At 38.1% G+C, this 72089-nt stretch overlaps 1 protein-coding gene and 1 long non-coding RNA gene across 2 annotated transcripts; one reads left to right on the top strand and one right to left on the bottom strand.

Annotated features, from left to right (window-relative positions):
* The first annotated feature begins 20241 nt into the window (after positions 1 to 20241).
* DUSP10 (dual specificity phosphatase 10) lies at positions 20242 to 66600 on the top strand. The gene is made up of 4 exons (XM_001367435.4): positions 20242 to 20438; positions 22715 to 23565; positions 59040 to 59414; positions 65303 to 66600. Exons 2-4 carry the CDS (start codon positions 22758 to 22760, stop codon positions 65566 to 65568), a joined length of 1449 nt encoding a protein of 482 aa, XP_001367472.1. The 5' UTR covers positions 20242 to 20438; positions 22715 to 22757; the 3' UTR covers positions 65569 to 66600.
* Positions 52464 to 56722, bottom strand: LOC130457149 (uncharacterized). Its single transcript, XR_008916222.1, has 3 exons — positions 55967 to 56722; positions 55006 to 55103; positions 52464 to 52729 (listed from the first exon to the last, which is right to left on the bottom strand). It is a non-coding gene; the product is annotated as an uncharacterized LOC130457149 (long non-coding RNA).
* Positions 66601 to 72089: the final 5489 nt, after the last annotated feature.

Raw genomic sequence — 72089 nt, 5'->3', positions numbered from 1 at the left:
CCTCTTCAAAAATTTTCAGTGGGTCCCTGTTATCTCTAGATTAAACCAAACCTCTCTATCTGTCTCTATCTTTTTCCCTCTCTGCCTCTGTCTCTCTCTGACTCTGTCTCTTTCTCTCTCTTATATCTAACATCTGGAGAATGGACAAGGTGGGGTAATAAGTAAGAGGAGCATTTTATAAAACAAAGATAAGCTAATGAAACAAAGGTTAGACTCATACAGAGTTTTTCTGGACAGGCACATTACTAAACCATGTTTTAGTGATAATTATCTAAGTTATTTCTTATATTCTTTATCCATTCCATCCTTCTGGCTAGATGGGCCTCTAACTTCCTCTATCAAAATGTCTTTTGTGTTTCCCATGACAACCACTTAACCAAATGCTTCCTTACTTTTTTTTTTGTTTCTAATGAATATGGATTCTTAATGAAAATGATATATATTCTCTACCTCCTTTATTTAATCTATATCAGATAAAATATAGTTTTTCATTTCCATGCACCAGTCACTAAGACTCAGAGACATGTACTTAAGAGGTTAATACTACTTATTTATTCTATTTAGTCTATTTTCCCATACCATGCGAAGGGGAGTTGTATATAGTAACCTGAGGTAATAACTATTATTAATTCACTTAGTATGGTATTGTTTGCTTTCAATTTTTGATTAGCCAATTAATATTAGTGTCGTTAATGTTTTTTAATGTATCTAGAAAAAGCTTATTATATGTCTGTTAACCCTGCTAGCAGAATGCAAACTCTTAATATTAAACTAGAATGAATCCCATGGGTCACATTTGTGAAAGATGAGCAGGTAAATCAAGTCAGTGAATTAGATGCACTACTGAAATAAGCAGAGTAGGAGAAAGCAAGAAGAAGCCTCCTTTCTCACAGTATCCAGTTTGGGAAGCATTCAATGTACCTTCCTTTAAAGTCATTTGGAGCTACAGAATGTTCAAGGTCTCTGTCTCATCTCAGTGATCCTTCTCTGCACATGCTAGACCCATGTAGTCTTTATTTTAGTTAGTGTCCCCATGTTTTGACTATTAAGTTGACCATCCCCACTTGATGTGATAATATAGAAAGTCCTGACATCCTATTAACTCTGTGACACATGAAAACAATTCCACCCTGAATTAATATTAGCAAACATGGTGATAACTGGTAACAGAGGAAAAAAAAGAATTGGAACATCAAGATATATTTCTAGCAATCATTTGTAGGGCAATGCTGGGAAAGAAGCATTCTAAATAAGTTAAATTCTGGGGATAATTGGAGTTTACTTCAGGTAGCAAAGTTGGGGGGTCCACTTCAATGTTGAATGTATTTCCCAAAATTGTGGCATGTATTTCTCTCTTTTTTTAAATAGTGCAAGGACATCAATATGATTATTGATTAATGTAATAAGGTGATGTCTTTAGGGCAGTAATGGTGAACTTATGGACAGGTGCCAAAGAAAGCACACAGAGTGCTCTCTGTGGGCACTCAGCCACTCTCCCTCTCCACCCCCCACACCACAGAGTTCATTACTAGAAAGGCAGAGGGACTCCAATAGAGCTACTCCTCACCCCCTCTCCACGTCGAATGACATTTTGTCACATCACCAGCCCCTCTGCCCAGCAGCCCAATGTGAGACCATAGGGGCTAAGGTGGCAGAGCTGTAGGGGAGTAGAGTGCTTAGACCATTCTCCTCCCCCTCTCTACACTCACTGAGGAAATTTTTCACTTCACCCACCCATCCCACCTAGCAGCCCAATGGGAATGCTTCCTCCCTCCTCTATGTGGGTTAAGGGAGGATAGGGCAGGCACAGCATGCAGTCTTTGGGGCAGACCAGCACTCTGTCTCTAAAAAGTCTGCCATCACTGCTCTAGGGACTACTGATGTTTATAGAGCTGCTGTGGTTTTATAATTGTCACTGCCTATTTTTAATAGTTCTTTTGTCTCACCCACTGTTATCAGCTATCCCTTTCTCATTGCCCTAGCTATTAACAGTCATTTACCTTATTTTATAAATGAGTATCCTCCTGAAAATGACTGTCAAAGTACTTTTCCCAAAGCACATCTTACTATAACATTCCCTTATTCAATAATCCACTATTACTTACATTTAAACTTCTTTATTATTAAATAAAAATACAAACTCCTCTATTTGAAATTTAAAGCACTGCATTGATATAACATATCAGACTTTTTGTCCTTTTGGGGGAGGGAGAAAAAATTTGAATTCTAAAATGTCAGGAAACAATTGTCAAAAATTAATTTTTATGACTGGGGAAAATTTTTTTAAAGAAATTTAAAGCACTTCACAACTTGATTTCTTTTTATCTTTCTGTGTTGTTTAGAAATTTCTCCCCTCCATACACTGTAATTCAGCCATACTGACAACTTGCCACTCCTTACATAATAAACTCCATCTCTTCTGTCTTTCCATTAATTATCCCCCATGCAAAGACTACACTCATTTCTCACTTCTACTCCTTTAATTCTTGGATTTTTTTCAAGACTTACCTCGAGCAACACCTTCTATTGAAAGCTTTTCCCTGTCTCCTCCAAGCTGATTTAAAGTTACCTTATATTTACTTTGTATTTATCTTTAATATGCCTATATAGAAGGGCATTTCTTTTTTACCTTCATTAGAATGTCAGCTCTTTGGGGTATAAATCATTCGTAGACATGGGTACGTGTGTGTGTGTGTGTATGTGTGTGAACCCCTGTGGAATATAGTAAAACCTATAGAATCCTTCCCAGAATGTTGTTGAATGCATAAAACGAAAGACATAAGATTACCAAGGAAACTAATTGTATTGAAATATATCTATCAAAATATTTTTTAAAAAGCAAGCTCATAGAAGTTAGGCTATGAACCCTTATCTTGGACCCACATTTTATGCCATATTCAACATAAAATTCTAAATACTATCATGACCTGAATATTAAAGATCACAATATTTAAAAAACAGAAGAGAAGCAGATCAGATCCCTTTCATATCTATGGATAAGAGAGAAATTCTTAACTAAACATAGAGGCAATTTTCAAAAGAAGTTGATAATTTTCATTTCATGGAATTGAAAAGCTTTTGCAAGCAAAAAATCAATGCATCTAAGATAAGATGGTAAGTGATTGACTGGGAAGATTATTTTTTAATTAAATATGGCTGATAATTCATTGGTAGCCATCATATATATATATATATATATATATATATATATAGAGAGAGAGAGAGAGAGAGAGAGAGAGAGTGAAAGAAGTAACAGAAATATATGACCCCAAGCCATACCACAGGAGATTAGTAATCAAAGGCTATGAACAAAAAGGTCTCCAAAATATTACAAACTATAACAACCATATGAAATCATTTTTATAGCACATGTTTTGGAATTACTACCCTAGCTCCCACATTCACTAATGAGATAAGTCCTAGAATGTGACTATTATATCCCCTTAGGATTTTAGAGGTCACCCTGATGAGTTGAGGGAGTGTCTTTTCTATCTAGTACTTTATAACTCATGAGTCCTCACCAATGCATTTCCTCCCATGATTATCACTTGACCGTCATTTAGCCAGCCAGGCTTGATTAGTTTCTAGAATGAGGACTGCATATACTGTTCAGGGAGGAATAGCTCCTCTGGTGTGAGAGCTTACTGAGCCCTTATCAGGGCTGTTCAGGACTACTCATGCACCTTTGGTGTCTACCTTTCACCTTTTACCTATCTGTCATTTGTGGCTCCAAGAAGCAGCCATCTCTCAGTAAAATCTCCAGGGCAGTCAGGCTAACCCAGGTTGAAGGTAATCTACAGACCTCAAATCTGTCACTAAGTTAGGGGGATGTGTACCCCAAGCATGTGAAGACTTCCCACAGAGGACTGGATGGATGAAAAGAATCTGTTCCAATGGCAATGAAGGTGGCTGAGAGAGGCACAGTGGAGTTCTTAGAGCTTGGTCAGACATGGACTACATCCAGATACATCCCAGGCCATTGCCAGTCATCCTGACTTTTATCTTGCCACTGGACTTCTATGACTCTGGAAGAATGAATGAGACCGACAACTTTGTACAGCTCTTCCTCATTGAGATCCAAATCATGCCCAGACCAAGATATTGTCAATAATGGAATTGGATCCTTTTCGAAAATGAGGGCTGGACAACAATAGTTGAAACAAAATATCTCCTCAAAAGTCTGTGACTCTGTCTCTCCAGCACTTACAAAATTTCAAAGAAAGTAGGTTTAAGTTCAGTGGCTACCTGTAGCAAAGAAGTAATTCTCATTTCCCAGTTCTTGTAGTATCTTTTCTTTCCATTGTAGGGCATTCAAGAAGTTATCCTTAGACATGGTGTAGTTTTTTTCTTGGGCTCATTTGTGGAGTTATGATTTAGTATTCAGCCTATCTTTGGCTCTGAATGCAGACACTACCACCAACTGCTGCTGGCTCTGAGGGAAAGTGGGAAATCCCAAATCCTCCAGTCCCTTGAACCTCTAGTCACCATTGTAGAGAAGAAGGAAGGAAAAGTGAGGAGACCAAGGGTGAGACTGAAGTGTTCTCTTTCCAAAGCAACTCTTTCTCAGTGGGGTTAGCTAGGACACTCCTCTAATTCATTACTTGCTGAATATGAGTCTCTTAGATTCTATATAGGTCTTACAGTCACTAAATTTCCTTAGCTAATCTAAACACTCATCCCTGTGCAACCCTCACTTTCAGTTCATCCAGTGTCTTACTAGAGGGATCTAAATTAATCTAAGTATTTTCATTCATAGTTAGAATATTGCTAATTGATTTGATTCATTTGGGACAATTTCCACCTGGTTATAATACCAAGGAATAAATTATTATTTACTTCGGGAGGGTGTAATTTATTTTATTTACACAATTGACCCTCATTCTTGCATTCTAAATAACTAAGCATAAGAGAAATACAACTCTGAGGTTTCACTTAATGCTCAGAAAATAAGCAAAGATGGCCAAAGGTAGGTAGTAATAACTGCTGAAGGGAAAGACAAATTACACTAGAGTTGATAGTTGATTAATACAATTATTCTTGAAAGATGGTATTATGAAAATAAAGTGACTAAAATGTCCATACCCTTTGACTCAGAGATCACTGTTAAGGAGTCCAATGACTAAAAGAAAATCCCCACATATCTAAAATAGTTATAGCAGTGTTTTATTATTTTTATATTTAATATTTTGTATATATGTCATATATATTTTTGTGACAGCAAAGAAATAGAAGCATAATAGAGGACCATCAATTGAGGGATACATAAACAAATTGTGGTACTTTAATGTAATAGAATATTAGTGTTACAAGAAACAATGGATATGAAGACTATAAAGGATCAGGGAAAATTTACATGAACTGATGAAGAGTAAAGTAAAAAGTGAAGAAAATAATACTGTATACACAATAATTACAACAAAGTAGATTGAAAGAGCAAATATGAGTGGTCTTTATAAATTAATATCTGAACTTACAAACTTAGCTGTTAGAGATAAAACAGACCTTGTGTGGTTATAAAGTCCAGCCTGCTATTATTTTAAAAAGAAATTGAGTCTTAGAAAGGCTGAGTGATTTGTGCAAGATCACAAAACAAGCTAGTAGCAGAACCCAACTAATATTCAGACCTTCAGATACCAAACCTAATGTTCTTCCCATTACACCAACCATATGACATATTAAGTGGACAATTATTTATCGAGTAAGAAGAGTCTTCTCTTAATAGAAAGAGTCAACCTAGATTCCTTTTATGTAATTGAAATCCTGCTAGATACTGCACTGGGCCAGGCACAGCATCTTACAGCTCTTTATGCCCCCAGGGTGCTTGCCATTCTTTGCTTCTTGACCATATGAGGCACTGAATAAATAACAATTGAATGAATGAATTAATGTAAAATACAATTTGCTTAGCCAAATCTTGATTGGCATACAACATTCTTAATTATATGAATTCTTCTATTGGATAAAATGAGGCACTGATATTTCCCTTATCACTCAAGAGTCCTCAGAAGCATTTCCATCTTCTTCTGTCCTATGAACATATGACATATCCCTCTTCTAAACTCAGTCCAAGTTACTGTTTTCTCTTAATACTCGAGTCCTCTTTCCTTCCTGACTTACAGATTCATTAACCCTGACTTTGGGAAAGTTTTATTATTAGAACTTTAATCACCCATGTCCTCCTTTTAAGTTCTTTTTAAAAAATTACCTTATGGTAGTAATAATATCAAATGGGCCAGCCAAGTTTAGCTCTGGCCTCTGAGACCACACAGGAAAGGAATTTTCAATCATTCTCTTATTTGAAGTGAAATAATAATGATTTCCGTCTATCCCCTTGCTGTTTTAATTGTCTATATGGCATGGGGCAAAACAGAAATGAAAAAGACTGCCCCTATTCTGGCCTTGGATTTATAGGAGCCAAAGGCAGAATATCAATCAGTCATTAAGTCCTGATCAAATGTATTTTAAGTGGTAGAGATAATATTAAAGTTTAGGGATGCTTTAAAAAAAAGCGAGAGGCAATCCATCTTCTTAAGAAGCTCAAAGTCTAAAGGGGATAATGAATAGCTGCAAGGAAGAAAGTCAGAGAAACAATGTCTATCTACACAGATTAGAAAGGTGCTTAGTGGTGATAGCTGGGTGACTCAGATTGAGAGTCAGCAATAACGATGAGAGGTCCTGGGTTCAAATCTGACCTCTGACACTTACTTCCCTAGCTGTGTGACCCTGGGCAAGTCACTTAACCCTATTTGCCTCATTTTCCTCATCTGTCAAATATGAAAAAGAAAATGGCAAACCATACTACTATCTTTGCCAAGAAAACCCCCCAAAGAAGTCATGAAATGATTCAAATGATTCAGTAACAATTACAAAAGATTCTTTATAACTTTATTGATGAAGAACCAAGGCAATGCTGAAATGTTAGACATCAGAATAAATAAAATACATTTTTGTCTTGTTCACCCTATGCTGTACTGTAACTTATTTGTTTTAAAAGAAAAAATAGACTTCTTAGGTCTGTGTGCTGAGATATTGTAATGATTCAGCTATATATCAATCAGTTTGAGGAGCCAAGAGTACTAAGAAAAGAATAACAAGAAGTCATCGCCATTAATTCTAGAATTTAAAAATGACTGGTTTAATACTCACTATAAATAGGAAGCATAATCTTCACTTATTGTTGGGAATCTCTGACAGGAAGTAATATGCAAGATGTTTAGATAAAGATTAAAAATGCACCTTTGGGAAAGTAAAAATATTCACTTTTTTCTTTCCTACCTAATGCTTACTGGACCATATATGGAAGTAGCATGTTGTAGTCCACTCTCAGAAGCTGGAGTCAGGGAAATGGGATTCAAGTCTCATCTTTGAGGCTTAATAGCTATGCAATTTTGGGCAAAACTCTTTGCTTATTTGGGTATTAGTTTCCTCAGCTGTAGAATTGAGATATACTTATAGTACTAGTGTACACACACACACACACACACACACACACACACACACACACATACATACAGAGATAGATACTTATATACTACCTATAGCTATATCTATACTATTTGCTTGGTGATTTCATTAGCTTCCACAAATTCAATTTTCTTCTCTATTATAGATGATTCTCAGATCTATTTATTCAGTCCTAACTTCTTTCCTGATCTTTGGTCTCAAATTTCCAATTGCTGATTATACAGTTTAGACTGGATTTACCAGAGAGATCTTAAACTTGATATGTCCAAAACTGATCTCACTAACTTTCACCCTCAAGTCCTCCCTCTTTCAAATTTTCATACTCTCGTCAAGTACACCACTGTCTTCTCAATCTCCTGGACTCATAACCTAGGTATCATCCTTGATCCTTCACTCTCCTTTCCTTTCCTCCCCATATCTCATAGGTTTCCAAGTCCTGCCAATTCTGCCTTTGCAATATCCCTATCATATGCCTCTTTTTCTCTTCTGACACTTTCACCATCCTGGTGCAGATGATCATCACCTCATACTGGATCATCGTAGTCTGCTAATTGTTATCTTGGAATGATGTCTCTCTTCCTGCTCCACTTCATCCTCACTTAGCTGTGAAGGGCATACGATGAGGGGTAGTACATTGCCACTGGAAATTGCTATGTGTTGCCTCCTGTCCTGAGACATAGGATATTTTGAAGATTTTTCAGGATGTTTTTACTTTTTCATAACTAAAATTAATGAGACATTATATTCTCCCTCTCTTTCTGTCTCTATCTCTTTCTCTCTGTCTCTCTCTGTGTCTCTCTCTCTCTCTTCTCTCTCTCTTTCTCTCTCTCCCTCTCTCCCTCTCCCTCTCCCTCTACCCCTCCCCATGGATTTGCTCTTAGAAAGCCTAGAATTTAGTTCCTGAACTGACATTAGATAATTCATTTTTTCTCTATAGACCTTAGTTTCCTCAACTGTAAAATAGACTAGAGTAGATTTCTAGGTTCCAGTCAAGCTCAAAATTTTGTGATCCTACAGACAAACAATCCTTGAGGACCCTTTCAGTTTTAAAGTTGATTCTAAGTCTTAGTTATCCTGTCTCAGGTTTGTTTAAATCTGAGCCCAATTGAATGATCAATTCTGTCTCCTATACATTATTTTCTAAGGGTTATTAATTCTTCAATATGTGCTTTTTATGTCATTCTAATCAGACTATGGATACTGGTGTCCCTTGCCTTTTTATGGGAGCCCCTTAAAACATATAGTAATTTTCCTATGGATTTGAGCCTTTGATTAACTATAGGCAGCCTTAGAATCTCACCTCAAAATGAGAGCTACATTTCCTTTAGGGATACCATTCACCTAATTCCCAAGAACACTAACTAGTTGGCTTCCAAAGCACAGGTCTTTGATGAATTGCCTGTTTCTGGCAAAAGCCATTTATTGGCATCAGTCACATGCTGGATAATAAATAGTGGACTTGCCATCTGGGAGATTACCACATCAGCCTTTTTGGAAGTTTAAAAAATAGGTAGGGGAAGGAGCTGTGAGGAGAAAAAAAGGAAGAAAGTTTAATCCCACCAAAAAAAAAAGCAAACAAAAAAGACAGACACTATTTGATACTTCAACATGAGAGGTTTAAATGCTTTGCAAACACTAAAATCCTATATAAATGTCAATTATTGCAAATAACACATAGCCTTCAGAATGACACGCCTTGATGGGATCTCATGAAGAAACTGATAATTGTTCTTCTCAGAAGTGGTAAAAAGGAGAAATTTGGACTAAATTACATCAAGGGACGATAAAAAGAAGCATTAACAATGGAACTTCCCAGGAGTTGGTGCTTACTGAATATTTTTATAACCATCTGTAAGAAAGAGTACACAGTGGAATCTTCAGGTCTATATGAAATGCTAAGCTTCTCTTAATGCCAACCTCATAGAAATAAATGACAAGCAAGATCTCACAAGGCTGAATGGGTAGGTTGGAATGTGGTAATGTTTTAAATGGAAAAGCGTTAAGTAATACATTTAGAGAATATTAATTCAAGTGATACATATAAGATGAGCTCTCCTTAATGATTCAGAAGATGAGGCATTTTGACATAGTGGAAAGAATACTGGATAACTCTACAAACATTAAGCCCCTACTACATATCTGCATTCAGGATACAAAGAGAGACAGTCTCCTGCCCTGAAAGCTAATGGGGATTCCATATACAAACAATTGGATACATTTGAGATATATAGAGAACACATAGAACACATCTATGGGGACTGGGAAAGGCATTAGCATCTAGATGGATGGGTGGGACCTAGAAAGGTTTCCTGTAGGAGGTGAGATTTGAGATGAGGTTTGAAGGAAGTCAGGAAAAATGAGAGGTTGAAGTGAAAGGGCAGAACATTCCAGATATGGAAGACAGCCAAGTCAGTCAGTCCAAAGTCTTTGAGCCAAGAGATGTCTTATTAGAAGAACTACAAATAGGCCAGTGTGGCAGAGCTTTAGGAGTTTAAATTTCCTTCCAGAAGCAAAAAATAATGCTGCAAAAGAGTTCATATTGAGGGTGGAAAGTGAAGAGAGTTGAAATATAATTAGAACTTTATCAGCTGAGTGGAAGATAAATTGGAAGGGGACGAACCTGTGTCTTGGATACCATTTAGAAGACTATTGCAGTAGTCCAGGAGTGAGATGATGAGTGTATGTAGTAGGATTCCTGCTGTAAGTGGAGAGAAGGGAACACATACAAGAAATATTGTGAAAGTAGAAGCATTAAGATTTAACTATAGATGAGATATGCAGGAAGACGGAGTGAGAAGTTGAAGATGTGACAGCTAAGTTGTGAACTTGGACAAATGACTGGATGGTGATATCCTCAAAAGTAATGTGGAAAATCAGGAGAGAGGTTTTTTTGTGGGTTTTGAACTTGTTGAATTTGAGGTACCTATGGTATACCCAATTCAAAATGTCCCAAAGTTAACCTGGTGAAGCAGGACTAGAATTCAGGAGAGTGACTAGAGTTGCATATTTAGACCTGAGAATCATCTTCATAGAGATGCTAATTACACAAGGGAGCTAATGAGATTTCCTCATGAGATAAGAGGGGAAAGAGGGTCCAGAACAGAGCCTTGGGGGGACATCCCTTGTTAGTATGCATGATGTGGATGAAGGCACTATTTAAAAAAAAAAGAGAAATTAAATAGAAAATAGGAAAATTAGGAGAGAGTGGAATCATAAAAACCTAGTGAGAGGGTAGTATCCAGGAGAAAGGGGTGAACAACAGTGTCCACTTCTATAGAGAGGTCAAGTAGGATCAGAACTGAAAAAAGATAATTCGGTTTGGCATTAAAGAGATCATTTATAATTAGGAGAAAGCCATTTTATTTGAAAATATTTAGGAATCTAGGAGAGAATAAAAGGATATGAAGTGAAGATACCAAAGAGAGAAGACTTTAGCAATATAAGATATAGGATATACATATTTTTATATATTCATATATAATATAAGATGATAGCTAGCAAGAGGCAATGTTCTGGGGAAATTAGAAGGCGTACGATCAAGGGATTAGGACAGGTTGACTTTAGTAAGAAGAAATGTGGCCTACTCATCAGAGAGTATAATGAAAGATGAATTAATGGGAAATGATGACTGAATGATGTGAAATGAGAAGGAAATAAGGGTTAGGGGGTCGAGGGAAATAGCCTCAGTTTTCTCAGTGGATACAAGGTGAAGTCCTCAGTACTAGTATTGGGGAGGGATACAGTGAGAAGTATGAGAAGATAGGAAGGTTTAGAGTAACTATTGTAGGAAGTATAATATAGTAAAAGGTCAAAGAAGAATACATTTGCTTTACTAAGGTAAGAGCCCATTGAAATTAGAAAACACGTTTGTAGTAGACTCAGTTATCATAGTTTTGTGATTTTCTCTGAGCTCTTTGTAGTATCTTGTCAGATAGCCAATCAATAAACAAGTCTTAAGTATCTACCATGTGCCAGACAGTGTGCTAAATACTGGGAGATACAAAGAAAAGCAAAAGATACTCCCTTCTCTCAAGGATTCAACAGTTTAATGGGGGAAAACAAAAGGAAAACAACTTATGTAGAAATAGGAGCAAAGCTGGTGGATCATAGTTGGAGACTGTCATCTGATCAGGTATAAAACAAAGGGGGAAGAGATTCAAGAGTGGAGGATAGTATAGAATTGAGTTGGTTTACCAATAGGTCTAGAGAGGAAAGGGAGGAGAGTATATTCATGCAAGGCGGAATAGACAGTTCAAAACAGAGGGGTGGAAGGAATGGAGGTCACAGGATAGAAAATAGGGTTAGCAGTCATAAGGCTTAGGGAAAGATGGAATGATAAACGGTTATGATCAGATAACAGAATTTTGATCCAGAGAATAGAATACTTGTGAGGGGACAAGATCAAAGATATGACCATCTCTGTGTTAAGGTGTAGTGAAGGAGTAGGTCATGACAGTTGATTAGATTAAAGAATGAGGAAATTAATGTATTTAAGAAAACATCATTAAATTTGTTGAATTCCTTCCCCACTTTAATGTAGTCTTTTTCCATTGGAATGTAAAATCTTTAAAGTGCAGGGCTGAATTAGTTTGTATTTATATACTGAATACTTAATTCTGTACCTGGTACCTTGTAAGCATTTTAATATTTCTTTGATTTTTATTAATTCATTCACTTTCCTATCCATTATTTCCCTACCAAATGCCCTGATCTTCTTTCAAGCACCTGTGTGTGTGTGCATGTATGTGTTTTGTGATTTTATCATTCAATAGAACTACCTATATGGAAAATGTTCTAATGATGATGAGTATCAACTCTTCTATAGTTTATAGTCTGACTTGCTTAGGGACAATGAAAGATTAAAAGACTTGTCAAGAGTCACACAGCTGACCTTTCAAGAGACCCAGATCTTCCTGAGACCCAGAGATAGACTTTTATATAATTTATATAATTTTTTAAGGTAACTTTCTGCATATGTACAAAGGAAGTTTATCTATCTATCTCAGAGGTGAAATATTAAGATAAAGACACAACTGTAGAGTAATTGTAGAGTTTTCTGAGAACCAGATCAAGTGCCTTCCCCAAAGCCTATTTATTAATCAAGTAAGCTTTTATTAAACACATATAGTGCACTAGATACAAAAAAAAGAGAAATTGGTCCTTGTCAAAAAGCTTACATTCTAACAGAGCAAAATCAATGTATCAGAGTCTGTTCAAGATCAACTAAAGTACATACAAGGTAAACCTAGAAGGGAAAACATGAGTAGCTCAGGGGATCAAGAGAAACTTCTACAGAACATGTCCTTGAACTGTATTTTTGAAGGAAGGCAAGGATAGAGTTGATGGATGGGAGTAAGGGGGCATTCTTGACTCTGGGCACAGCCAGTGCAAAGGCACAGAGATGGGAAACAGAGGGCCTTAGGACAATATGGAAGACAAATTAGTCTGACTGCATTGTAGAAAGTGTGTGGAGAAGAATAATATGTTAGAAGACTAGAAAGAAAACAACAGACCAGATTGTGAAGACCTTTAAATGTCAGAGAATAATTTACATTTGATTTTGGGGGTAAATAAGGAGTCAATTGAATTTATTAAACTGGAGGGGGAGAAACATGGTCAGATGTGCTTTAGGAAAGTCACTCTTTGGCAGCTGTATAAAGGATGGATTGGAGTAAGGAGAGACTTGAGGCAGGGAGATTTCAATAGAAGTCTATTTATTATAAAATACTTTAGCCACAAAATTAGAAGGCTATTTCAAAAGCCTAGGACAGCTTTGGTGAAGGTTTTCCAATTGGAGGGCAAATTCAAGCTGTCTGTGAGCATTCCCCTCCCCACCCCACCCCCATTATCCAAGAAAGCTGAGGCAGGAAGTATTTGCTTTGGTGGCTGAATCTAGGTGCAGGGCATGCAAAAACTGTCCTTGGGCCCTGGGAAGGTGGAAACTGAGCAGCTCACTCCAGTTGGAGACAGCATGCATGCCAATATTTTACCAATGCTGGTCTAGTTGAAAAATGTTAAGGGCCTAAAGTAGAAATGGGACTGTAGAGAAGGGTGAGAAAAAGATAGGATCAGCTTCCTTAAGACTCAGAATTAAAGTGCTGCCTTTTCAGAGGTGCCTTTCCCAATCCACCTGGCTTCCAGTGCCTTCCTTTCCACATCTACCTTCCACCTATTTAAGTTATCTTGTACGTATTCATCTATGAACATGTAAATGCAATTGCAATATGTAAGCCTTCCTATACTTCCTCAAGGAAGTAAGTTCCTTGAGGGCAGGGAATACTTTTTCTTTGTATCCCCAATGCTTGGTACCCACCATTAAACTAACTCTTCATGGAAGCCAGGGACTCAAAAAGGTGCAGAAAGAAGGGAGAACAGTCCAGACTTGGAGGAAAGTGCATGGTAGGGAGCTCAAAGAGATGGCAACAGGAAGAGTTTAGCAGAGAGAAAACAGAGAAGGCCAGTGTGGCTGGATCATGGAGTTCATGGAGAGAATCAACAAGACTGGCTAGGTAGGAAAGGATCATGTAAAGAGCTTCAAATACCAGAGATGCATTTACATTTGATCCTAGAAATGACAGTGGGCCAATGGAGTTGATTAAGTCTGAGGCACACGTGTATAATATTTAGTCAGTTTTGGAAGAACTTCTTTGATCAGTTATTTATTCGTTGTCAAAGTAGGAGCAGAATCAGCTCTTTCTGATTCCAGGCGCAGAAATCTACGCATTATGCCATACTTCCTTGTATGTTTCACTTCGTGAGAAAAGGACTTTATTTGATATATTTGTTCAATATATGTACTTTCTGTGTTAGTCTGTACTGTTGTTATTAGTCATCAGCCATAAACTCCTAGCAGGAAGGAATCCTACCAGCCTCACTTGCATTGTATGGTACTTAGCACAACACAAAATACCTAGAAGCTTTGCTGATTTTTCAAATGATGCTTCCGATGAACAAATGTCAAGAGTCATGCCACAAGAACTGTAAAGCCAAATAGGGTCCAGGCTCTTCAGTTTACTTTTTCTTTACAAGTAAAATTGAACATTAAGGCTTGCCAAGGCAGTGAAAACTTTAATCTTTATTTATACCCAGGTCAGGTACATAGCCATTGGCTGGCTGCTACTAAAAATATAAACAGCCAGGACAATATTTCAGATAGGATTTCCACATTTATGATTCAAAAACAGAGACAAAGTGACCTCTTGTACAACTGAAGCTTCAGAAAAGGAATGACTAGATAAACCTCCCTCTGGAAAGAGACCTTCCCACCACACTTTAAAATGAGTTCAAACTACAGACTTGTGTGGACATTTGATATGTTTTTATGTACTTTTTCTCAGGACTATCTAGTCAGATTTGACAATGAGTGATTATGTCATCTTTCCAAAATTGTTAGCTTCATTATAACCTGCTAGCAGTTAAGGAAGAATAATAAACTGATCACCTTATTAAATCAAACTATTATTTAAAATGTATTTTTTCCTTTACTATTAAGAGCCTTACTGCAGAAATTTCTGGTTTGTTTGGGTTCAGCTAGTGAAGCTAATAGGAAAGATCAGATATAGCTCTGCCCAGAGGCAGCTAGGTGATTCAATTGCAAGTGCCAGGACTGGAGTCAAGGGGATCAAGGTTTAAATTTGACCTTGGACATCTACTGTGTGATCCTGGGCAAGTTACTTAACCTCTGCTTCAGTTTCCTCAACTGCCAAAGGGGAATAATAATAGCACCTATCTCCCAGGGCTGTTTTGAGGATCAATGAGATAATATTTGTAAAGGGCCTGGAATGTTATAGGTACTTAAGAAATCTTGTTTCCTTCCTTCCATGTAGGTTTCATAAGCACCTGTTTCTTGAAGCAGGAATAAAACTTCCTTAGATAACCCTGCATTTATGGATGGGAATTTTTCTTTGTCAAAGGAATATGATTTCTACTTTTTCTTCTTTTATCCCTATACGATTCCCTTGAAATTCCTATAACAACCTCATAAGACAGGAAAAGTACCATGATGCCCATTTTAATTGTAACAGTTAGGGGAGCCTTTCCAAAGCCTTTTTATATATAGTATCTTATTCATAGCAAAAGTCTTGTAAGATAAGAAATTGTAACTTTTACATAACCACCTTATTGATGACGTATAACTAAAATTCCAAGCAATATGGTAGTCAGAAGAAGCTACATTTAGAGCTATAATACTTGGATTAAAATCCTGACTCTGTTACTATATCTGAGATTAGACAATTTACCTAACCTTTCCAGACTGATTGGGCCAGATAGTCTTTAGGACCCTTCCAGTTATATCTATGACCTTTGTTATTTTTATTCAGTCATTTCCAACTCTTTGTGAATCCATTTGGGGTTTTCTTGGCAAAAGTACTGGAATGTTTTGCCATTTCCTTCTCCAGCCCATTTTATAGTTGAAGAAACTGAGGCAAACAGTATTAAGTGACTTGCACAGAGTCAGACATATAGTAAGTGTCCAAGGCCAGATTTGAATCTAGAAAGATGAATTTTTTCTATGCCAGGCCTGATGTTCTAGCTACTTGATCCACTTAACCCATATCTAGGGATGTTAAATTTTCACAAGTCACAGCTGAAAAGTAATAGGAAATCACCAAATTCAAATGTTTTGAGTGTGAGCAAGCCACACTTTTGGGTCTAAATCTTCTCACCTGCAAAATGAAAGGGTTGGACTAGATAGCTTCTTATTTTCCTTCCAGTCTTCTAAACCAAACCCAGGACTTCCAGATTTGATGTTTGTTCTACTATCTCACTACTGCCTTCAAAAAGCATTAAAATAAAATAAAACAAAATCCAATTTGTCTGAGAGTCCATGCTTTTGTAATCTTATTTAATGTTTTTAGGTCTTTATAGTTTATCAAGCACTGATCACATACATTAATTCCATTTGATTCTTTGAGGTAACTAATGCAAGTACAAAATTCCTCAAAGTAGCTAATAAAAGCATATATATTACATCACACATTGCAAACAGGGAAATTGAAGTTTAACAAAGAGAAATGATGTCCAGGGATATATAACTATTAAGTGACATTGCTGAAGGTGGAACTAATATGTCCTGACTAAAAATCTAGAGCTTTTCTCACACTTTTACAGTTGAGAAACAGATGTATTGGTATCAAAAGTACAAATAACATGTAATTGCCAGAGCCAAGTTTCTCAATCCCCAGAGGGATTCTCATTCATTCATTCATTCATTCATTCATTCATTCATTCCTCTCTTTCTCTCCTTACTTCCTTTTTCTTTTTTCTCTTTCTTTTTCTCTTCCTTCCTTTCTTCCTTCCTTTTTCTTTTTTCTCTCTTCCTCTGTCTTTCTTTCCTTTCCATTCTCTTTCTCTCTCTCTCTTCCTTTCTTTTTCTTTTTTGCCTTTATTTCTTCCTTTTTTCTCTTACTCTCTCTTTCCTTCCTTCCTTTTCTATCTCTCTCTTCCTTCCTTTCTTCTTCCTTCTTTCCTTCCTTCCTTCCTTCCTTCCTTCCTTCCTTCCTTCTTTCCTTCCTTCCTTCCTTCCTTTTTCTTTTTTCTCTTTCTCTTTCTCTTTTCTCTCTAACTTCCTCTTCTTTCTTTCTTTCTTTCTTTCTTTCTTTCTTTCTTTCTTTCTTTCTTTCTTTCTTTCTTTCTTTCTTTCTTTCTTTTTTCTTCCTTCCTTCCTTCCTTCCTTCCTTCCTTCCTTCCTTCCTTCCTTCCTTCCTTCCTTCCTTCCTTCCTTCCTTCCTTCCTTCCTTCCTTCCCTCTTCCTCTCTCTTTTCTGTTTTCTTTTCTCTCTTCCTCTCTCTTTCCTTACTTTTATCTTTTCTATCTCCCTTCCTTCCTTCCCTCTTCCTCTCTCTTTTCTGTTTTCTTTTCTCTCTTCCTCTCTCTTTCCTTACTTTTATCTTTTCTATCTCCCTTCCTTCCTTTCTTTCTTTCTTTTCTTTTATCTCTCTTCCTTTCTCTTTATTTTCTTTTATCTCTCTTCCTCTCTCTTTCTCTTTATTTTGTTTTATCTCTCTCTTCCTTCCTTTAGCTTTCTTTCTTTCTTTCTTTCTTTCTTTCTTTCTTTCTTTCTTTCTTTCTTTCTTTCTTTCTTTCTTTCTTTCTTTCTTTCTTTCTTTCTTTCTTTCTTTCTTTCTTTCTTTCTTTCTTTCTTTCTTTCTTTCCTCTGTCTCCTTTTTCTTTCTCTTTCCTGTTCTTTCCTAGAACTCAGACATAATACATTCTATATCTGGTTCATGAGTATACATAACTACATTGGGAAGGAAAGACAAACTAACAGAAAATCTCCTCATCCAAATTCATAGCTCTAAGGAGTAGAAAGTCTATTAAAAACCTCTTTTCTGTCCATATCTGCCAGCATTTTTTTTAAAGGAACAGGGATCAGTTATCATATAACTTTGAGTTATTAATGTGTATGTATGTTAAGGGGAGTGTTCCACAAATTCTTTTCACTCCTTCCTCAACTTACCCTTAATAGACCTAGTTCTCGCTAAAAAAATTTTTTTTAAAAACCTATACAGAAAGGAGTGGTTTTTTCTTTGTATTCACTCCTGTTAGGCTTCTCACTTGGGGGGGGGGAGAGAGAGAGAGAGAGAGAGAGAGAGAGAGAGAGAGAGAGAGAGAGAGAGAGAGAGAGAGAGAGAGAGAGAGAGAGAGAGAGAGAGAGAGAGAGAGAGAGTTGAAAGGATCAACCTTTATGAGCATCTGTTTATTGCAGCTGGCCAGCTACCTACAAGGTGATATCTTCTGACTTAAGGTATACACTTAAAGAAATTACATGAGCATAACTGCCACTGTAGGAGATTATTTGGCTCTGAGACTTAACTGTAATTCCACACACCAAACAATTGGGAACATTCATATTACATGTAATTCCATACACCAAACCATTGGGAACATTCATATTGCATTTCTACACCGCAATTACTTTACTTTTCCCTCTTCACTTTTTTGTAGGTAGACTAAACAACCCATTTTGGGGGGGTTCTTCTATGCTGCTGAAAGTTTTTTGAACCTCTACCTTTCCTTTCAGGCTTCTGGGAATCTTTCTGGGTTGGTTTAAAATAAGTTTCTTCACCCATCTACATCCCTCAAAGGCAGAGCTTCCTACATCTGATCTAGTTTTCCCTGGAAGCTCTAGGAATCCAGAAGTCAAATGAATTGGATCGGAAGACTCCAGCCCCACCACAGTCTGTGGGTCAGAATTAATTTTCTTAGTTACATTTTGTCTCTTCTTCTTTCCCTCTTGGTTTATACGCTGCTCTGGGTTTTCCTTTTCCCCTTTGCCAGGGGTCTTGCGCGGCGTCGGTTTAATCTCACATGAGAAGACACTAACGTTGGAGCTACTGCACTGGGTGGGCAGGTAAGGGGGCACTGATGCACAGCTCCTCTGGGTGCATCTGGGCGAATTCCCGTGACACCCAAAGCCAGATACTCGAGATGAGGTCCGAGAGCTAGGAATAGGAACTGATGGACACCTGGAAAAACAAAGCTGTAAGGGTGTGTTCTGTTTGATTGTTAGACATTTAATTGTCCTAGGCATCCTTGAGTCCGCACCCGGAGAGCGTTCCCAGCAATAGGTCAGGGAAATGATGGGATTCCAAAGACTGTCATTGCCCTTTCTCCCCTCTTGGGAGGTTTTTTTATATGTACGGTACGGTAGCTCTTTGGGCCAGGCCCATTTTCGTAGCTTTAGTTCCTCCAGTGGCATTGGGGAAGGTGGGGGTGCGATCGGAGTACTACTGCGAAAATCATGTACTCTAAGCTGACTGATTCTGGTGCTCTGAGGCTTATTATTTTTTAGATTTTTGGGCTCCAACCGCAGATGTTGCTTCGATATAACCACTGTTGATAGGTGATCATACGGGAGTTTTGGGGGAAAAGGCATTACGCAAAGCGGAGTAGGGCTCAGACTGGTCAACACTGGATGCTGAGTGATGCTTGACTCGACTTTCGGGATTTGGACAAGTGGAAAGTTCACATCTCTTGCCAGACGGCTGGAGTGGGGGGTCAGTGGGAGAAGAAAGTGGACTTAGTAGCTCCCTAATACCGTGCCTTCAAGAGGAGAGAAGCTGCCGAATCTGGAGTCTGTTTTTTTGCTTCTCAAGTGACCAGCTCCGAAATTCGGAGTACTCTCCGGGAGGCGGAAAAAAATATCCACTCCCGGAGCTTAGCTCCTTTAGAGTTGCCGCAAATTCAAACTGGAGATGGGGAACAGGTACTAGGTGCACAGAGTTTTCACATCCATCTCGAGCACTGAGGACTGGAGTGATCCCCCGAGTTTTGGCTAAGGTACATCAATCAGGCTTGAGTAAAATCCAGGGACTTAAAGCCTCCTTCAATCCGGGAAGGAGAATCTTTTCTCAAGTATTCAGAAAGTTACACATTCGGGGACTTTCTAGCATTTCCTTCAGAATAAAAGAAAATGAAATTTAAAAAATACATTCGTACCTCCTCTACCAGAGAGGAGGAACTGTTCAAGTGGAAAGAGTTATTTAGCCCAAGTGGAAAGTGCAGTTCATTGACAATTCAGCCCAAGAACGGGTTAACTGCATCCTACTGGTTCAGTTTACATGTAAATAGAGAGCAGCTGCTCCTCTCCAGCTCCGGCAGGCTCTTTTAAGTTTTTGATTGGCTGCCAATGACATCACCGCCTGTGTTATAACATAGAGGACCCAAAGCAGCGTCGGGTGAACCCTCCTAAAAGAGACGGAGCCACGCCTTTGACCCCGCCCCCTCTCGACGCCCATTGGCTGCAGGATGCTATGAGGTGGCATTTGGGATTCACCTAGAGCCTATTGGTCCAGTCACTCATCTGTCTGCTATTGGCCCGCCTCCTACGAACCTTACATTTACAGTGTAGCAAAAGAGAAAGTAACTATGTTGCAGCTGGAGATCAATGAAGCTAAGTGAATGGGGGTTTAATGTACAATCGATAGCTACAGTGAAGCGCCAAATGGTGGAGGGATATACTTATTTATGAAGTAAGTGGAAGTCGCCGCCTACATGCCTAGGAAGAGAAGAGAGGAGTGGAGGTGTGGGATAGAGATGTGTTTGTGTGTGTGCGATGCGATACTCTCCTTTTTGGGGGGAAAACAAGGTAAGGTTAGCGAGCTTTCGGCTGGTGGCTACGCTGCTCCGTGCGCTTCCACTCAATGCGGTCCACGGGTTTGGGAGAAGAAAAACGAGGTTTGTTGGGGGCTTTGCGGCAGTTCTAAGCGTCTAAGGCGCGCGGGTTTTTGTGTGTGCGAGTGATTGTGGGGTGCAGGGAGGGTAGGGATGTTGAGTGGAAGGGAAGGCGCTGTTTAAAAAAAAAATCGTCTAATCTCTTCATTTCCATCCTAGTCCCGTTCCGGCAGTGGTTATTAAGTGGGATGGGATGGAGAAGCTTCCCCATAAATCTTTGGAATATTTGGAGTGTTGGAATCTTTAGAATATTTGGAGTGTTGGACTTCATGGTTTTGCGGGGGGGAACAAACATTAGATGTGTGTGTGTGTGTGTGTGTGTGTGTGTGTGTGTGTGTGTGTGTGTGCGTGCACTATATATACGACCCTCTGCTGCAGAGATGCAGATATCTTTGATATACTATGTGCGTGTGTGAGATGCCCCGTGCATCCACGCACTATATGTGAACGTAGGGAGTAGGGGTGTGTATGTACGTGTGTATATGTGTATACATATTTATTCTCTCTCTGGAAAGGAGGTCTATTGATTCCTGGACAATTCCTGTCAGGTAATACAATACTTTTATGCTTCCTGATGACATGAAACAGTTCTATTGAATTTTCAAATAGTACTCATTTTTCAGAGATACCATAGGGGAGTAGGGGGAGTGTGAATCCTTTGCTGACATCTAAAGGTGGGTAAAGGAAATCTTAATCAGATTCTATATAAGATATGGTTTGTTTTGTGTATGTTTGTGTACATGTTTTGATTTGAGACTGTGACATTTCATTTTTCTTTATGAAAATTCTGATAATTGTACATAAGATGATATGTCTCTATAAACAGGTTTTAAAGTTCATTTTGGTGAGCCATTCTTGCTTGGGGTTTAGCTTCTTTCTGCCTTAAAAAGTGGGGGAGAGAATTGGTCTGTCTGGGTTGTACAGAGCTGATGTTCCATCAAGCAGGAAGGACCCTGGCTCTTTGCAGGCACACTAGTGTGTCATCAAGGCAGAACCAATTTTGCTACCATATAACTACTGTTTAAAAGACATTTTTCAACAGAAGGAAATCATTTTATTGGATCTCTAGATGATCTAAAGCTAAAAAAATTAATAGATAGTGGTAGAATATAATGTTTAACTATTAAGGCTTGCTACATTCTGGTCTATGACTGAGCCTTAATCTCCTTTATGTATGGGGGGTGGGGGTAGAGGATGCCAGGCAGAGAAGAGAAGGAACTGAAGAAGGGAGCCAAGGAGGCTGGTTGGGAACAGGGGAACTAGGGGGTGATGGATCTACCAGGGTTAGGATTTCCAGGACTGACTTAGGAGCTTTATTTTTAGTGCCATACTAGTCTAGTGGTAGTGAAAGGTAGAAAAAAATCAGATAAATGTTCAGAAAAGTGCTAAGAGAGAAACATATTACTGTGTTGTACTTTTTCAGAGTATGTGGTACATATGGTAGTTCTGAATGTTTTAAGAATACATGTTTGTAACAGGGCTTCTGTTCTTTCAGTTACACTTGAAGTAAGTTGACAATCCTACCCAGATCTACCTAGCGATATATTCCTATGATCTATGCCAGTGGCTTTGAACATCTTTTTCTTTTCCTTTGCAGTGGGCAAAGGAAATAAATGAAAGCCTGCAATAAATAGTAAACAACTATATTTCTCAGACAGTTTCAGTATACTTTTGCCTCACAGAGAGGATTAGCTAGCCCTCTGATTTGGTGATTTTTTTTGTGTGTGTTTTTTAAATTCCTACTCTTGGACTCAACTTTTTTTTTTTTTAATTTAGTTTTGGTAGCCTAAATCCCCAAAGGTAAAGTTACTTTCTGTTTTCATGGGCTATATTCTTACCTTTAAGTGTGGAATTATCAGAGTAGGCTTGGGCCAATTTGGTTTGCATCTCCTTTGCCTACATGTGGAGGAGCTGGATTCTTTGGGAGTTGCATAGTAAAAGGCACTTGGGTTAACTTATCACCAGGAAGGATAATGGCAAATCTCTTCCCTCAGGTTGAGGTATAGAATGCAACAGCCTGCATTTGTGACCTCTTTTGTGTCATGTGACCTTTTTTTTTCTCCCTTCTTCACAGACTATCTTGAGTTCTTCTTGAATTGCCAGTTTTCAGCCTCCTCATGCCTCCATCTCCTTTAGACGACAGGGTAGTAGTGGCACTATCTAGGCCAGTCCGACCTCAGGATCTCAACCTTTGTTTAGACTCTAGCTACCTTGAATCTGCCTCTTCTATCAGTGATCACCACGTAGCCGTGATTGCCACCACCGTTGTGTCTCTAAAAGCTGCGAATCTGACGTATATGCCCTCATCCACTTGCTCTGCCCGCTCCCTGAATTGTGGATGCAGCAGTGCCAGCTGCTGCACTGTGGCAACTTACGACAAGGACAATCAGGCCCAGACCCAAGCCATCGCTGCCGGCACTTCCACCAACATAGGAACCTCTACTGTCTGCCCTGCCAACCAGATGGTCAACAACAATGAAAATCTTGGCTCTTTAAGTCCATCAGGTGGGGTAGGCAGTCCCATGTTGGGGACCCCCAAGCCATTAGCCAGCATCAAAATAATCTACCCCAATGACTTGGCAAAGAAGATGACCAAATGTAGCAAAAGTCACCAACAGAGCCAGGGTCCTGTCATCATTGACTGCAGACCTTTCATGGAATACAATAAGAGCCACATCCAGGGGGCTGTCCATATTAACTGTTCTGATAAAATCAGCAGGAGGAGATTACAGCAAGGCAAGATCACAGTCTTGGACTTGATCTCCTGTAGGGAAGGCAAGGACTCTTTCAAGAGGATCTTTTCCAAAGAAATCATAGTTTATGATGAGAATACCAATGAACCCAGCCGGGTGATGCCTTCCCAACCACTTCATATAGTCCTAGAGTCACTGAAGAGAGAAGGCAAAGAGCCTCTGGTTTTGAAAGGTACTTGACCTCATCCCCACCCCTCACCCATCATACCCATACCCCATTCCTTTTGGAAATTTACTAACTTGTGTTTTTTGCTTTTGTTTTGTTTTGTTTTTTCTTTTGAACTTAACATCAGTTCTCTCCCTCTCCACACAAACAATACTCCCAAACTTTGCTTTCTTCTTTACCTTCCTTCCTCAAAATTACTAAAAACCAGGGGCTTTGGGTTCTTGTCCCAACTCTGCTATTTGCTAGGTGGGTGATCTTGGTGGAGGGGAGAGTAGCTTAGCATCTCTGGGCTTCTGTTACCCGGTTTACAAAACTAATATAGTAATGATTACCCTTTTTACTGTGTTAAAAAGGTGGTTGTGAGGGTAAAATAAACAAATGTATATGAAAGCTCTTGTAAACTAAAAAGTGAAATGCTGATATAAGGTACAGGGAGTGGTAGTAATATTATGAAAATTTTCATATCACCTCTAACATGCAATTGGAGGTAGAACTGGAGGAGGAGAGAATTAAAACAACAACAAAAAGTGTCAAGTTTTTAAACAAATACCTCTTCTCTGAAGGATGACTTTCTCTCTATCACTTCCCTGCCCTTCTATGTCTTATCTGCTTTGAACAGAATGGTTTAAGAATAACAAAGCTTTGTAGCTTTTCTCTACTTTATAATTGTGGTCTGGAAAAGCTATTTTACAAATAATTTCTTAAAAATATGCTTATATCTTTAATAGGGCTTTGAAAGGGATAAGTCCTTTTACAATTATGTGATTCTGTCTCATCTTAGTTCTTTCCTAGATGTGAAAAAGTGGATTGTCTTTCCATAGCACCCTTAGCTCATCAGTGCTGTAAAAGGCAAGCAGCTTGAGGTCCCTGGAGCTGTTCCCGGTCTGGGCAATATTGTTCCCCATAAGAGTTATTCAAGTGTCCCATCACACTTTGCTTTAGATCACTTTGAGGCACAGTGCCAGACTTCCTTATTGCCCCTAGGATTATGGAATATCTTCCCAATTGCTTTCATTACCAAGTCAGCACTTGGATGATGCTTGAATTAAATTTAATCTCCTTTGGGTCACTCTGTGTCCTCATTCTACTCTGTACTGTTCTTTTACTACCTTGCCCATGGAGGAAAAAATGTAGTGTCCTTGTCCCAGTTCAGTTCTATGTTGATAGACTTTAGAGCTCCAACCTATAGCTAGCCTCTAGAAATTTGTTGACCAAAGGTGGTGGGGTCTGACCATTGGGTGATCTGCTTATGCAAACTACTAATGCTTATTTTGCTAGAGCAAATTGGGTCTTTTTTGCATGTCTAGTTGGATGTAGTTCCTCATTTGCCATTCCCTTCAATTTCCATCCCTTTCCCCATATATCTTTTACTAACTTGAGAACATAAAGTTCTTCCCCCCCCAATTGTTCCCTTGCTTCCAAACCCTAGTTTACCCTCATTGCGTGTAGTCACCTAGAAAGTCTCATTCTTCTTAAATCTGAAAGGTTATGATGGGAATCAATGAAAGTGATATTTTTTTACAATAATGCCATGAGGCTACAAATATTCTTTTCTAGCTGTCATGGACTACAGATATGTTCATTTTTTGAGTTTGTCTTATGACATGTTATTTTTTTTTAGGGAGTAGAGGGACATCAAATGATTCCTATGATGTTTTCCTCAGCAACTTTCTGGTGCCTTGGGGAGGGAAGAGAAGGGGAAACCACAGAGTCATCATCAGCCTAATCATCTTCTCTTTTTTCTTCTGTAGTCTAGGCTCTTAAGCATCTCTGTTTGGAGATTCTTAACCAAGGAAGGGACTAAATGAACCAAATTCTCATGACCCCTGGAACTGATTCATGTTGGTAACTAGAAGAGTTTTAAACAATCCCGTGGTCTGCAGAAAGCTATGGTTGGCAATGGATGAGAGTTACAAATCATTGGCAAGACAATGAATCCCCCTAGTTCAACCTGGGTGGGTTACCCCTATTCCTTATAATCTGTCTATGCTTCTGAGGCTCTGGGCAGCCTGGCCTTGTTCCTCAGTGATGTGATAGTGAGATTTCCTCAGCGGGGCGGGACCCATTGCTGACTTCACCACCAGGCGCCCTGGTTGGGTTCTGCTCAGGGCCAGACATTTTCAGATTGGCGAGAAGCAGCGACGGTCGGGTTTAGAAGATATTCAGGCGGTACAGGTTGGATTATATATGCCTTTTTGTTTACTTGTAGACTTGGGTTAAATCCATAACATATCGAGAAATGGAATATTAAGAGCATTTTATCTTGTTTTTTGAGAAGGAACATGAAAATGATTATTTCATAGACCTAGTCTGAAATTGGGTTTTTAATAGGACTATAATGAAGGAAAAGAATTCAATTTGAGAATATTTACATTTCTTTGAGGTTGTATAGAGTGTGTAAGAAATGGGTTTCTTTAAGTATCCTTGACACCAAGGAGAAGTTAGAAATTTCTTAAAATAACAGTCAATGACTTAGAGGTTCTAAAAAAAACAGGTCCTAGCCTGGGACCGAGAAGGTTAAATTCCCATTGCTGTTCTATAGGGTTTGGATTTAAGAAAGCCAGCCCTTTGGTGGTCTAGGATTTTATTCTGTAGAGAAGTAGTGGTGCCATTTTGAAGTAGGTAATTTTTCTTTTCTTTTTTTGGCAGAGTAACATGGGGGTGGGGTCAAGAAGTTAAGTATAGGGAGTGGGTTGGATGGGTCAAAATATACCATACGGTAGAATCTCTAAATCTTCTTTCATTTATTTTGAGAGATTTCTCTTGCTCCATGTAATCCAGTCTAATTTATGGCTGGTCCATCTGATCCTCAGTTTTATGTTTGTAAACACTGGTTGCTACCCTCACTGTCCAAGTTTTATGTCCCCCTGTTTCAGCGCCATGTTCTCCATTTTTGGCACTGCCTGTCAAGTGAGAAGCTACTCTGTTACCATTTTAGTAAGGCAGTGTCAGGTTGGGAAGAAACCGATCAGAGAAGCTGGATCCCTTGGGATTAGGTTACTGTTCTAGTTTACAATCCCATCCCTTAGTGACCTGTGTCTAAAACTGGGTTTGATTCTCATCATCTTCAGAGAGGCACATGCCATCAGATGTGGGATCTTTTCCTACCTGGCAAGAGTGATTGAAATGAAAAAAATAAATGTATGTGTGTATATAAACACACATACATTATATATGTCTGTGTGTATACATATTGAAAGAGGAGGAGAAAAGAGAGAGAAAAAGAGAGAGGGAAGAAAGGACGGGGAGAGAGAGAGAAGGAAAGAGGCAGAGGAAAAAGAAGGAAGAGAAGACAGAGAGAGAAGGAAAGAGAGGCAGACAGAAGTTTTCTTCCTTGTCCTTTGTGAGAGGAGATTCCAATAGGATTTAATTGAATCCTAGTCAAAGCAGAACTGGATCTCTGTTAGCTGTTTCTGTGACTCTCCAAGGGTTAAATAGGGGAGTGTGTTAACTTTCCCTCACATTTAGAAATCCTTTTTTTTTTTTAACAAAGCAGGATTCACAGGAATAATTTTAACATTTGCCAACTTGAAGAGTAAAAAGGATGCCTTCATTTTCCTTAAAAGAAAAAAAAATCTGAAGAATAGAAGCAGAGTTTACTCATTTTTTAAAATCTCTTTTTAAACTGAGGAACCCCCATTGTAGTTGGCAAGATATCAGGCATACTGGAGAAATCTCCTGTCTTTAAGGAGAGTAGGAGGACTTGGAGCGATTTTTTTAAAATGCCTCTCTGGAATCTTCTCTTTCAACATCCACATTTCATAGCTCCTTCCCTTATTCCTTCTTGTACTGACACAAACTGGTAATCAGTAGTTACTATACTGTCCAACACGCATCTCAAGGGACCTGATGCTTATTTTTGGACTATGGAGCCACAAAGCAAAAGGTGGGAGAGAGAAGTATGAAGGAGAACCCAGGAAGTTGTTAGATGGGAGGATTGTATGACATAGAGTAAAGACCTCTTTTTAGTAAACTCTTCATGGTGTCTCCTAGGACTTGAGATATACATGATGAGTTGTTTTTTATAGTAGAAAAGAAGCCTGTGGAAAGGGAGCCTTATAAAGGCTTTTAAGTTTGGTGACCTCAAATATATGGCTGTAGCCAGTAAAGGAAGAAGGTACCTTGAAAATATTTAAATTTTCTTGAATTAATTTTCATTAGTGATTCAAATATCACTTTCTTACTGCAAAAAGATATGCAGAAGGTTTCTTAAAAAGATACCCCCCCAAAAGGATGATAACAGAAAAATACTCTTTTTTATGTAAAAATTCCTACTGTTAATATTCTTATCCTAACCTCCAGATGTGATCTGAAAGTGCCAGGCTGCTCTAAGGGAAGTAAAAGGGGACAGTTAAAATACATCTGGCTCCTGTTCCAAAGGAGGGAAAATACTTTGCTGGGGAGATGTGTGTGTGTATGTGTGTGTGTATGTACATGAACTCGTTGCTATGACCTAAAAATAACTGAGTGACTGCTAACTAATTTAAGTAGCATACAGTTGGAGCTCCAAGTAATTATAAAAGCATGTTGGGCCAAGAGGCCTGAGTGATTTGGGCATATCTTAGAATTATTTATTTATAATGGGATTTGTAAAAAATGTGATTATAAATCCATCCAGCTGATATCACGAGGCTAAATAATGAGAGTATAAGGCTATAAAGCTTTAGTATTCTGGCCCCGTGACAGGCCAATGTATTTTTGGTTGGTGCTTTAGGAAAAACATACACACGTACTTGTAATCCAGCTACAGAAGTGTGGACCAAGGGGAGAGGGAATGAGTTGAAAGCCAGAAGAATGGGTCCATGCAGTATTATTAAGGTTGAAAGAAATGAGAAGACCTTTAGTTGGATGATAGGCAAGAGACTAGCCTGCTTTTTTTTCTTTTAAGTGAGAGTTGGGAAGCTGAAATATGATTTGCTTATTTGCTGAGTTATACCTTGTTGACTGTTTTAGCATCTTCCTTTCAGTTTAAACTGATAAATGTTTTTCCCACTCTTCCCTGGAGCTTGGAGGAAGAACCTGTTTCCTTTCCCCCATTTCTTCCAACCTTCAACACCAGCATCCACCCATATGGACTAATACTTTCCTAGGGAGATTCTGCTATGTCATTCTAAGACCTTTGGAAATGAATTAGTACCTATTCTCCCAACAACTCTAATCAGCCTTCTACTAGTTTTTAGTATTCGATGTATATAAGGGATAATTAAAACCCAACTTGGAGAATTTTTTCCCTCTTCTCCAGTATTGTTTTCACTCCAAAATGAATATGGGAGGATTCTATGTCCTGGCTTGATACTGCTCTCAGTAAACCTTCATTAATCTTTGGGATTCTCACTTTCACTTACTAAAAATGGGTGTCTTATCCAGATGCACATGAAAATTGGAATTTAATTGGAATTGGGATCTAACATTTCTCTTTTTGTCCAGGAATTACTTGTTCCTTAGAGTGAAAAAAGTATTCTAATTGAAACTGCTTATGTGTTTGTATGGAAGTCTTGAAGAAAATGGGGATGATTTGAAAGTGATTAAAAACCAATAATTACTTAATTTTTAAGTATTTTCTTTTTTTTAAGTTTCAGATACTTGGAGCTGGGCTAAGAATGGCCAGGCAACAATTGTAACCCCTTTTCTCACCCCTTGTCTTTCTCTAAAGGGTTGTAAGTATATTGGAGGTGTATAGACCTACATCTGTGCCCAGGAGGTAGGAGGAGGTCTGAAATACAGGGAGAATAGATGGAGCCACCAAATGAACACTAGTTCTCATTCCCTAATCCCTGCTAATGGCAAGTGGCCAGCTTTTGGTTTAGTTTAATTGATTGCCTGCTAAAATTGCTTCTGAGGGCATCAGGAATTTCTAATTCAAATTAGGGGGGAAATTATGTATATAAGGATACAAGAATAAGGGCTTTGCACACGCAAAGCAAAACTTTATATATCTAGATCAAGAATAGAACAAATTCAAGGAAAACATTACCAGGATGGTGCAGGGACTTTTTTTGTGTCATTAACAGCCACAATATTATGGTCATGGAAGTAGAGCATAAGTTTTGTTTGGAAATGAATCACCTCCTTTGACAGGACCAGACACATGACTTCAGAGGGGAAGAAGTGAATTATTAGCCCAAGGTAGATACTGGGTTAGTGGCATTGCTTATCTTCTGCCAAAATTGTACAGGTGTGTGAAGGTTCCTGGAGATAGTCTCTTGAGTACAATATTTTATTTGATGTAGAATTTAGTTCCTGCCCTCTAGGCAGCTTTATTAAGGCTTTTTATATCTGTACTTTTTAGGGGAGTTCTGGATTCCCAAAGTGACACATAAGTGAGAAATGTGATAGAATATTGATATTTGGAAAGTGTTGATCTTAAGAGCATTAACAAGCACTCGCCATTGACTGAATCTCTTCAGGCCACTGCATTTTGGGATTCCTTAATTCACAAAGAGTTGATGTATAAAACATATTTGAGGTAGGATAAGCATTTTAATCTGAAGGGAGGTCCTCACCATTTTGTTCTTGGTGTTATTATTACCTCAAGATTGATGCTTAAAGTATTGAGGTGAAAAGGTAGGGGTTGTCGAAGGTATATTGTTTGCATTTTATGAGACTTTTTATGAGCCAGCTAAAAGATAGTAGATTCAAGAGACCGAGATTCAAATTTATTATCCAGGAGAGTTATTTGTAGACTGCACTGGCAATTCACAAAAGATCTGACCCCTGCCTGCAAGAATATTAAGTTTTTCATAGATTGAACAGGAGCTCTAAAAATATGTAAGGAATATGAACATAAATGCCTAGCTGGTCTCTGAGGTACTTTGATAAGCTTTCTCAGATGTAATTTTGTAATTTTGAATGCATGGAGTCTCCAAAGTTAGCTACTTTTAGTACAGGCTCATATGAAGAATAGATTCTTGTTGACCAGTCATTCTACCAACCTACTTAAGAACAGTTCATCTTACAAGATTCTGGCCTTCTTTCTTAGCTGTCTCCATTGGTCATTGCATGTGATGAAAATGATGCCTATATTTACCTCTCTTCCTTTCCTTCTATATGTATCTGTCCCTCAATATCTTTCTGCCTTTCCTTCTTCCCTTCACTTTTTTCCTACCCGCCTCAACCTCCTAACCCATCTCTACTTGAATAAATCGAAACCCCATCATGTCCAAAACTGAACTTACCCCCCCCACTTGTTTTTCTTGCTGATTACCCTTATTTATATTAAAGGAACTAATATTTTCCCATTCAGCTATGCAGGAAACTCCCCCCTCCCTTAATTTGTACATCCTTTCAATTGATATTCTCTTTCTATCCTACTACAATATGTAAAGTACATAACATCAAGAGAAAGGTAACTAGGAACGAACTGATTAGCAAACATTTGTTAGGCATCAACTATGTGCCAGGTACTGAGCAAAGTGCTGGATTTACAAATACAAATACCTACTCTCAAGAAGTTTATATTTTAAAAAGGGAAACAAAAATAGCATTGTTTAAGTATATGAAGGATCAATATAAAGCTGTAAAATTAAAGGTAGCTTAAGAGGAAGGGCACTAGCAATTAAAGGGATCATGAAAGGCTTCTTGTTAAAGATTGTAATGGAGGACTAAACACCACGCTATCTCGAGATGATGCCAATGAAGACTATTTCTCCTGGAAGATGGGCTGGGATGGAGAGAGTAAACACATGGTCTTGGCTTGAAGAATTGTCACATAGAAGAAAATTGAACAATGGATGGAAGTTGTTGAGATGCAGATTGAGGTTCCATGTAAATATAAACTGTCTAAGAATTTGGGTTTTCCGTAAGTGGAATGGACTTCCTCAAACAATAGTACATTTCCTTCTCATCAGAGGCATTCATGAATAGTTTAGATGACCTCACCTGTTAAGAGTTATTGTAAATGAAAATCCTGCTCAGATACAAGTTGAACCAGCACACTTTTAAATTTTCTTTAAACTTTTAACATTGTGTCCACTCCTTTGTATTCCCATTGCTATTGACCTTGCTTGATTATTAGTAGTCCAGCTACTACTTGTATGATTAAAAACAGTTTCTTGAAGTCAACTCTCTGTGCCATAGTTATTCTACCTCTAATCCATTTTATGCTTTAATCACCTTAAAGCATAAGTGACATTGGTGATTTCACTTCACCTTTAAAGCCTTTCAGTGGTTTCCAATCACCTCCTGAAAATAGTCTGGAAATCTGGCATTTAAGTCCTACCCTATACAGTCTTGTACCAGCCTGCTCTTTGCAACTTATCTAATGCTTCTCCTTTTCATATATTCTATAGTCCTGTCCAACTGAACTGTATTTTTCATAGAGGAGAATTCACACTGTTCTCTGTACTTTGAATATACTTCTTTCCTCACACCAACGTTTGGTGATTTCAATCCCAGACATCCTTTTTAGACCCAGTTCAAATGGCACCCATTTCATGAATTCTTTTTCTGATTTTGGTTCCTTTCCCAAGAGTTGGAAATTGTCTTTTCCCCTTTTTATAGAATATGCTTATCTCATTCTGTTTTGCTTTAGTTCCTCTTGTCCATGTCTTATTTATACTAGTAGAAGAACTGTAAGTTCCTTGAGGGCAGGGCTTATGTCTTATTTATTTTTATAGTGTATCTAGCACTTTGTTTTAGGTGGGATCTCAGTGCTGAATTTTAACTTGGGCCATTATTTCTGTTGGCATGTCAATGACCTGTTATACTTCTTCCTTGGAGACCTACAATCAAAAGATATCGTCTTGTTCCTGTTTGTTTTCTCTTTCACTTTTTGTTCCCCCTAGCATTGAGTCCATACTGATCTTATTTAAGAAGTGGGTCATGACCTGGATATAATGCTGTCCTAGGAGGTTCATGTTTGTATGGAGTTTTTATCTTCCCTTTTAAGAAGCATGTCCTTATTCTGTGCTTATGCCTTCAAAAATTAATACATTTTCTTTACTACTGGGCATCGTATTAAACTAAAACTTCAGGTAGTTTCAAGTTAAAGATTTATCTCTGGTCAAAAAAGAGTGCCTCTTGTGTTGTTTGGTGAAACATTATAATTTGGACTCAGAATTTTTATTATTTAACATAAAACATTTGTGAAATGAGGTTTTGTAAAGCAAACTTAGTATGAACATGATTACAGAGACTAGGGCTGGGTGGTTACTAAGCAGGATTAAAAAACAAACAAAGAAACAAACTGACAACTTGTTAGTGGTCCTATTTATATATAATGTCCTAATTGTAAGTGACTATAGCCACAAAGTGGGAAGAGAGTACTGGCTCTGGAGTCAGAAGATCCTAATTAAAATTCTTACTCTGATGTTGATTATTTGTTTGTCCTTGGGCAAGTCTCTTGTCCTCAGTTTTCCTTGTCTGTAAAATGATGGATTTGGAAAAAATCGTCTCTGAGATCATTTCCAGCTCTAGATCTATGATTTAACTTGCTATTAATTTTTAAAGTATTAAAGAAATATAACTGAATTGCCATCACTTTCATTTTAAAATCTTCTCTTCTATTATTTGCATTTGCTTTTTTCTTCCATCTCCACAATGGCTCTGAATTAGTGGAATTTTAATCTATTTGTTCATTTTTTCTCCTCTGGAATTCTAATTGAATCTATTTTTATTTTTTCAGAGACTCAGGTCTGTCATCAAATTTCTACAGGTGTCTGATAGCCTTCCTTATCTAGAGCCTATGAGAAAACTCTTAATGTCATTCTTTCAAGTCTGCATCATCCTTTACTTAGAACTTGGCAAAACCAAGCCACTGTTTGCTAGCAATGGGGAATTTCTTTAGTTTCTTTAATGGAGAGGAACTTTGAGTCTACATTTCAGTTAAAAAATATGTATATACCTTGTATCATTATAGCAAAAAACTATTACTCCATAATATGCTTCTGACAGTGTAGATGGGCATTTAAATTGGTCAAAAGTTCTGCATTTATTATGTAGGGCTTTAATTATTACATTCATGGTAAGGCTCAGAAAACTTCAAAAACTTGAATTTAATAGAGAAAAACTACTCTAATTCTTTTAAAACTGCATTAGTTTGTACTTTTTTTGTTCATTTCTCTTTCATCTTATGTCTAGAGCTAGAAGGGGCAGTAGTAGTCATCTGGTCTAATCCTTTTAGTTCACAGATGAAGAATAAGTAGCAAAGCTTTAAACCTAGGTCCTCTGATTGCAGATCTAGATCTCCTATCTGACTGCATCAATTTGACCACATCAATTCCCTATTCAGTCATATTAGCTCTAATCTCAAACAGACCTCTTTGGCATCATTCTACTTATGGAGCATCACTAGATACTATCACCCTTTACACACACTATAGTCCAGTCAAATTGGCCACTTCATTGCCCTCACACATGACCCTTTCTCTCTCATTTCTGTGCCTTGGCATGGGTTCTTCCTCATGCCTAGAATGTACTTCCTCCTCTTTTCTGCTTAGAAGTTTCCAGTTTCTCAAATTTTTGTATCCCACCCCACAGCAGCTATTGTTTTTCATCAAAACTATACATTTGAGCAATTTTACATATATCTATCTGTGTAGATATCTCCCCTTTTAAGATTGTAATTATTTGTAGGGAAAGGATTGCTTTGTTTTTCTTATTAAATGTTCAACATCTAGTATAGTACTCACACAGTGGGCACTTAATACTTGTAGATTATCTATGTAGATTTCATGTGCTCAACAGCTCTGTGGAGAAAGGTACTTTAGCTTCTCCCCTTACCCCCAACATACAAATCTTTTACAGATAAATAGTATCACTCAGCTAATATGTGCCAGTCCCATTTAATAAATAAAATATCTCTGGCTATAATTCGAGTTCATATTATTTTATATCACATGGCAAAGAAAGAAGTCACCATTTTATTTTATAAGTTTAAATTTTTTTTGACAAGTGTGATCTCATTGGCATGAGCACTCCATTCACCACGGCGAGGCTACAACTTGTCTACTCCCTCTCACCATGTGCAATTTCTTGTTCATGTACTTTTATAAATCCCCCAATTTGTGGTAGGTTCCTCTCAGGGTCATGTAATCTTAGAATCTCAGAGATCACCTAGTTTACCCTTTTAACTGGACAAATATCCCCTCCCCCCCCCCAATCATATGCCTGACTTGGTAATCTAGCTTTCATTTGTAGACTTCTTTTAGAATGTCTTGAATATTAGTACAATTATCTTGTATTAAGATGTCCCTGAGTCCCTTCCCTTACACACATTCTTCCTTTTGCAACACAAATTTTATATTGAATTCTTCAACCTCATTGACATTTGGAGTCCACTGCTTAGCCAAAAGCTACCATTTGTTGCTATGGAGAGCTGTACTGTAAGCAAGAGAGATGGAAGAAAGAAGAGAGAGGTAGGTAAATGAGAAATGGTAAAAGACTTATGGAAAGGGAAGTGGTGGAATACTAACAATATTGTCTTCTGCAGTTAGCTGCCCCAATCCCAATTATTCTTGAGGGTTTCATTATTATGGGAAATTGACTTATTGTCATTATTCACCAAATTTATCAATGTCATTCTAAGGAAGATTCCTTAAATATAAAGAACTCTACTAAACACTGGGAATACAAAGAAGGATAAGAAAATGGATCTTAAGCTCAAGGAGCTTATATTATCATTAAAGTCTTGGTGGAGAGAGAAGGGTATGCAAATTACCATAATAAAAGGAATTGCAAAGGAGAGGCTCCAGAAAGGTGCTATGAGAAATTTTCATGGTGAGTCTACCATTCATCAGGTTATTGAATCTGGGGACCTTTCATGGAAGAGAAAGCAATGAAGGTGGGCTTTAAAAGAAAGCTAAGGCCCTTTTTTTTTTTTAAACTGACAGAATTGAAGCCAGAGCAGGTTAAGTACATTCTAGGTATGGTTGGTAGGGAGAAGTATATTTATGTAAGCACAAATTCCATGAGAGAAGAAGGCAGGATGATAAGGGAAGAATTTCCAGGCTAAGTAGCTGGTACATAAGAGTGTGTGATGAGGAATAGTATGTTAAAGCTGGAAAAGGTAGGTTGAATTATGGAAGGTCTTGAACTGTTAGGACCTGAGAAAGTTTATTCAGAAGGAAATGTGAACTAAAGGAAGTTTTAGATTTGAGGACTGACTTGATTAAGGTAGGCAGTTAGGAAAGTGACTGGCAGCAAAGTGAAAGAGAGATGAGAGATTACCTCAAGTCTGGCAGAAGTAGGGGTTCAGTTGGAATCAAGAGTGGCCACAGTAGTCCAGAAAAGTCAGGTCTTACTCTGTATCTCCCCTAGAATGCTTGGCTGCACATGGGTGTTTAAATAAATGCTTTAATGGAAAGACCATTGAAAAGCTAGAGACAATATAAAAGAGGTTCTTTGGCACTGCAGAAAGAATTTGGAGTTGGAAAACCTGAATTTGAGTTCTGTATTTTATTTTTCTTTAAGTATGGGGCCACTGCAGCCTCTTTTCTAGTAATACCTTTCATGAAAAGGTAGTGGGAATCTCCTTTGATATCAATCTTAAAGGTTAGGCATTATTAACCTCCCTTGGTAATGTGGAGAAATCACGATGATGAGTTTACTGTAATGAAGAATATCCTAAACAATCTTAGAACTGTTCAACTTGGAAGGGATAATATGATCAAAGTCTACAATAGAATCTCATGAATAGCACTAGGGAGGATAGTGAGGCACCCATTTATGCATGAAAGAGAATCTTTGGGCCAAATAAGGGGAGGTAGGGATTTACACATCAGGTAGTGAATATATGAAACTCATTGCCCCAAAATGAAGTGCAGAGTCTGAAAATGTGTGATTAGCTTAAAAAAAAATAAATGAAAGGCAAATGGACCAATTCCACTGCTAATTATTCTCCTTGTACATTTATAAGTTCAGTGGATTGTTCTAAACCCCTACAAAAAAAATGAAACTGCCAGTATAATGAGGGGAGAGATTCATGGTGGAGAGGGAGAGGGAAGAGCATGATATAGATTTGGTTTGAGTTTGACTTTCCCTCTGAAGAGCTCATAAGTGAGAAATCACCTGGTTTGTTAACCTGAGTTATTTTAGAACCAGCAGATTCTGTAGGAGGGAATACCTAGCCAGGATGCATTGACCCAGAACTTAGCAGGTAGCTTCTATCATGTGTTCTTAGGTCTCTATAGCATGCCTTCATCATCAGATACAGAAAAGCATATTTTCTCCTTCTGAAACATTGATTATACTCATTGTTGGAAAGTGATTTGAGGTCTCTGAGAAAACAGTAATCTCTTTATGGTGGAAAGAGGTCTGGCTTTGAGACAAGGAGATTTGGGGTCAAAATTGTCCCTCTTCCATATTTTACTACCTGGGTGACTTTTGGAAAGGTCATTTAAGTTCTCCGACTCTCAGGTTCTTGCCTATTAAACTAGGAGATTCGATGAGATCACTTCAGGGTCCCTTCCAGCTCTCTGTCTATGATTTTAAGGTGCAGGAGGAAGAGAAAAAATAATTTATTTGTCCTTGCCAGATATTTTTTCAGAGGCCTAGAAAAGTTCATCATTTCTACTAGCTTGATTAGAGACCTGCATTTTTCAACTATGTTTGAAGAAATGCTGTGATGCAAAAGGAATGTAATCTTAGGAAACCTTAGATAATTACTATCTAGGCTATTTAGGCTCTTGAGGCCTAAAACCTCAAAATGGATTTTTTTTTTGCTTAATAATAGTAGCCAATAGCTAGAATTCATCTAACATATTAAGGTTTACTGAGCACTTTTGCATGTTTTCTCATTTGATCCTTACAACTCTGGGAGATAGGTGCCATTATTATCCCCATTTTACAGATAAAGAACTTGAGGTAGATAGAGGCTGAGGGACATGACCCAGAGTCTCCTACCTAGGAAGTGGGGGAGGCTGAATTTGAATTTGAGTCTTTCTGAATCCATATCCAGCCCTCTTATATGACACCTAACATCCTCAAAGTTTAAAATTACCTGCCATGTATAGCTTGATGATGTAAATATAATCAGTGAACCATCTATCCTTTTTTGCTTTTTTTTATTGCTAGATTTCTCTTGATTTCTGGCCCCAGATTATTTCAGAAACAGGAGAAATTATTCATTTCATGCATTTATATTAAGATGGGAGGGGCAAAGGTAAAAGAGGGCAGCATGGTTGAATCAAAAAAATATGAGAGATCTGGATTTGAATTCTGTCAATGATATTTACTAGTGGTATAAACATATACAAATTACTTATTCTCCCTGAGCCTCAGTTTCTTCATCAATAAAAAGAATCTGTGGTAGTTAACTCTCAAGGTTATTTATGAAATTCAAATGCACTAATATGCATTTCATGAATCTCAAGAAGTATTCCCTATCAGATATTAATAATAATAGTTTAAAATTTTTCTTCAGCTATGCTGGTTTTTCTACATACACACCAGAGAATTTGTCCTGACCAAAACTTAGAAGTTTTAAGATATTAGAATCAGAGATTTTAAAGCTATAAAGAACCTCTGAGGTTGTTTAGTTAAACAGAGATGAGAAAACTGAAGTTTGGAGAGGACCAGTGATTGGATTTGTCCAAGGCTCTGAAGAAGTAAATGGTGGCAGAGCCAGGATTTGACCCTTGGTCCCTGACCCCTAGCCAAGAACTTTTTTGTTGTTGTTGGATTATGCTTCTCTGTGAAAGGTTAAAACTGATCATTGGTATACAAAACCAGAAGCAGTCATGTCAGGGCGTGACCCGGATAGAGGGAACAACAGATTCTCCTTCAACAAATAATGGGTCACTCCCAACTTTTGTTCCGAGGATAAAATACTTTGGTTAAATGGACATAATGATTATAGCAAGATTCAAATTGGTCTTTACGGATGTAGGTTTAACTCAAAGGACTTGTATCTGGGGGGAAGGTTTGTGTGTGTGTGTGTGTGTGTGTGTGTGTGTGTGTGTATGTGGTATTTTTTTTTAATTTTGCTTTGTTTTGTTTTTGTTTTACAAAATTTTGCAGTGTGGTCCAGCTCTGAAAGTCTTTAAAGACTCAAATAAATCTTCACAAACAAGACAGGACTTGTTAAGCACAAGTCTTCTTGTCCCCAAATTTAAGTCAAGATTCTTAATCAACAGACATTTATTAAGTGCTTATCGTGTGGCAACACTATGTTAAGTGCTGGAAAGAAAGGCAAATCACGAAAACATACAAACAAAAAGCAATAGTCCCTGCCCTCAAGGAACATACACAATAATGGAGGAGATAATAGGTAAATATATAGGTATATATGCATGTGTCAATGAAAGGTCATCTTAAAGAGTTTGCTAAATATTTAAAATAGTTAAATGTATTATTAATTTTAGAGATTCTACCTTTATTTGAACCTCCTAAGAGAGCTGGATGGGCTTCGAAATCATCTAGTCTACTTCTTGCTCACTGTTAAAGATTAGAAAATCAAGGTCCAGTGACTGACAGTTGAGATTCCCAAAGTCATCAAGGTTGTGGAGTTGGGATTCTTAACGTATGTCAGTAATCATTTATTAAACACCTACTGTGCCAGACACTGCTAAAAGCCAGGACTACAAGGAGGGGAGGAAAAAAGATATTTTTAGGTAAGTTCCTGCCCTTAAGAACTTTAGATCTAACAGGAGAAGATAAAACACAAAAAGAAGCTGAGAGCAGAGGAAGCCAGGGAAAATAAATAGGAGAAAGACTTAGTCGAAGAGTCAGAAAATTCCTGAGGTGTAGTGAAGAGAGGTGAAAGATGAGGAGATATGTATGAGATGGAGTTTCCCCTTAAGTGGAGATTTGTAGTTTGAAGCCTCACACTTTAATCAAAGAGGGCAGAAAATAGTGAAGGAAAAGAATCCCATGGTTTGAGGTCTTACAGGATGATGAGGTTATCCTAATAATGAGCTTCTGAGACATGATGGAGAAGTCAGAGAAGCCTCAAGGTAGTCAAGTCAATTGAGAGATGAAGATGTCCTTTGGTTCCATATCTAGTGCTCTTGGTACAATACCTGACTTTGAGGGATGGTAGAAGTGATAGTCTAGTATCTTTGCCAAGGAGACCCCAAATGGGGTCATGAAGAATCAGTCAGACATGGTAGAGCACAATATATATGGGCTATACCTTTATTTATCAGATTCTCAAGGCATTGGATAGGTTCACAAAAGTTATTTCTCTATGAGTAGACCCATGACATTCTGGTTTTCTCAGTTATTGTGAGAGCACATTAATTTCTTCATAAGGACATTTAGGTATCCCTCTCTTTTATGGTTGCCACTTATTCTTTATTTTTGTTCTTGTTAAACCATTTTCTTCAGTCATGTCTGACTAATTCTTCATCCCATAAAGTATCAATATTGCACTGCCTTTGTGGCCCCTTTCTCCTCCAACCTTTGAGGGAGGGAGGCAGTGCAAAAATCATTATTTCTGCTTTGTGTATAGCTCTTCAGAAGTTAAGTGACTTGCTTAGGGTCACTAAGTATCAGAACTGGAACTAGAACCCATGTTTTCTGATTCCAAGTTCAGTATTTCTTCATTTTGCCATGTTGCTTCACCAACACAAAACCTCTCATTTTTATAAGGCAAATTATGTTCAGGTACATTATCTCCTTTTATCTTCACAACCGGTTTGTTGTTCCCTAACCAAAGGAACAAGATTTTATAATAAAATTTGTCCTTTTGATTTCTACTTCCTTCTCTGCCCTGCAAACTGAGTTATTAGATATTTCTTTTCTTTCCCATTCTTTTCCTACAAAGAGACTTCATTTCCCAATATTCTTTCAGGTCACTAACTTGGAGATTTTTATTCCATTGGATTAGCCCAGATATATCGTTAGAGGGGAAAATTCAAAAGGAAGGGCCATTGGAAACTTTCCCAAAGTGTGTTATAAGGATAAAAATGAAGAGTGGCTCACTAGTTATGAAAGAAGCTTTTGGAAATCACAGAATCAGGATTGGAAGGTTGAACTCTTACATTAACAATAATCTCAACATACCTGACAAGTTGTCATCTCCCCTTTGCTTGAAGATCTCTAGTGAAGGGAAATTCACTGTCTCTTATGACTTTTGGGCAGCTTCTAGTAATAGTTCCTTGATCTGCATCTAAGCAGATCAAGTCTAATTCTTCTTTCCATGGTAGCCCTATTCAACCCCTGCAATGTATCCCCCCATCCCTACCCAAACCCTCTCTTGCTTTAGACTAAATATTCTCAGTTCCTTCTACTAATGTTTTTATGCCATCTATTCAAGTCCTTCCCCATTCCAGGTTGCCCTCCCCTATATAGTACTTTCCAGCTTGTCAATGTTCCTTTGAAAATATAACACTGAGGGGCAGCAAGGTAGCTCTGGGATAGAGAACACAGCCCAGGAGATGGTAGATCCTTGGTTCAAATACGGCTTCAGGTACTTCCTAGCTGTGTGTCCCTGGGCAACTCACTTAACTCCCATTGCCTGACCCTTACCACTCTTCTGCCTTGGAACCACTACTTAGTTTTGATTCTAAAATGAAAGGTAAGGGTTTAAAAAACAAAGAAAAGAAAATGTAACTCTGAGAGAGGTAAATCCCATGCTCTAGCTGAGGTCTGACTGCAACAGAAGATGGGGAACTTTTGCCTTTATATTGTACCTCTCAATACATTTCTCAAGAACATTTCTCCAAATAGCCTTTTAAATAGTCCCTCATACCCCCCCCCATTTCACTTTCTTTCAGATTTTCTTTCTTTTCTTTCATCATTTTCTTTCAAATTGTGGTATGAAAAATCAGTTTACTTAAGTAACATGTCAAGATGACTTGCCAATTTAAAGATGGTTGGAAGGAACCCCAAAGTCCATTTAGTCCAATTCTTTTATTTTATAAATGAAAAACTAAAACCAAGAGAAGTGAGGTACATTGACCAAAGTAAGTAGCAGAATTCATGTTCTCTGATTCTAAATCCAGCACTCTGTACACTGGACTTTGCCACCTCCCTAATGTCCCCAATGGAGGAAAAAGGAAGACCTCCTGACTCTTCTCTTTTTGCCATTTCTTAGGGAGACATATGGTTTTAGAAACTCCATAACCATGGGGACATCAGTTTGCTGAAAGTTTGCATGAAGTTTTCAAAAAAGAGAGAAGCATTTGCATGAAAAGAGGGAGAAGCATTGAATCTGGAATAGCTAAGGGGAAAAATAAACCTAGATGCCATTTGAATCTCTGTTGCAGTAGTCTCTAGTAGTTAGACTGGTTCACCGGTGATGGTTTTCCATTCTTCTTGATCAAACCTCACATCTGGTTGTTAAGAGTTGCAAAACGGTGTAGCTATGGGGTGTATCTTACTAAATATCTGGTCCAAGAAAAAAGAAATTATTTGCCCAAGGCCACCCAGTCAGAAGTGGGACTAGAGCCCAGGTCATTTACCTCTTTGGACCAGTGCTCATTCTTCTACATCCTCCCTGGGTTTAGTGCCTTGTAAATTACTGAGTTTGTGTTGGTGTGTCAACATATCAAATGCATTGTGTCCTTTGTGAGCCCAAGCTGTCCTTCTTTTGGGATCTGAAAGTGCTTGGCAGAAACCCTGAATACAATCTCATTTGTCCATTGTTCTGTATGAGAGCATGGTGCTATTTAACAGGGGTCACTATGTGAGCAGGTGTGACTAATACATGACCTAGCTGTATTTCAGGCATGTAAAAATATCCAGAGCAGGAGATAGGGGCCAAGTCCTCTGGACAGAGAGCTCTTCCTCCTCCCTCGGTGGCATAGGCTGCCAATTATTTGACAGTTATTCTCCACCTCCATTTTATTATATTTTTCAGTAAATAAGCATTCATTTTCTCTCCTTTCCACTCCCTTCATTTAAAAGAAAAAAGAAAACAAAACCCCATATGTTTTTTTTTTCTATTTTATCAACTTGCCTCATACTGTCAATGTTAATATTAATAGATGAGTGACCTTTCAAGGATGTCTTTGGGAATTCCATCCTGTCATTCAGTGTTTTGAACAACTTAGTTAAGCAAAACATTTTCATATTGGCCTCATTCAAAAATGTTTTGTTCATCTTGAATCCATCACCTCTGTCATAGGAGTAAAGTAGCATCCTTTACCATTGTTCCTTTGAAATCATGGGCTATCATTGAATTGGTCAGAGTTATTAAGTTCTCTCACAGTTTGTTCTTCCAAAGTTATTGTTATAATATAAATTATTCTTCCACTTCTGTGTTCTTGAGGGCTATTTTTCATTTGTGTTCCCATTTCCTTACCCAACACCTTTCACAGAGAAGACACTCAAGTATTTATTTTGAGTTGAATTCACTCAATTCTCCCTGTGTTCTGATTAGCAGAATTGACTCAGTGTGCCACAAGTGGACTTTAGAGAATTCCTATTTCAGTTCTCCCATTTTACAGATGAGGAAATGGAAGCCCAGAGATATATTTTGTTGATGAATCAGATAACTCATTTATCACAGTGAATGACAGACAGCATTTGTAAATAAAGCCCAAATTATATTAATCCTCATTAAATGTTTTTTTTAAATTATTATACCTATCTGCCTCATAACCATGAGTACTAATAGATAAGTGATCTCCCAGGATGTCCTTTGGGAATTCCTTCCTGTCATTCGCTGTTATGCACAACTGACATAAATGAAACTGGTTAAAAATCTGGACATGATATCTGCAGGGTATACAACTTCTGCCATCATGTTAAAGTTTGGAACATGCTTATTAGGTACTAGATACTGTTCTGGTGACAGTTCTATATGGCCCCCCTTAAGGTCACACTGGATTGTTTATTTTACTTGATTTTTTTCCCCTTTGCCAACTGTGAAAACTGTGCTATCTGGCTACCATTAATTCCAGATTCGTGTAGTCATTAAAAATGTTTGGTTGATTCAGGGCCAAAAGGAAGAGTCAGCATTTTCCTTACATTCCTCTGCCATTTTCAGAACCTTGCTCTGTTTCCATCTCTCCATCTTTTGAATTTCATGGCATCAGTTTTACTGCCCTTTCTTGATCTCTTGCCACTGCCAGCTACTGACCTCTAAGTCATGCTCTGACCTTCCTCAATTTATTTACCACCTGATCTATAGTTGTCCTCTCTTTCCTTTCACTTGCCATAATCCTTGGTGCTTTTCTTCATTTCATTATTTATGTCAGTGACCTTTTGAATACCATGGCCCTGATTTTAGCAACTCTCACAACCTCCAACTCCATTTGGAGGTTGCATACTTGGACCTTTCCATTGCTCAAAACCACTCCATTTCTAACATCCTGAACTCTGAATTTCTTTTCTCTGACATCAATCTCTCTTATTTATCTACTTCTCCCACAGCCTCACTCCTTCTGAAACTGCTTCTTTATCTTCTATGACCTTCAGTCCCTTTGCCTTGAATGGATTCCTTTCTCTTCCTTTAGACTTGACCCTATGGTCAGGCTTTTCAATAGCATACTGTCTTCTTTTGATCCCTTGGTGGCCTTGTCTTGCTAATCCCCAGTTCCTAGTGACCTCCACTTTGCTTCATTTGTTCCTCTTTCTTACTCTCTACCTACCTGTTTAATGATGCTAAAAGAAATCACAAATTTTGTGTCCTGCTTCTATTCCTATGGGTCCTCACAATTATGCAGCAGTCTTTTTATTGATTTTCTATTACCAATCTCACTCTAGGTGGTCTAAATCTTTTCTCCTCTCCTAAAGAGTCAGTTTCCCATCTTGAATCCCATCTTTTTTTCACTTCAGCTGACAGAGTATGGTAGAAGCCTGTCCTTACCTTGCAGATGAGTATACTTTTTATTTAGAAACCTGACCCTCTCTTCCATGAGCTTCCTCACCATTCATGCTACAATTTCCAGCTAATCTGGCTGACTTGCTGCTGTACAAAGGCTGCCTCTGCCTAGGCTTTCCCCACTTTGAAATGCATCATCTTGCCTCACAGATTCCTTAGCTTCCTTCCTTTTCTCTGTTCTTAGGCCACCACCTCCCTGAAGTCTTTCCCAATCTACTCCCACTCCCATTGTTGTCATTATTATCTACTTCATCAAATTATTTTACCTTTACCCCTCCATATGTATATTGAATTCCTCAGTAGGAAACCAACTCATTGAGGTTATGTATGGTTTATTATTATTGCTGTTGTTTTGTTTTTTTATTTTTGACTTTATATCTCCCACTCCTTCCCCCCCAAGCATCTTTTACATATTAATAAATGTGCAGTCATTGGAATTGAGTTGAATTTTCCTCCTCCATAATTCAAAAACTCTCCCTGCAGTTAACCTTATTTCTTTCTTCCCTAGAGTTTACACAGTTGATGATGTGTGGTCTTCTTTCTAAGACTCCCCCCTGTGTCTTTAATGGCACCTCTGCCAGGACCTTATTCCACCCACCATTCCCTGTCTTTCATCTTCAGTTTTCCTCTTCTCTTTTAGGATTTTCCTCACAACCTAGAAACATGTTCAGAATTCCCTTACTTTGAAACAGCTAAACAAAAGAAAAAAATCTTCCCTTTATCCTGCTTCTACTACTCTAAGCTTTCTTCTATTTTCTTTCTTTCACTCCCTCTATTTCCTCTTCATATTAACTTTTCTCAGGTCCTGGCAATCTGGCTTCTATGTTCATCATTCTTATGAAACTTTTCCTTCCATAGTTCCCAGAGTTCCCTTTTTTCTGCCCCTTCCACCCAACCTCTTTCATTCTTTGTTTAGCATATGATGCCATTGATCTTACCTCCTTTCTCTTCATCTCTTTTTACTTAATGTGACAGTGTTGCCTTTAGACTCTCTTCCCATCTCTTTTCTCCAGTTTTTCCTTCCAGAAAAGGCATGGGAATGTACAAGTCTGATCTCATCACTTCTTCACTCAAAATCCCTCAGTGGCCTCCATTTTCCTAATGGGGAAAAATACCCAACTCTTTCACCTAGTATTAAAGGATCTCCATGATTTAGGTTCAACATATTTCTCCAGCAATATTTCTCATTAATCGCTTTCCTAGATTTTATGTTCTAAACTATATTGGTTCCCCATCTTTCTACCCTTTCTACTTTTACATTCTTATTTTTTATTTTCTTCCAGGTATCAGTCATCTTGATGTTCCTCTAACATAGCTCTCCATCTCCTGGCTCATTTCCTTTTCAGTGGCACTGTAACAGTTAAAATTCAACTGTTATGATTAAAATTTAGGGGAAACTGAGGCAGGTAGAAATTAGTTTCTCTCTGCAAGGAGTATTATTTTTTTTAGAGTTTTATTAAAGGTTGACAATTTAAGAATATACAAGTAAAAGAAGCACATGCTAGGTGGGCCGAGAGGCCCATTTTACTTCACCTACATCATGAAAGAGACGCATCTGCTTGGAAGCGGAAACAGGAAAGAGACCTAGTAGCCTTTATAGTCAGGTTAAATAGAAATTTTTGACCTCGTCCAGGTGGAAATCTCAGTGAGATTAGAGGGCATTCTGGGAGCTAGCAAGAACTTCTGGGAAATGGAGTCCCAGGTTCAAGTTTCCATTTTTACAGCACTTGGATGCTCTCTTCTTCTCTCCCTCCTCCTACCTCCTGATTTCTTGGACTTCCTTCAGGATTCAGCTTAAATCTCACCTTAGTCAGGAGACCTTCTCTAGTCCCTCCCAATGCTAGTTTCTTTCTACTGAGATTGCCTCCAGCTATATGTATATATATATATATATATATATATATATGGAAATATGTTGTGTATTTACATAATTATTTGCATGTTGTCTTTCTTGAACTTCTTGTGAGCTTCTTGAGGCCAGGACTGTTTTATTTCTTTTTGGTTGTTGTTGTTGTTTTTTACCTTTCTTTGTATGTCTCACATTTTGCACAGTCCTGGTATGTAGTAGGCACTTAATAAATACTTCTCCACTGACTTTTAACCTGCCACCTAGCTCCATACATTTTTGAATACTATTCTCTCTATCTTAAGAAGATAAATAACTCCTTCCACTTTAAAATCCTTTTCTTTCATCAAGGTATCAGTGTTTAACCTCTATCCTGACATCTCCCCAGGTGCCCTAACTTCTTTTCCATCAGTTAGATTGAAGTGACTTGTCTTTTAACGCCTTAATTCCCTCTTACACATTTGCATCATTTGAACTAATGGTATATACATCTATTAGTGTCATACAAATTTGTAAGCTCTTTGAGGGTAAAGACTGTATAATTTTTTCTTAATCTTTGTCAACCTGGAAATACACAGAACCACCAAAACAAATACAAAAGGACTGGTCTTTAATCAGGACAAGGAAGACAATGCTCTTATAGCCACCACACAGAGTCATATATACACATAACACAGAGCCACCCAGCTCTGGGAACTACCTCTCAGCAAAAGCACCAAGAATGGGAATTTCTATCAAATCAAAGCACTTGGGGTTCTATTTATACTTTAGGGAATGTGACCAAAGAGAAACAACTGACTGGTTTATGGGATTGAGAAAGAGGTTGTAGCCTCTAGGTTTCTGGGATAGGTCTTAATACAATAAGAGAAACTAAGAAAACAAAAAGGTACTTAAGAGTTGACTATATCCAATCCAGAGTGCTTAAAATATGCTTGATGGCCTATTATTCAGTTTTGGATTTGGGTTTCTTGAAGGCTAGTTTCCTTGGGTAAAGGGTTTATTTGGGTTTTCATAAAACAAAGTTGTCATCTTGCATACAATAGTTACCTAATAGATGCTCATTACTGAATTGAATTGAACATAAAACTTTCTTGGTACAGGTCCTTACAAGATCCAAGTCTAGGGGGGAATAATTTTTTTAATGTGTTTCTGACTTAAGCACTTTCAAAATATAGCCATTGACCTGTGATAGCCCCTAGATGACACCCAAGGATTTTGTTTATAGCTGATTAAGTGAAGTGTTCCCAAGGGACCTAGCAGCATATTTCAGGTCCCATTTTGCTTCTTTGGGAATGGCTACATAAAATGAATAAGGTTAGACCTATGAAACAATTATTATGCTTTACTATAGGATGGAGTCCATGAGTTACCATGACCTCCGCTATCACATTCTGTTTTTGGTCTCAAGTTAGCCTGTTTCACTTAATAAATAACCTGTTAAAGCCCCATTCTCCTATTGGGTGTGCAAGGTACTAAGTGGAATGTCAGTCTTTTGTTGATACCTTTGAAAAGACATCCCTTAAACTCAAACACTTTCTTGAGGTTAGCTTGACTTTGTTAAGTGTCCTGGCCAAATATGGAATTTGGCTAAATGAGTGAAGGAAGCTGTAGCTTCTCTGAGCCAAAAACTCATTGGTTAAGTAGAGCTCCATAGAAATGTATGAAGACACGTCAAGATTTCCTTCTTGTTTTCCAAACTGCTGCCTTTTAAACCTCAGCAGCATTTTGGAAGTATTGATGGATGGTGATTCTTATGGTTGTATTATTTCCATTATATATTTACATAGTTTTATAAACATTATTTCAATCAATTTTCTCAACAGTCTTGTGATGTGGGTGCTACAATTACCTGAATTTTACAGATGAGGAAACTGAGGTTCAGAGGTTACTTGTATTAAGATTTTAAGTTTTTATTGTAAGTTGGGTATCTTGACTCAAAGTTCAGCACTCTCTACATTATTATTAGCACATTGTCTTTGGGATCATAATAACTTTTTCTTGACTGAGTAGTATAAGGATGTTCATTGAAGGGCAACCAGCTGATTGATGTTCAACACAACCATTTTGAAGAAAATGGTGGAGAGCCCACAAACTTTATTGTTGTTTGACTTCGTGATATTTCATAGTATAATCCTGGCTTCTGTCTCTGGCGGTTTTATAAAATATGGTCCACATTCATAGTTATTCTGTATTGAATTAACTGGTGCTTATACCCCTATTTAGAGTAAAATTCTCTAAGGATGGCCTGGAGGTAAAGCTCAGCAGTCCTGCCTTAGGGGAAAGGTTCTTCTTCCAGATGTGACTACCATTGCACCTTCATTAGGGAAATAAAGGGACACTAAGGATTATAAAGACCAGGCCAATCCTCCCCTTCCATTTTGCCTATTTAGCTAGATCTCTCATGGACTTGAGGAATTAAACTGCAGATAGGGCAGACACTGGCTGTTGCCATGTGCTGCTTTAATGGGATGACAGCCACCTCTCCCTTTTCTCTCCATAAGAGATCTAAACCATATCCATATGTGAATAACCTCTCTTTTCCTGGCTGATGTCTATTTATTGTCTTCCCTTTCCAAACTGGGAAAAACTAGAAATCCAGGGGTGTTTGTGGCCAGCCAACGCTTTGCTAGAGGTTATTACAATAGCTACTTGCCTCTCAGTTCACTACTTCTTAGCCTTAGTACTCTTCTGTGACAAAAGCAATGAATCCTCTGCATCATGGCGGCATGAATATTTCTAGATGACCTCTCATGAATGTGACTTCCATTGGGAATATTTCATTGTAGAAGCATGTTCTTTCTTGAATCTGACTCTTGAAATTTCCAGAGATGTATTTAATTGAACAGAATGTCAGAATAAAACCCACTGAGACACATATTTTTGCGATGAATTTCTGAATTCTGTATAATTTGGGGTCTAAGGTGAATATCTCTGTCCCTCTAGAATTTGGAAATTATTAAGCATCTGTTTGTTTCACTCTTCTCTGCCTTCCTCAGAAATGGTTATGTTTAAAGGAAAGCTTTGCCAGGATTTTTGGTTTGCATATTGGTTTATTTACTAACACTTCATCTGCAATGAAAGGCAAAGAATTCTTTCCTTCCCCTAAGAGAATTAAACAATAAAGTGAAGAATATCTTGTTGAGCCTTTTGAAGAAAGAGTAGACTGGACTGTCTATCATTCTATTAAAGACATTTCCCCTACTTTCCAATATAACCTCATGCTTTAAGAAGGGTTTATTTTGATCAATTAACTAATGAGTTTTTCAAAGATTATGATAGGTAGCCCCCTGGGTGGCATAGCTGAACTTGGAGCCAGGAGGACCCAAGTTCAAATCTTGCTTCAATTACTAACTGCCTGACTATTAAGCAAATCACTTAACACTCCTGTCTGCCTTCTTTTCCTCATTTGTAGATGGAGGGAGCTGTCCCCTGGGGGCCTTTAAGATCTCTTTCAGTTCTAATATTTGACCCTATGACTTGGTGAACTTAGATGGGACATAGACAGGGTTCCCAAAGTGGGATTCAAAAGCCCACTATCGTAAATCTATACCAGAAGATATAGTGATCCTTGATAGTGAATACATGTGATTAATAGAGATGTCCTGCCTAGGTGTGAAGAGATTAGATGGAGGAAAGCCAGGATTCACAGTTGATTTTTGTATATAGGCTGGAGAGCAGGCATTTGGGTTATAGAACACTTAGGCTCTGTGTGGCCCCAGTGTGTGCTCACCTCTCAGATTCCGCTGAGCCTTTGGGTATCCCTTATCTCATTTGCTCTGCCCTCAATCAAGCCAGTTTAGGTCAGCCCCTCAGTGTCAGTCTAGACTAGGGTAGTAGTTCCCTTAGGCCTAGATTGGAAGCTATCCCAGTCATCCTATTTTTTGGTTGTGGAGAGTATTTTAATTCTAACAAATCTAACAAGCTTCTTTAGCAGTGATTTCATTTCTAAGAGAAAGACTAAACTATTCCAAAGATTAAAACTTAAGAGGAAGCAAAAACTTATGAGTATATACCTTCCCAGGGTGGAGAAGAGTTTTCAGTTCCTTTTTGTTCTGCCAGGCTGTGTTTGGTATCTCATGGTGTTGAGGGTATGCTAATAAGCAAGGTCCTAAAAATATTGTGAAGATAAAGAGACCTTTTAGCATGAAGCCAAAGAGAGGAAATTCCATTTATAAAAATTAAAAGGAGGATCTGTGGAAACTTCTATGAGCCAGATTGTGTTTCTGGGGAAAAGATGGACTGGCTGGTGTAATGAAAAAGGACAGACTCTTCTTGTTTCATCATTTGTTGTTAGGAAGTCACTTATCCAATCAATTCACAGTCTCTAAAATTGGGGAATATTTGCTCTTAAAGATGTTATAAAAGGGGTGTGTGTTTTAGAGAATATAACAATATGCTAAAAGCAAGAGAAACAAGAAATCCTTTTTAAAATATGCCTTTTTCCCCTGACCAGGTGTAGGTTAGCAATAAATGTGTATGTGTAAATAAATATGTGTGTCTGTGAATATATGTGTATACATAGTACAGTTAAGGGGGAATAAAAAATAACAGATATCTATTTTTATAATGTTGGTATTGAACTGGGTTTAAAAATAATGCTCATTTCACTTTAACAGAGTGAGAAGAAAGTCAATGAATGGCCCAGTACCTAGGTAATTTAATTCCAACGATGAGGGAGAATTTTCTTTTTTGTTTTCTCTATTTGAAGACTTTATAGAAGGAGAAGAATTCTTCATTGAATCTGCAGCCCTACTGTTTGGAGGTGGGAGAAAGCCCACCAGTTTCCAATCAGGTCAATTTCTAAATCAGAGGATGAACTCTTACCTCAAAATATCCTATGACAACATATAGTTATCTTTCCAGTCATGAAATCTCAAGAGGACTATAGATAGATTATTCACTGTGCTTTCCCTCTCTTTAGGAAAGACTACATTTAAGAAATTTAGGGAGAGTTCAGTGAACAATGAAACTTGAGAGGCAGTTTCTCTACTTGTTTGCTGTCAGATATAGACCTCTAGAAGATGACAAAGGCTTGGCTACAGCACTGGCTAGTCAGTGCCTCTCTTAAAACAATGTGGTTGGGCGTAGTTCTGACCCTCCCTATTTTAAGGACTCACTACTAACATTTTTAACTTGTAGAAAGCAATAAATTCTTCCTTTCCATTGGATGAACATTTCTGATTGAATTTCAGACATAGAAATATATCATAGGTTTTCATATCAGACATAGAAAAAGTATCATAGGTTTAAAGCTGGAGGAGACTTCAGAGATGCTTAGTCTAGCCAGCCCCATCATTTCACACCTGAGGAAAATAAGAGAGAATTTCAAGTGTCTCTGTGACCTTGTCAAGATCTCCCACCTGCCCTCAATTTCCATATCCTTGAAGTGAGGGAGTTGGACTGGTCTCTAAAGCTAGAGTCCTTTCCAACTCTAAATCTATTAATCCCAAAAGACTTTGACCATAGCCACACATATAAATGTTAGAAATAGGATTTGAGACCAGGTCCTCTGACTCCAACTGCATTAGTCATTTTACTAAACTTTGCTGCCTGACTCCCTTTTGCCCTCCTTTGAAGGATTCTTTATCTTCTATTTCCTCCATTTCCCTGACCCTTCCAGCCCATTCCCCTTTGGGTCTTGAAGGTGGTGTAGAAAGAATATAGGGACTTTTCTTTAATCACTCTGATCTCTTTGAAAAAGTCAGCCAGAATTGGGATACCGCAGAGCCATTCCACTTAGAATTTGCCTCCTTTAAAAGTCTTCTACTTGTTAAATCACCCCAAAGCTGTTTAATTGTTGTCCTTGTGGAAAATTACACAGGATTGTCATCAGCTGTTGCTTCTGGCTGGGCTTTCTGTTCTAATGTAAATAAATGAGGTAACAGATTTAAAGGAGCAAGTTATATTTACCCATATCCTGACTATCCTCTCCAACAGTCTGCCCATGTTATGCAAATATTATCATATTATACTTGTTGTCCCCCCAAACATAGTGGCTATTAAATCTGAATTTGGAAATGACAAATGGGGAATCAATATTGAAACACCATCATGGATGGGGCGACTGGGTGAAGCAGCTGCCCTTTGGGTAATGGTTCTAGTGTGGGGATGGAGGAGGCTGTTCTTCCATATCAAATTTAACCCTTGAAGTTTCAGCTCCCGTGCTTCTTTCTGCACAACTATCTAACAACAACAACTATCCCCATTTTGGGGAAATTGTCAAAAGATGCTTTTCCAAAGTGATCTGAATCGAAGACACAAAAGTTCATGGTCAGGGTAAACTGTTGGGAAAACCAGCTAAAATGGCCTTATTTGAGGAATCTCCTCAATTTTCAAAGACCACGGGTGCAAGGGATGCTGGCTTGTCGTTTATTACACAAAATAAGCAAGGAGGTGAGTGAGAGTACCTTTTTTAATATTCATCATTTTGTGTTAAATAAAGGCTTTCTTGGCTTATCAACCAGGCTTGTATCCTTGACACCATCAAAAACATTGGTAAAACATCTTTCTTTCAGTAGCTGCAGTGCTAGGTCCTGTTCAAAGTGATATTATGTAAAGTCTGTTCTTCCTTCGAGCCTGGGTGCTTACAGTCGAATGCAAACCACATCCAGATGGGCCTGTGGCCAGGAGAGAGAGAAATTGAATGAGCATTGGGCAAGCACATAAATAGTATATTTTGCATAAGCCATAGAGTAAATGGATTTTGTAAGGCAGCCCAGAAAGAGAAAAGGAAGGAAATCGTGGGAGCTTTCAGTCAAAAGGAGATACAGGGGCACGTACCTCTATTTTTACAGAAGGAGGTATTAAAAAGTTATGTTCTAAGGAAAGGGAAAAAAGCATTTATATAGCACCTGCTGTGTGCCAAGCAGTGTGCTAAACACATTACAAATATTATCTGATTTGTTCCTCACAACAGCCTTGAGAGATGAATGCTTTTATTAATTCCTATTTTACAGTTGAAGAAAGGCAAACAGAGGTTAAATTGGCTTAAATTGGTCACAAGCTAGTAAGTATCTGATTTTGGAGCTGAGCTTACTTTTTCAGGTGTTGGGCTCTATCCACTGTGATACCAAATTGCCAATTCAGGATTTTTACTTCCAATGAAGACTTTGTGGTTGAAAGTATTATTCATAGATACTCTGATTCCAAGTCTGATCTCCATGTTCTCCCAATCACTCTCTCCCCATCTCATAGTTTGAAGTATAAAAACAACTGAATGGTGAAAAATGCAAGGTTCATAAAAGCAGATTCTCTAAAACGATCCCCTCACAAAGGCAACTAGATGGTGTAGGTGCTAGATTTGGAACATGAACTCAAATTCCATCTCAGACATTTTCTTAATTGTGTGACCTTGAGTAAGTCACAGAACTTTGTAGCCTCTGATGCCTCATCTTAAAAATAGATATATCTGTCCCACAGAGTTGTGAGGCTCAAATGTGATAATATATTTAAAAGTGTGGTACAAACTTGAAAACTACAAATGCTGGTTATATTAATAATGATGGTTATTCTTCTTGTTTATGTTGGGGATGTTTTCCTACATTACTTTTTGGTGGGGGAGCTTACATAATATTAGCATTTATATAGGACCTCTAAGTTTTGCAAAGTACCTTACATGCATGTAGGCTCATTTTATATAACAATATTGTAACATATAGGTGGCTATTCTCACTTTTTAGAAGAGAAAATTTGAGGCAGAGAGAAGTTAACTTTTTGTATGTCATTCAATGGGTGAATATCCAACCTAAATACCAAAATAGTTTTCCTAACTCCAGGACCAGTTCTCTAATAATGATGCCAAGCTGCCTGATTGTTGATCTATGGGTCGATGGCCATCTTTCTCTTCTCTACCTACCTATTGTCAAATCCAACATCAGATATGTATTAGCTCTGAGACCCTGGGCAAATCACTTAACTCAGCTTCTGTTTTCTCATCTATAAAATAAGCTAGAGAAGAAAATGGCAAACTACTCCAGTATTTTTTTCATCAAGAAAACCCCAAATGGGGTCATGAAGTCACAACTGAAAATGACTGAACACCTATCCTTAAGACCTGTCTGAAATCCTAGCTCCTCTGTGAAGTTTACCTTGAGTATCCCAGCACATAGGAGGCATGTAGGTGACTCCGTGGATAAAGCTATGGTAATGGAGTCAGGAAGGTCTGAGTTCAAATCCAGCCTCAGTCATTTAACATCTATGTCTAGGCAAGTCTCTTTACCTTTATTCGCCTCAGTTTCCTTAACTGAAAAAAGGGATTATAGCAATTACCTTCCAGAATTGTGGTGAAGATCAAATGGAATAATATTTATAAAGCACTAAGCACAGTGCCTGTCACGTAGTGAAGGCTTAATAAATAGTTCCTTCCTTCCCTCACTCCCTCCTTTCCTTCATTCCATCTCTTTTCTGAACTGCTATAAAACTTTAGCACTGAAATGACACCATTGAGGAAACAATGAAGAAATGAGCTATTAGTTCTAAAGAATCTGTGATTTTGAAATTTCCCTTTAACCCAGGTGGGTAATTTACAAATTATCTGCTCATACATTCAGATCTGAAAAAGACCTCAATGGCCAAATGGTTCTAACTCCCTTATTTTATAGATGTGGAAACTGAGACTTGGAGAAGTTAAGTGATTTGCCCATGATCCACACAGTAATCAGGGTTTTAATTCAGGTTCTCCTACTCCAAATCAAGCAATCTTTCCAGTATCACAAATACCTGTGCTAGGGAATTACTTGAGGTACAAACTCACCCAGGGGCACACAGCTAATAATAATCAAAGGTGGGATTTGAATCAAGCTTTTTATTGACTCCAAGCCCAGTACTCAATCCATTTCTTTGCCATAGTGTGTCTGGCAACAGACACTTAGGAGAAATTCATTTTAGCTGCTACCTGCAATTATTTTTACGCCTGCTTCTCTGTGTCTTTGGAAACTGCTTACTTTCCCGCTTTGCAGTAAAGTCATGAGTTTAGTTGTATCCATATTGAACCTGTGGAAGAGATTTCTGGCTTATACATTTACAAAGGTTTCTTAAATACACTATACAGAGAGGACTGGCTTTCAACTGCATCACTAAATTTTTTTGGATTCCCTGGGAAGCATTAGTTCCAGTGACATTACCTTTGTCAAAAGGTTGCAGATTCTGTGGAATAATTCCTCTTATTACCTGTACTGGAGAGAGGCTCTTCAGGCCTGCTCCAAAGCTCTTTGCTATTGACCCTTAGAAGCAGTATCAAACATTTGTACTCAACCTGTAGCTGAGTTATTTGTGCTTAGAAAATATTTGTGCTGATAACTGTCAGGTGGGAGGAGGGGAGAGCCCCCAGGGCCAGAAGCATAGACTCAAAACAAAACCATCCTGTTAAATAAAAATCATCCATCCAAAGATAACCTGACTACCATTTCCCCACCAATTAAGTGAAGTTGGGTTTAGACTTTCAGAAAGGGAATTTTTTTAGCTTGAAAAAAAGTATTTTTTTCTAATGTAAAAAATGGTCAAATTTCTTTTTGGCACCCTGTTTTATAAAAGAAATGCACTGCTTTTTACTTAGGACCTTTGTCATAAACTTAAACTCCACCCCTCCCACCCCAGCAAGACTGAATATTCCCATAGATGTTCCTAACATTATTTGTGATAGACTGATTTTTAAGTATTATAATGGTAATAATAGCTAACATTTATATAACCCTTTAAGGTTTACAGTCACAAATACTGGACTTTTTATCTTTAGTAATAATTGTTAGGAGGATAGAGCTGGTTAAAATAAATTCTCCTCTACCCCACTGCCTCCCCCCAGAAATTTTTAGGAATCATAAAAGTCCTTAGAGCTTACCTAATTTCTTCATTCTTACCTTTATACCTTCTACACACTTCAGTTTTACCAATGGCCACTTAGGAGAAACATTTTACAGTTCTCTCTATCTCTCTTCCTCTCCTCCCTTCCCCTCTTTTCTCTCCCTCTCCTCCCTCTTTACCCTTTCTCTTACTCCCTCTCTCTCCCCCTCACCCCATGCCTGAGCTCTCTCTCTGCCTTTCTCTCTGTCTGTCTCTGTCTGTCTCTGTGTCTGTCTCTGTGTCTCTGTCTCTCTGTGTCTCTCTTTGCCTCTGTCTCTCTCTCTCTCTGTCTCTCTCTCTCTCATCATATACTCTTATAGTTGGAAGAAGAACCTCAGAAGGCATCTAGGACAACTCATCCTGGGACAGAAATCTTCTAACCTATCTTTCTTTTCTCCCTCTCTGTCTCTTCTTGTTCTCATATGTCTCTGTGTGGGTCCATGTGCCTGTTTCAATTTACTCAAATAAAAATGGCTGAGAAGTTTTGGCTGACTAAACCTTAGACCATTTCTCTGAACCGCTCAGTGAGATGGGCAGCCCAATGTGTTTCCTTTACACTTCCCACTGGCCCTTATCCCTCAACTGGCTTTCTCACCAAGTATATTGAGTGTGTGCAGGGCTCCTCATGGCCTAAACATAAACTATACATGCACACACTCCAAATGACATGGGGTAGTCTGTTGGTATCTGTCATACATAGTCTCCTCATCCCCTACCCACTTCCCCAACCCCCTCCCGCCCTGTAGGCAAATGGAGGGCCCAAGCCACCTGTTCACATTACATCATTGGCTCCCCAGAACACAGTTGCACCAAAGTCCTTAAACAAAGTAGTTCTTCTTGTATTGTTTGCACTCAAAGAGCTGATATCATGCCAACTGATGTCATTGTGTGTCTTTGTGTAACTGCTATGGCAACTGGGCAGGTGGGGAGCCTTGAGCTGATGTCATCGGGAAAGGAGGTATAGAAAGGGAATTTTAAAAAGCTGTGCACAGCTTTTGAGTGTAAGTTGCTTTTGGGGGGGTGTTGTATCTTGGTGTGTGGGTATGTTGTTTCCTTTTAAAACTCCCTCCCTTTAAGATATAACGCAGCCTCAGTGTGCTAAATAATAGCAGCCTAGACACTTTTTTTTTCTTGGCCTTTAGAGTTTTTGTTGTGGCTTGTTTTTGATCAGTACTCATTCACATCAGATACAGAAAAGTGTGCTGCCTTCCTTCTTCCTTCTTCATAGAAAGTGGATGAGGATCTAAGCTTTGAATTCCATGAGAAACAGACTAAGTATTTAGTTGAATTCCATGAGAGACAGACTAAGCAGGTTTTTATAATTATTTAGAGGCCCTCCGGTGGATGGCTATGGCAGATGATTGAATTTTTTGAGTGAGACAGACAGATGGATAGAGCCAGAGAGACAGAAAGGGGAAACATAGAAAGAGAACTCTCAGATAAAGTTAATTTTTTTCTTCTGAAATTTCTCCATGTTGTTTCTCCTTTAAAAATTCTATATGGGCTTCCCTTTATGACCAGAGTTATCTTGGCAGGTAAAGTAGTAATATGTAATATTGGAGAGATCTAAATATGGAAGCCAATTACAACTTCTATGTGTTTTCAGTATGTCTAACTTTCTTCATTTTCTAAATGAAAAAATTTAATTTTGTTTCTTTTTGAATGAGTTCAGTAATTAAAATATTGACCCTTTACATTTTCTAGGAAAGCTATCTCACCAGGAATAAAGTGCCTTTTCCATTTTCTTCTCTATTTCACCTTATCTCTTATCAGTTTTATTGATATCTGCATCCTAAAATATGGTTTAGGTTTTATTTTGTACTTTCAGGGTGGATTACTACAGATGACACAAAGAATATTCAAAGAATATTGCATTAGGTTCTGAAACTGGTGAAGTAATAGGTTTTCCATATCCATTTTAACCTAACCACATTGGTTCTTTCATGGTAGACTTCTGTACTATATCAATATTTTCAAGTCAGTCAGGTATCATAATATCTAAGAGATGTAAACTTATGTGTTCTGTGTTTCAGAGAGGTATCAGCTGATGGATTCTCTGTATGGTTTTGAATTTGCTTCATAGAACTATAGTATTCCTGGTTCCAATAGAACATATATTAGTTATCCATTCAACTAGCCACAAAAATTACCAAATGTCCAATTTTAAAATTTGTTTATTTTCCAAGTAGACCTCCATCTCCATTGGAAGTTGATAAATCCATGAGAGAAAAGTCAGGTAGAAAATGCTGTCAAGAAGACAACTTGAGAGCATCCTTCCTCTTCCATCCTCTCATCCCCCATTCATGAATATAAGAGTGTGATTAGGATTTGACCATCTCCATGAAGGGAAAAAATGATGTGTGGTAATATTCTTGGAGATCAACTTTTGCTATTTATTCCTAGCTCCTAAAAGTATAGATCTTCTAGGTTATTGGGTTTATTTTTTTAAAAAGACAGATCATCCTTTGGATGGACATAGCTTAGGAAACTAAGAAATAGTTTCAGTAGGAGGGGTGCCACCAGTTTATAAGTGGAATAGTATATTAGAAAGAACAGTGGACTTTGAGTCAGTTGTTTTGAGTTCAAATTTTAGTTCTGGCACAGACTAGATTTGATTGTATACAGATTATTTAATCAGTGTTAGCATTTTCCATTTATAAAATAGATGCACATAAAGGCTTATATTAAGAAAGCCCTTTATAAAAGCTGTAAGTCTCTAGATTCATGGAGGTCATTGTTATTGTCAAATAACAAATTATTTTTGAAATGAGTTTGGAAGATGAGAACATAAAAAATGACATAGTTCCTGTCCTTGAGGAGCTTAAAATCTAGTGGTGTGCCAAGGCTTGCCAAAATGAGCTCAGGTATGGTCCCAAATTGAATGTGATCAGGTATATTTTCATTTTATGAAAGCATCCAGTAAAAGTCAAAAAGAAAAATTTATGCATTCTTAGTGTTTTCACTTTATGTCATATGTATCTGTGTTAACTGTCATTAAAGTCATATCCATTTCATGGGACAAAATAAAAAAATAGTTTTCTAAGCCTAATGATTTTCCATTTGAATTTCTCTTTGTTTCTCTCTTTCCAGGTGGACTAAGTAGTTTTAAGCAGAACCATGAAAACCTCTGTGATAGCTCCCTCCAGCTGCAGGAGTGCCCAGAGGGTGTTGGGGGAGCATCTGCAGCCTCCAGTGTGCTACCTCAGTCCCTTCCCCCTACAACCCCTGACATTGAGAATGCAGAGCTAACCCCCATCTTGCCCTGCTTGTTCCTCGGCAATGAGCATGATGCTCAGGACCTGGATACTATGCAGCGACTAAACATTGGCTACATCATCAATGTCACCACCCACCTCCCCCTCTACCACTATGAGAAGGGCCTGTTTAACTACAAACGACTGCCTGCCACTGATAGCAACAAACAGAACCTGAGGCAATACTTTGAAGAGGCTTTTGAGTTCATTGGTAACTATTTCCTCTGGGCATTCCTTCATCATATTTCTCTTATGTTTCTGCTTTGGGGGTATGTTTATCAATTGTTTGGATTCCAAGAGGTTCCCTTTTCTTTTCTCTTTTCCTCTTTCCTTCTTTCCTTTTTTTTAGGGGGGTTTGTTTTGTTTTGAAGACTCCTGCACAATACAATCAAAAGGGATGACATCTAGAACTAGAATGAGGCAATTAGGGCCTTGCCCTGGGCACAAGAATTTAGGGATGCTCTCATAAACACTTACTCCCCTCTTCACCTACACAAAAACCACTAAACTAGTTATTAAGGATAATTAGAGAAAATAGAAAGATGTCAGATAGCATACTCTTTTCCTTTTTCTTCCCCCCCCCCCCATCTTCCCTTACTTTCCTCTGCCCAGGACAACTAATCCTTCAGTCTCTGACCAGGGCAACTAATGTCTTGAATGGGAGATATGGGATATCTCCTCCTTCTATGATTTTGTTTTAAGTTGACTGAACATTTCTGCTGTTTACTGCTGTCAGTCACATAGCCAGTTATGGTTTTGAAAAGGAGTTATCTGGAATACTACCCTCAGAAATTAAATTCAGACTTGTTCAGATAGTGAAAGGCCACTTTGTCTATAAGAGGTGAGCAGGTTATCTGTAGTTGAGATGAGAAGTACATATAAGAGAGTAATAACAACTCCTCAAGGGTTTCACAAAAATAGCTTTGTGAGATAGGTGGAATATGTAGCATTCTTGTTTTACAAAAGAAGAAAATGGGTATCAGAGAAGTTGTAATGACTTACCCAAGGTCACGGGCACAAAACACTCTATCCTCCAATGCCAAACATTTTCACTAACTGTCTCTCATGCCTGTAATTTTCTCTTCCCTCATTTCCTCCTCTTAGCTTTCCTGAGTCCCTTTATGTTTCAGAGGAAGTCTGACTTGCAAGAACCTTCCCATTTCCCCTTAATTTTAATGCTTTCCAATAAAAACTACCTCCAATTTTTCCTGTATATCTCTTAGTTGTTGCATGTTGTGTCTCTCAATATTCTATGGGTTCTTTGAAACCAGGGACTGATTTTGGCCCATCTTTGTATCTTCAGTTACTTAGCAGAATGTCTCCTATCTATTAGGTTGCTTAATCAATGCTAGTTAGTTTGGTCAGTTAAATGTCAAAATCTTCTGACTCCAAATCCAGTATTTTTACTCCCAATCAATCAACAGTCATTGCTTTTAGAACCTACTCTAACCCAGGCATGATGTTAGGTGCTGGGGACTGAAGAAATAACGTGGGTAAATGGTGAACAATCCATGATAGAAAATTGGGTTAGATACTTAACTGTCTGTAAGTATCTCAGTTCCCTATTATGAAGGGAAGGCAAAGTGAACCTTCCTTCACTGGGCCAGAGCACACAAGCCTTGGAAACTAAATTGTATAAAAAGCATCTTTGTTTATTAAAAAAATCAAGGGTAGAATATGAGGATTAAAACACAAGGATGTCCTTGTTCTAAGTCCTAATACTCCAACCCTTCAATCTACATCCATCTCATGATTAAGTCTTCAGGTCTTCTAGCTACTCTATTTCTCCCTGTATCTAGCTAGTTTCTCACCAGACCTTTCTAATCTATCTGATTGCAATCCTTAATTGTTGGTTTAGTTATTTATCTCAGAAGTTGTCTCCAAATTTACTAAGAATGAACTCAAGATGGTTGAGTTCACTCAAAGCTGAGTATGACTCTGAGGTAAAACCTCAGAGCCCCACCAGCAGGATCTTCGGGTAAACCTTCTCTCAGGCAGTGTTGGTAAAACCAGCAGCTATAGATAGATCTTCTGTAAGATGGTCTCTCCAGTGAAAAAGGAACCTCCAAAGGCAGTTCACAGTTTCCTTCTCCCACAAAAATTGAAGGTAGGAAAAACTCAGAAGAGAGCAACAGCCTTCCTCTCCCAGCTCAGAACAGGAAGTGACAGTTGCTTACTCAAACAGCTTCATCTAGCTCCCTGTTCATTCCAGGATCCCTTCCAGGATTCTTGGAATGAGTTCATGCTAGTGACTGAAGACAACATCCAGTATTCTTAAACTTAACCTTATCTACGCTTATCTTTCTATAATTCCGTTCTTATGTGATATAAATATTCAAAGGATGAGATAATCCCTTCTAGCAAAGGTTTCCAAAGACATCTACTGATCAGGACCCTAGAAGACTACAAAATTAAGGGATTCGTGTCTGCCTTCACTATAACTCATTCTTGTCAGAAGTAATGTCTGATGATTTTTTTCCCCTCTAGACCAAGAGGAAAAGCAGGGGAGGAGAGACTACTGCCCATCTATTTCTGGTCTTACCTTAGGCTTAATTTTTATTTGCCAGTGGTTTTTACTTCCTTGTCACAGATTCCTGGAGCACTGCTTGATAGGGAAGGGACATTAAGGCAGGGACCCATTTGTTTAAGGCACAGTTCTAGGAAATCTTATAGGAATGTTAATGAGGTCATGGTGTTTGTATGGGTTTCCTCTTTTGGCTGCCAAGGTTTCAGTTTTCATCACTTAAAAAGTGGTGGCTTAGCACAGAAGAGGGATTAATCTTAGCCCTGGTGAGAAGGTACCATATTCCTTTTGCTTGCTCTACTCAGAAAACTCAACAAATAGAAAAAGATATACCTTTAGGGAACCATATTAGTATCCATAGACAAAGATAGGGAATTAATGCATGAATAAATTAACATTACATTAAAAGAATTAAATGCTTGTTTTGTTTCAAAGTGAGACAAGAACTATTAACATGGAAGTTTCAATAGGCATGGAGAAATGATTATAGAAAATGGATCAAGGTAGTTAGAGGAAGAAGGAACAGACAGAGCTATCAGTAGAAAGTGTTTATGGTGTTAAGAAAAAATGTATATATTCATAGTATTCCTTCATTATAAACATTAGAACATTAAGCACCAGAGCTTGTTTTTCTCCTTTGTTGTTGTTGTTGTTGTTGTTGTTTTGCCTTGTATTTAGAATTATAGAATGTTAGAATAGAGAGATGAGCTCATTGACAACCCTCTGCCCCCTAATTCCAAATTGAAGAAATTGAGGCCAAGAAAATTTTGGCAGGCCAAAGCCACCACAGGGAGGATATTATGGTTGAACTGGGATTCTTCACAGAATCATGCAGTGATGCTTGTACTCTACCAGTATTCACGTTAAGCAGTATACTCACCCCAGTAATAGTTAGTAATTGGTAATTTATAGTCTCCTCCTTTTAGTTTTACTAATCTGTAATTAATTATGGCTATACAGAAACTTTCAGTTCCTTCCTTGACCATATTGAAGCCAAGTTGTGAGCCCTGAGGAGGTTCTACTTTATGGCTTTGAGTAAGAAGGGTTTCATCATCTTCATGTAGGTGAAAAACAGACTGGTGTGTGGTTGATACAGTCTGGTTTAATCAGTGCAGATGAGAAACATGAGGAAATTGTTTCCTTTGCATTGGGTTAGCTAGTCAAACCTGGATAATTTACAGAATTTGGAAAACTTTAAGGAAAAGAGGGGGAGGGAGGAGAAAATCATTCTAGACTATATATACCTCATGTTGGTTAATAAATTAACTAATAAATTAACATTGGAAAATACTCAAAAGGAACCAACTGGGCCAGAGCTGGAAAATACCCAAGTGTATGTTGGGGGGGAAGGGAATAAATAAATTGAAGAATGACCCAAACCGACATTCACACAAATGCAGGTGGGGCTATTAATTTTTCAAACCATGGATAAATCTTGAGTTAAATAACCCTGACTAAAATTTTGTGCCTGCACCCTCAATTTTGTGCTTTTGATTTGAGGAAGCCTTAACCAGCTTGATTTACTAAATTGTTTGGAAGAATGAAATAGCAAGAAAAAAGCAGTATACAGAAGAAAACATTTTAAAATATATGCTTCTCACTGTTTCATCTTTGGTTTTCTAGAAGAAAAATTAGGTTTAGAAGATCTGATTAGATTTTTGAAAGCCAGTAGGAAATAGCTTAGGGAAATCACATCCTGATATCTCTGTCTCCTATCATGCTACTTTTCAAACTGATATAAAAAGAAGTTGCCTTTGGTACTTGGTTTTTCAGTTCCTTAGTAAAGATATAACCAGACTGCCTAAGTACCTACTATAACTTCTATTTATATATCATCATGTCCATATTTTAATGTCTCTCTCCCTCCCCCTTTCTAGGGAGCTATTTTTTTTTTGACAAAAATTTTAAAAGGAAACCCATTCTTCCTTCTTTTGAGTCTTCATTTTTCTGAAAATGTACCCAGTGGTTCTTCTCTCTGTTGCTGTGGCATTTATACTATGACTTAGTTTCCTACTTGTTCATTCAGCAAACATATATTAAACACTTGTTGTATAGTGGGTACTACACTATATTCTGGGATGATGAAGTTTAGATAGGACAATGTCTCTTGATCTCACATAGCTTAAAATCTATAATTTACCCAGTCAATGGTGCACATACAAGCACATGTATCACTACGCATGGATATTCAGCAAATGTTTGAGTGCCTAGGATAAGTAAGTCACAATGTATACGCTAAAGGTAATAGATTATCTTTTCAAGTCTCCATTTCAGAGCCAGTTAATGTCCTGAAAATTCTGTCACTTAAAACTTTGTTGCTGTTGTTTTTTTTTATCTCCTACTTTACAAATAATGAGGGGAAATTCCTTTTTAAAAAAGTAATTATTAAATGCTGTATATTAAGCACTATCTTTGCTACTAGAGATACAAAGGTTATAAATATTGCTCTTGGTATATATATGTAGACCTAGAAAATAATAAATAGGAAAAAATAAGAAAATAACTACTAACAAGGAAATAACATGACAAAATAGAAAGAATGCTATCAGTGGAGTCAGAAGACCTGGGTTCATATCCTGGTTTTTCCTTTGTGTTGCCTACTTGACCTTCAGCAAGTTAATTAACTCCTCTGTGCCTTTTTTCCTTATCAGGGAAAATGAATTAGAATTTTGAGGGAACTTAGAAGTCACATAGCCCAGTCTCTTTAGATATTCTTATGAATGAAATTATACATCGATGGGAAAACTACAGATGCTGACATGGCTTGTGGGCAACATCATATAGTAGCTAAAAGCAACGGAAGGATATTTGGTGAATCCAATGTTAATTCCTAGCCCAGGGCCACACCACAAACCAATGCAATCAAAATTAGTAGTCTCCTGTCTCTACACCCTCCTCATCATTGTCTGAAACATGGGGGCATTCCAAGTGTAATGTCAGAAAATGTTCTTATATATCCTTGGGCAGAACTGATGAGGACAAATTATTCTGTTGTTGCTACTGCTCACAAAGCAAATTATATTTCCCCACCCCAAAAGATTTTTAAAAGCCTTTCATTTTCTTCCTCCTCACACACTCCTATTATGCTTATTTTTTTTATTCATAAAATCTCTTAAATATAGACCTTTATTCTACTACTATAGCTAACTTCAACTTCATCCAGTTTCTGCTTGCATGAGAGAGTAGGAAACTGTGATTTCATCAATATGGACAACACTTAGTATTGAAACTCTTTCCACCACCACTGGTCAGCAACTCATCTGTCATTAACAGATGTTAACAGAGTTAGCCTGGTTGCCAAGGTCACTGAGAGGCTGTGACTTGCTCAGAATGGCATGGCTCATATATGTCAGAGCCAGGACTTGAACTCTGGTTTTCCTGACTCGGTATTTAATCTTCTATCCCCTATACTCTCTTATTGTGACCTGGCCACTAAATTGTGCTTATTTTTAAAATGATTCAATTAATGCTATTTTTTTAAAATGGCACCCACACTCAGATAAAAGTTTAAAACCATCCCTTTCTCCTTTTTTTTCCCTTTTCCCTTCCCCTCTATTTCTACTGTCTTTTTCCAGAGGAAGCTCACCAGTGTGGAAAAGGACTCCTCATCCATTGCCAGGCAGGTGTGTCCCGCTCGGCAACCATCGTCATTGCCTACTTAATGAAGCACACCCGGATGACCATGACTGATGCTTATAAATTTGTCAAAGGCAAACGACCAATTATTTCCCCCAACCTTAACTTTATGGGGCAGTTGCTGGAGTTTGAGGAAGACCTAAATAATGGAGTGACACCAAGAATCCTTACGCCAAAGCTCATTGGAGTGGAGACAGTTGTGTGACCACTGTGTGATGTTATTAATTTGATTTGAGGAGGGAGGGGTTAAAGTTGTTTATTATTATTATTGTTATTATTGTTGTTATTATTATTTTGAGATTGGGGATAAAGTTTGTTAGTTGAAACAAATGTTTAAATCCTTTTTGTTTTTAGCAAGTGTGAGAAGAATTTCACGTCAGATGACATTGAGATTCATGTCCCACAAATTGATCTAAAACAGGGGAACTAAAGAGGTCACATTAAAAAACCAACAGTAGAAACAAAACAGCAGTTGGTATTGGTGTTCCACCTAACTCCCAGCTCCTATTATGTCTCCCTTTTTCAGCTACTTGTAGACGTTATGGCTAAGTAGTCTGTGCAGGTTCATAGACCCAATGAAATTACCTTTAAAAATTAAATTAAATAGCCAAAATAAGCATTAAAAATATTGAAACAAAGAAGGCCTTGATTCTGCCAAGGCTGTTAATACAGAAAACACAAACTAATCCCAACTATGGTCATCAGTGAAAAGAAGGTATCTGGACAGTCTATATCATCTAAAGAGCCCTTCACTCACTCTTTTAAGGAGATAAAAGGTACTGTTGATTATGTTTGCTTCGTATGCTGAGATTTTTTTTTGTTTGTTTTTGTTCTTGGGTTTTTTCCCCCCTCTTTGGGTTTAAAAGGTTTCTAAACAGCAAAGAACTTGACCATCATGCCATATGCCTTCACTGGCTTCTTGTGCAATAATAAAATGTTTTGAGTGTGTAAACCAATTAGAGCTGGCTCTTTAATAATAGAAAAATAGGACAAAAGTGGCCAGCTTGGATTTAGGAAGAAGTAAAACAAAAGCAATGACCTTTTATTCCCCCCTTTCCTTTGTTCCTTCGATTTGACTCTGGTTACAGTGCCATAAATCTTGTTACATATGTATATCAGAATGTAAAAAAAAGACAAAAATTTATTTAAAAATATTTTTCGCACAAAACATTGGTGTGTTTCTGTTGTCTATGTAAAAAAATTCATTTTGATTATAAAAATGAAAATTCTTTTGGCATCTGTGTCTCTTTTTCTTGCCTTTCCCTTACCTAATATTTCTCCTCCCCTGTAGTTCGCTGTACAAGTAAAGGGATTTTTTTTTAAAAAGCATTTATTTGGAGGAAGGAAGGATGAAGAAATGGATAAATGGATAAATACATATATACATACATATATGTTTATATATGGGCATTTAGAGGGGGGATCAGTGAAAGATTGTCTGAGAAGTGTGTGTGAGTGTATGTGTGTATGTATGTGAATTTATACACGCTGACTTTTTTCTTTTTCTGAGAGTGAGTCTTCCCTCTTCAAGATACTATGTTTTTGTTCCTAAATCATTTTCGATCATGAACACCCATGACCATTTTGAGCCGATGAGCTGGCATTTTCCTTTCTTCCAGGGCTCAGTGACCTAGGCTTTGAATGAAAAACCCCATATTCCAGTCTAGCAACAGAATAGTAATGAACCTCCCATCAAGAACAATATTCCCTTCCATTCAGATCACAGGGCTGAGGGTAATGATTCTCTCTCATGGTACATTTTGCTCACATTTGGTTCTTGTGGTGACATTTATCCAGTTTCTGCAGCTGTGTTTCCACAACTCTTTTTCTCTTCTCTCTTATTGCTCTTCTTTAAAATTAATTTCCTCTAAATGTTCCCTTTTATTGGCGTTTCTGACTCACTGTCTGGTAGAATTTAGTTTGTTGGAATTTTATGTTGCACTTGGGTTAGTTTGGCTACCACAGCAAATAGTTCTTTTGTGTCCATAAGTAGAGTTGAACTATATTGATAGCTGATATTTCTTTGTGCTTTAAGCCCACAAAAGTAGAGAAAAAAATCACAACCAAAAATAATCTCTAGGATTTTATTAAATTCAAATATTCCGGATGGCTTGGCTGTAGTGGAAATTCTCTGTAAATTTTAAACTTACCTGAACTAAAAAGAGTTCTGAGAACACAACCTACCAAACTAAGCATAATCACATTGGATAGGTTTAGTTGGTAAAACTTTTTGCTCAAAAATTGCTTGTGAATAATATCCTTTAAATACATTTTATTGACATATTTTGTTTTTACATCGCCTGCTCTTGCTAGTCTTCCCTCCCTCTCATAGTCATCCCTTAGAACAGAGAATCAAAAAAGGAAAACAAAAACAGAAAACCCAGTTCACCAAAACTAACATATGCTATTTTTCATACCTATAGTCCTCTGCCTATGCAAAGAAAAGGAAGGCCCTTCTCATATCTCCTCTTTGGGGCTCCCCTGGGTCTATGTAATTTCAGATAATTCTCTTTCAATTGTGTGATGGTGGTCAAAGGAGAATATATCTGTGAAATGCTATGGTGGGTTCTAAATAAATGCTAACTATTGTGCTTTCCATTTACATCTTTGTAACCATTTTGTATGTTGTTTTCCTAGTTCTTCCTACTTCACTTTGTATTGGTTCATATAAGCCTTCTCATGCTGGACATTAGTCAATATATACCCCCCCCCTTTTAAGCTACTTATCCCATAGAAGTATTTTTTAATATTTTAGTTCTAAAAAGAAAAATTAAGAGTTGCATAATGCTCAGTGAAGAGTAAATCTCTAGGCTCCTTTCTAATTCTCAAATTAGCAAGTTTCCTGACATTAAGGGATGTTTAAGAATCTGGGGGGAGGGGAAGGGGAAACTAGGTGGCTCAGTGGATTGAGAGCCAGGCTTAGAGATGGGAGGTCCTGGGTTCAAATTTGACCTTAGTTCATAACTCTGATCTTGGACATATCACATAACTCCCTTTTCCTAGCCTTTACTGCTCTTCTGCCTTGGAACCAACATGCAGAATTGATTCAAAGATGGAAGGTAAGAGTTTAAAATTTGAAAAGAGAAAATCCAGGGGCAGCTGGGTGGCTCAGTAGATTGAGAACCTAGCCTAGAGACCTAGGTCCTAGGTTCAAATCTGGCCTCAGGTACTTCTTAGCTATGTGACCTTGGACAAGTCACTTAACCCCCCATTGCCTAGCCCTTTCCAATCTTCTGCCTTGGAGCCAATACACAGTATTGACTCCAAGATGAAAGGTAATGTTTTTTGCAAAAAAAAAAATCCAGAACAATTTTAATTTTTAATAGAAGGTATTAATTCCATATTTTATTCATTCTAATGCCCATGGTCAATTTTCTGCTAGTACATAAGATTTTTAAAGCTAATCCAGTAGAGGAAAGCATTATTATAATGCTTTAAAAACTGTTTTTTAAAACTCTTACTTTCCATCTTAGAATCAATACTAAGTATTGGTTCCAAGGCAAAAGAGTGGTAAGGGCTAGGCAAGGGTGTGTGTGTGTGTGTGTGTGTGTGTGTGTGTGTGTGAAGTGACTTGCCAGGGTCACATATTTGGCTCTCATTCTACTGAACCACCCAGTTTCTCCCCATGATTATAAGTCTTAGTTTCCTCAGTCAATGATTTTATCAGTGATGGTTATCAGAGTTCTATGTCTCTGTAAGTCAGTTAAGTACTAAGCATTAGATGCTGTTCTCAGTACTGGATGTACACATACAAGTAGAAAAAGTAATCCCCTGCCTTCAAGGAGCTTACATTCTACTTGAGGGGTATGTGGGGGTAGGGAAGGCAACATAGAAACAGAAGCTTAAAAAGAGAGGAGAAACATGGAAGGTTCCTTAGCGGAAGACCAGAGTGCAACCTGGAGAGAAATGAGACATAACTGAACTTGACACCCTCCCCAAAGGGAGTTTTGGGAGGAGTAAATCAGAGGAGCCATAAGGGTTAGAGGGTGCCTTCAGTGTATGAATTCTACAGCTGGTGCCTTCAGAATGAAAAGCAGAGTCTTGGTAGAGGAGATCCAGAATAAAGCCAGGAAGGAGGGAGGGAGGGAGAGATAGAAGAAATAAAGGGAAAGAGAGGGAAGGAGAGAGGGAGAGAGAGAGAGAGAGAGAGAGAGAGAGAGAGAGAGAGAGAGAGAGAGAGAGAGAGAGAGAGAGAGAGAGAGAGAGAGAGAGAGAGAGAATGTGTGTTTTGAAAAAGTAAGTTTGTCATGAGTCAGTCAAGAATGCTCAGAAATGGTCTACTAAGAATTCTGAATTTGATCCATATCTTTTTTACTCACTGATCTGTTAGGAATTACTTCATCTCTGTATCCATGAGGAGTGTTAACCACTGCAGGGAAATAATATGGTTTAACCAGGCCATTTTTTAAGAAGCTTAATTCCATCCAACTCAGAGTCTCCTTTGGTGCCTAAGAATTTCAAATGAGTCTTAATGTTCAGTGAAAAAAAAATACAGGTTTCATCTTTATTGAACAGAATAGTTTCATGACTACCTTCAAGCACTGAGTAGACATATTTAATATGAATTCTTAGGACATGTATTGAATATAAGTAGGGACAAGAAATAACCAAATTAATTGGCTTATCAGGATAGCAAAAGAAGACAGACATTTATATCTAGATCATTAACTCTTGAATACTGTGCTCCAGTTTACTCCAGTTGGTGTGAGGTTCACAAGATAAAGCAGGGAATATCTAATGGTTTTGTCCCTTCCATTTCAGCAAGCAGCATCTACTGGCTTTAATATCATCCTTCCTCATTTTGGGAAGTAAGAAAAGTAGACAAATTAGGGAGACAGGCAAGAGTAGTAACTGGAGAGTGTCTGTGAAGAAGAATGAAAGGATTTCTGCTCTTCATTTGTTGGGGAAGAAGAGTAGGTACTAAATGAAAGGAAGAAGGGATGGCTAGGACAAATGGATAGTAACAGTTAGGTGGCATGGTGTATAGAGTACTGGACCTAGAGTTGGGAAGACTCATCCTGAGTTCAAATCTGTTCTCAAATACTAGCTGTTTGACCCTAAGTAGAGTTTCTTAATTCTATTTGTCTCAGTTTCCTCATCTATAAAATGAGCTGGGGAAGGAAATGGCAAACCGCTCATTGAGTATAATATATATTTATTGCTTAAGCACTTGCTCTGCAAAGCATTTTCTCTGCACTGTACTGTGCAAAGCACATTTAGATAACATAATCCCTGTTCAAGGGATGATATTGGGGGAAGGGTCAGATAGAAAAATAAAATGCTTGAGAGTTACAAGCAAAATTTTCTGAAATATAAAGCAGTGAAAGGTCATAACAGATGATATCAGGGAAAGATTCTTGAATATGATGGCACTTAAGTTGGGTTTTAATACAGGCAGGAGGAATTCAGCAGGCAGAAAGGGAGAAGGTAATACTGCCATAGGGAACACTGTAAACAAAGGGACAAAGGCAGAAGCTCTTAGATGATTTGCAGTCCCTGACTGATCATAGACATGTGTAGAGCATGGGTTGGAGATACTTGACTGCCAGAACAGCCTGAGATGAACAATACCCCTTCTTCTGAGGGCTATGTCCCATGCGCATTTATGGGGAGGATGCTTCTCTAGATAATGGTGGCATAGTACTGATTGTGGGAAATAGTAAATGTTAAGAATCCAAAGCGTTGCAAGTAAAGCTTCCTCTGAGGGGAGAGAAGCTTTAAGGAAGGAAGACAGAGACAGGATAGAAGTTTTAGATACCACGAGGGGGATGACAGAGTCAAATTAGAGATATGAGGTGGCAGGAATGAGTCTTTATTAATTTTCCATGAGCCACAGCTAAGCTCTGATCAAAGGACCCTTCTGAAGGCTTTTACCAGTCCAGAGATCCACATTTAATACAACACAGGTCGGAGAGATGAAAGAGAGATAGAGAAGGTTTAAAGATGGAGCTTGGCCAGAGGCCAAGCTCCTGCCAGGACAGCCATCAGCTAGCCTGAAAGAGAGAGAGAGAGAGAGAGAGAGAGAGAGAGAGAGAGAGAGAGAGAGAGAGAGAGAGAGAGAGAGAGACGGAGCTTGCTGGGCTAAATATAATCTTTGATATGCAAATATACACAGTACATAGGGATGATTCTCATTGGTTAATGACAAGGTATATATGTGGTTTCTCTTAACCAGGTGAGCACAAAGAAACCTGTGTTCCTGCCTAACCTGGGGGAAGCTGGGGTCAAGGGTCAGAGGCTTTCCCAGCCACGTGCAATACTGAGCATGCTCAAGACTGAGCATGCTCTCTTCTAAGACAATCTGTACATACCAACTGTTTCCCTTGCCCATAGCTAGGGGTGGACTGCTACAGCAAGGAAAAACAACTATATTGAAATACAGTTGCTCCTAGGGCACCTAAATTCAAAATGATCAACAACATAGACCCCGGGAGTCCTCCTCCTGGACCTGGACCTGAATCAAAAGGTACGCCCCCCCCAAAAGCCAGAACCCAAGACCATTTGGACATAAGGGGTAGGCAGAAGGAAGGTCCTAGGACCCAATCCTCCCAACCCAGAGTGCTGAGTCCGAGTCCAGGGCAGCAGAAGCAACCTCAGAGCCCCACGGCCTGCTCTCCTGAAGGCCACTTCCTGAAAACAACCTGACCCAGTCGAGGGGGCACCCAGACAGCAAGGAAACAGAGAGAGAGGGGGGAGCTTGTAACCCCCTGCCTGGATCCTTCCATT

The sequence above is a fragment of the Monodelphis domestica genome, chromosome 2 (genome assembly GCF_027887165.1).
Source record: "Monodelphis domestica isolate mMonDom1 chromosome 2, mMonDom1.pri, whole genome shotgun sequence".
Lineage (NCBI taxonomy): Eukaryota > Metazoa > Chordata > Mammalia > Didelphimorphia > Didelphidae > Monodelphis > Monodelphis domestica.
The sequence above is the reverse complement of the archived record's forward strand: the minus strand, read 5'-3'. Positions and strand labels throughout refer to the sequence as shown.

Coding starts and splice junctions, on each gene's coding strand:
- DUSP10 (XM_001367435.4), top strand. CDS start 22,758: ATGCCTCCATCTCCTTTAGACGACAGGGTAGTAGTGGCACTATCTAGG. Junction 23,566..59,039: donor AGAGCCTCTGGTTTTGAAAG/GTACTTGACCTC, acceptor CTCTCTTTCCAG/GTGGACTAAGTAGTTTTAAG. Junction 59,415..65,302: donor AGAGGCTTTTGAGTTCATTG/GTAACTATTTCC, acceptor GTCTTTTTCCAG/AGGAAGCTCACCAGTGTGGA.